The 72,089-nt window shown below is 44.7% G+C and overlaps 2 protein-coding genes across 3 annotated transcripts; one reads left to right on the top strand and one right to left on the bottom strand.

Moving 5' to 3' along the window:
- The first annotated feature begins 35,016 nt into the window (after positions 1-35,016).
- Positions 35,017-47,697, top strand: TTPAL (alpha tocopherol transfer protein like). 2 transcript variants are annotated; one of them, XM_073683063.1, is made up of 5 exons: positions 35,017-35,242; positions 39,919-40,368; positions 41,495-41,688; positions 41,967-42,077; positions 43,698-47,697. In XM_073683063.1, exons 2-5 carry the CDS (start codon positions 39,933-39,935, stop codon positions 43,971-43,973), a joined length of 1,017 nt encoding a protein of 338 aa, XP_073539164.1. In that variant the 5' UTR covers positions 35,017-35,242; positions 39,919-39,932; the 3' UTR covers positions 43,974-47,697. The 2 variants fall into 2 exon arrangements, with proteins under 2 accessions (XP_073539164.1, XP_073539165.1); XM_073683064.1 differs by having other exon boundaries at positions 35,017-35,322.
- A 716-nt stretch (positions 47,698-48,413) lies between these two features.
- On the bottom strand, positions 48,414-65,480 carry SERINC3 (serine incorporator 3). The gene is made up of 10 exons (XM_073683062.1): positions 65,310-65,480; positions 62,266-62,427; positions 57,497-57,690; positions 56,183-56,262; positions 54,005-54,142; positions 53,750-53,919; positions 53,467-53,557; positions 52,465-52,648; positions 51,023-51,244; positions 48,414-49,687 (listed from the first exon to the last, which is right to left on the bottom strand). Exons 1-10 carry the CDS (start codon positions 65,346-65,348, stop codon positions 49,549-49,551), a joined length of 1,419 nt encoding a protein of 472 aa, XP_073539163.1. The 5' UTR covers positions 65,349-65,480; the 3' UTR covers positions 48,414-49,548.
- Between the last annotated feature and the right edge of the window lie 6,609 nt (positions 65,481-72,089).

Here is a 72,089-nt window from a genome sequence, read left to right as displayed (position 1 = left end):
ATGATCGGCAGTCCAAAATAAGACATGCGCGATCGACATCTCCCCCGACCATCAGTCGGCTGGTGCCCCCATACACATTAGAACGTTGGCCGAACCTGTTGATATGGGGGCCTTAATACGCCATATGGTTGCGTTGTCCAATTGTCGACAAGTTCGACTACCCTTTTAACTGAAGTTTTGCATCTTTCCTCCTTACCACAACACAACTTTCCTTGTTAGACACAATAGAATCTAAAATATTGGGATTTCCTTATGGGATCAGCATACAAATTCCATTATCTTTATAACCCAGAAGAGCAATGAGTGCGGCTTCTAAACAACCCCCTGTGTGCAACCGCCATAAAACAGATTAATGATGAAGAAAGATGGAGACGTGGCAGTGCTGATATGGCACAGATCTGGTGTTATCTTAACGGTGTAATGACTATTATGTATCAATTATAAACGAGCCTTATCTATGGGGAGAAGTTTAGCACACTAAACACTGATATCATTTATTAAAGGGGTTATCCATCCTTGTGTATATAAAGCTTAAAGGGGTTTTCAGACTTCTGTAAATAACAAACTTACCTTTAAAAATTGTCTTTATTCCTGTGGCGCTACTCATCAGGGACCCCTGACATGTCTTATTATGAAGCACAGTGTTACATGACCACAACCAATAGTCACTGACCAATCCTGTACATTTTCGACATATTAGTGAAGTGGCCAGATTTCAAAGGTGTATTTACTGCCTAACGCTAGGACATGTCCTAACTTTTTTTTTCTACTTTAAATATTTTTATTGGGATATGTCCTAACTTTACGATGGATGAATATCCAACCTTTGAGACCCCCACCAATAATAAGAAGTAATAAGTCAAAGTCACTCAGTGCTGGTATTGCACCTTGGCCCTGGCGCCTCATGGGGCCCAAAGACCCATCTGCCAAATGAAGACACTGGTATTTTAAGTGGCATACAGTAGGTCATGCAAATTTTCCATTGGGCCCAGAAGCTCGAGTTATGCCTCTAGGCTGAAAACTCGTCCTGAACTAGCCTTGTTAATACGGCTGAGAAGTTGCTACACTGTACCAGTAATCTCCCTGCAATGTAATTCTTACCTACATTGATCCAAAAATAATGAAAAAAATTTTGATCCAAATTTTACTAAAATTACCTTCAATCTCATGCCATTATACCCATTGATTTCTCATGCCAACTGTGCCATTTACTTTCAATTAAAGTCCAACATGTTAATTACACATTGTCCTACAACCATTGTGCTGACTCAGTTAGTGTAAGTCAATAAGTTATCTCACTTTTCTTACCTCCGGGCACGAAAATGGCTCATTGTACCAGAAACATTAACATGGTGGAGTTAGATCGTTAACAGAGTGCAGTATTGCTGTGATCTATGCAGTGTTTAATGGTTATTATTACAGATTATTAAGCTTCTCGCATGCCATTCACGGAGAGGTGTAACATGTAGCTCCAGGGGCCCAATACAAAATCTGTAAACGGGCCCTAAATCGTTAAAATATATTTATAGGACTGGTGTCCTTTTATATGGACTTTCTCACAAATGTAAATCAAATTCTACATACTGCATATTACCATATTGCGAAAAATCGGAAACAAAATTATTTTCTCTTTATTAAACTAATTGGAAAAGAAACCTCTTTATGCTTTTGACAGTTCAGAGCTCCAGCTGCCATCTAGGCTTGCACAACAGGTATTCACACAGCTTAGTCCCTGGGTTGGCATCAGAAGCGTGTATAGAAATCATGGGGCTCCATTGTAAAAGTCTGATTTGTGCACTCCCCATTCAGGCCCCCTCGAAAAAAAGAAAAAAGAGGAAATTATTTGGTGATGTCAAACAGGGAAGTGTTGTGTAGACAAAGGGGTATATCTGTGAACTTTTAAACACATGGAAGATGAACATGTATTGTGATGTGCCCAAAGAAATGGTACCTCCACAGATACCTCTTTCATGACCCCCATATGGATCTCCAGGGTCGGTACAAAGTATGTTGGTGCCCAAGGCAGATGATGCCAATGGCGTCCTCTCCCCCTCCAGCTCAAAGCAAAGAAATGGGTCAAAGACTAAGCTAACAGGACCCCTAATGCACCTCCCCCCTCCCCCTCCAATGGGTTAGGTAGGAAACTGTGATGACCACTTCCACTAAAATTGTTACCTTTTCCAAAAAAAATTTCATCAAAAGTAAAAAAAGTGGTATATTTAGAATCATAGAAAGTTAGAGTTGTAAGGGACCTCCAGATACTTTAGGGATGTGACTTAACAGGGAGTGCAATTTCAAAGTTAGATACAGAATCAATCATTTTATGCGGACCATTTACACAATACAGGGGTAAAAATAGTGATGTTCATCAATGACATACTATATTTTAAATGTAGAACCCAAGGAAGTTATGGAAACTAATAAAGCCTAACTATAATCGGGGCCTTTTGGTTTCAATTAAGGTGTCCAGCATTTGGCAGATACCCTAATGGAAAATAAACAGACCCCCATTATACAGTCATGGCCAAAAGTATTGAGAATGAGACAAATAGTAATTTTTCCAAAGTTTACTGCTTCATTTTTTGTAATGGCAATTTGCATATACTCCTGAATGTCAAAGAGTGATCAGCTTAACAGCAATTACTGTACTTGCAAAGTCAATATTTGCCCAGAAAATGAACTTTAACCTCCAAAACACATTTCAACATCATTGCAGTCCTGCCTTAAAAGGAGCAGCTAACATCGTTTTAGTGATTGATCCATTAACACAGGTGTGGGTGTTGATGAGGACAGGGCTGGTGATCAATCAGTCATGATTAAGTAAGAATGACATCACTGGACACTTTAAAAGGAGGCTGGTTCTTGGTATCATTGTTTCTCTTCAGTTAACCATGGTTATCTCTAAAGAAACACGTGCAGCCATCATTGCACTGCACAAAAATGGCCTAACAGGGAAGAGTATCGCAGCTACAAAGATTGCACCTCAGTCAGCAATCTATCGTATCATCAAGAACTTCAAGGAGAGAGCTTCCATTGTTGTCAAAAGGCTCCAGGGCGCCCAAGAAAGACCAGCAAGCGCCAGGACCGTATCTTAAAACTGTTTCAGCTGCGGGATCGGACTACCAGCAGTGCCGAGCTTGCTCAGGAATGGCAGCAGGCTGGTGTGAGTGCTTCTGCACGCACTGTGAGGCGGAGACTCTTTGAGCAAGGGCTGGTTTCAAGGAGGGCAGCAAAGAAGCCACTTCTCTCCAGAAAAAACATCAGGGACCGACTGATATTCTGCAAAAGGTACAGGGAGTGGACTGCTGAGGACTGGGACAAAGTCATTTTCTCTGATGAATCCCCTTTTCGATTGTTTGGGACATCTGGAAAACAGCTTATTCGGAGAAGAAGAGGTGAGCGCTACCACCAGTCTTGTCTCATGCCAACTGTAAAGCATCCTGAAACCATTCATGTGTGGGGTTGCTTCTCAGCCAAGGGAATCGGCTCACTCACAGTCTTGCCTAAAAACACAGCCATGAATAAAGAATGGTACCAGAATGTCCTCCAAGAGCAACTTCTCCCAACCGTCCAAGAGCAGTTTGGCGCCCAACAATGCCTTTTCCAGCATGATGGAGCACCTTGCCATAAAGCAAAGGTGATAACTAAATGGCTCATGGAACAAAACATAGAGATTTTGGGTCCATGGCCTGGAAACTCCCCAGATCTTAATCCCATTGAGAACTTGTGGTCAATCATCAAGAGACGGGTGGACAAACAAAAACCAACAAATTCTGGCAAAATGCAAGCATTGATTATGCAAGAATGGACTGCTATCAGTCAGGATTTGGTCCAAAAGTTGATTGAGAGCATGCCAGGGAAAATTACAGAGGTCTTGAAGAAGAAGGGGCAACACTGCAAATATTGACTTGCTGCATTAACTCATTCTAACTGTCAATATAACCTATTGGTACTCATAATATGATTGCAATTATATTTCTGTATGTGATATAAACATCAGACAAACACTAATAAAAACCAGAGGCCAGCAGATCATGTGAAAATATAATTTTGGTGTCATTCTCAAAACTTTTGGCCATGACTGTAGATAAAGGGATACGTCTGATGGTTTTTGCATCCGTCATGCGATAAATTTTGCTTACACTAAACTGATGGTGGTTCTGATGATGTATTCATGTACAATATGGTGTTTCTGGTGACGTATTCCAATGCTGATGACATATTCATGAAGTGATGGTTGTTCTGGTGCTGTATTCATGTAGTGATGATGATTCTGGTGATATATTCATCACCAGAACCATCATCAGTACATGAATACGAAGCCAAAATCATCATCAGTACCAGAGTCATCAATAGTACATGAGTATGGCACTAGAAACATCATCACAGTAAATACGTCAGAACCACCATCAGTACTGGTTATTAACAGCCATCATCAGAATGCAAACCATTCAGTGACCACAGTACTGATGAGAATTAGTCACTATCAAAAATAAATATTTACATCCAAATACCTTATAAATGACATGTTCTCTGGAGTCGTCTCTTTCTTTTCATCTCCATCTTGTCTAGACTATATGTCTTTATAACTTTTCACAATCACAGCTGGTCTCTGCAGACCTCCCTCTTCTCTGGTCTTTTGCAGCACATCCCCACACAGTGTCCTTAAAAATATGATTGTTATTAAAATGCCCTCTGCATAAAAATATCTGTTCATATTATGACCTAAATAAGCGTCCTATGGTATATGACTTCCACACTGTCTACCATTATCGGCTATAACCGCCACACCATCCAACCTTTTGAACCATGGCCTATACCATGGCTGTCCCCATAGCGCGGATTATAATGAGGGCAATCTGGGCTACATTATAATGTTTCGCGTGCCGTGCCTCCAATGCGACGCACATATCCCGACAAGCAGGGGCGGGCTGGGCCGGGAGGGGGGGCTCCAGGCCGCTCACCCAGCAGCTGTGCACAAATAGCAGACAAGGCCCTGTGCGCGGCCATGTCTGCTGAAGTGACGTCATGTAGTGTGCACGGCCTGCACTGCTGCTTATCACCGGAGAGGAGAAAAGCATGGAGAAAAGAAAGAAGACCAAAGAACTGTCTGAGGACTTGAGAAACCAAATTGTGAGGAAGTATGAGCAATTTCAAGGCTACAAGTCCATCTCCAAAGACCTGAATGTTCCTGTGTCTTCCGTATGCAGTGTCATCAAGAAGTTTAAAGCCCATGGCACTGTGGCTAACCTCCCTAGATGTGGACGGAAAAGAAAAATTGACGAGAGATTTCAACGCAAGATTGTGCGGATGGTGGATAAAGAACCTCGACTAACATCCAAACAAGTTCAAGCTGCCCTGCAGTCCGAGGGTACAACAGTGTCAACCCGTACTATCCGTCAGCGTCTGAATGAAAAGGGACTGTATGGTAGGATACCCAGGAAGACCCCACTTCTTACCCCGAGACATAAAAAAGAGCCAGACTGGAGTTTGCCAAAACTTACCTGAGAAAGCCTAAAACGTTTTGGAAGAATGTTCTCTGGTCAGATGAGACAAAAGTAGAGCTTTTTGGGAAAAAGCATCAACATAGAGTGTACAGGAAAAAAAAAGAGGCATTCAAAGAAAAGAACACGGTCCCTACAGTCAAACATGGCGGAGGTTCCCTGATGTTTTGGGGTTGCTTTGCTGCCTCTGGCACTGGACTGCTTGACCGTGTGCATGGCATTATGAAGTCTGAAGACTACCAACACATTTTGCAGCATAATGTAGGGCCCAGTGTGAGAAAGCTGGTCTCCCTCAGAGGTCATGGGTCTTCCAGCAGGACAATGACCCAAAACACACTTCCTAAAGCACTATAAAATGGTTTGAGAGAAAGCACTGGAGACTTCTAAGGTGGCCAGCAATGAGTCCAGACCTGAATCCCATAGAACACCTGTGGAGAGATCTCAAAATGGTAGTTTGGAGAAGGCACCCTTCAAATATCAGGGACCTGGAGCAGTTTGCCAAAGAAGAATGGTCTACAATTCCAGCAGAGCATTGTAAGAAACTCATTGATGGTTACCGGAAGCGGTTGTTCGCAGTTATTTTGGCTAAAGGTTGTGCAACCAAGTATTAGGCTGAGGGTGTCAATACTTTTGTCTGGCCCAATTTTGGAGTTTTGTGTGAAATGATCAATAATTTGATTTTTGCTTCATTCTCTTTTGTGTTTTTTCATTGAAGACAAATTAAATGAAGATAATAATACCAAAGAATTTGTGATTGCAATCATTTTCAGGAAGAAACTGAGTATTATCTGACAGAATTGCAGGGATGCCAATACTTTTGGCCACCACTGTATGTATGTGTGATATGTCTGTTTATATTTATTTTTCTGCATGTCTTCAAATATGTTTAGGCCTGTATGTGTCTTTGTATATGTCTGTATGTGTGTGTGTGTGTGTGTGTGTGTGTACATTTCTGAGACCCGTATATGTGCAAGTCTGCATGTACAGTTGTGCACAAAAGTTTACATACCCTGGCAGAAGTTTTCCTTTCTTGGCCTTGTTTCTGAGAATATGAATGATGGCAAAAAAATTTTTTCTCCACTCATGGTTATTGGTTGGGTGAAACCATTTATTCTCAAACTACTGTGTTTTCTCTTTTTAGATCTTAATGACAACCAAAAACATCCAAATGACCCTGATCAAAAGTTCACATACCCCAGTTCTTAATACCGTGTATTGCCCCCTCTAACATCAATGACAGCTTAAAGTCTTTTGTGGTAGTTGTGGATGAGGTTGTTTAATTTCTCAGATGGTAAAGCTGCCCATTCTTCTTGGCAAAAAGCCTCCAGTTCCTGTAAATTCCTGGGCTGTCTAGCATGTGTGGCGCCCCTGAGGGTTCAGTCGCCACAGAGGTACTGCACCTCTCGCAGAGGTGTGGCATCTCCTTCTCTCTGGTAAGGATGGAGTACAGCCCGGGACCCTAACACCTGCACCCAACACTACACTACTCCAGGCCGGCTGGAAGGGCAATATGCACGGTTTTCTGCTGCCCCGTCCCTGGCTGGAGTGGGGGGAACCAAAGTGAGGGGGAACCAAGTAGTGAGTGTGGGTGAAGGACGCAGAACAGGGGATCACTTAAAGAAGATACATACAGTACAGACCAAAAGTTTGGACACACATTCTCATTTAAAGATTTTTCTGTATTTTCATGACTTTGAAAATTGTACATTCACACTGAAGGCATCAAAACTATGAAATAACACATGTGGAATTATATACTTAACAAAAAAGTGTGAAACAACTGAAAATATGTCTTATATTCTAGATTCTTCAAAGTAGCCACCTTTTGCTTTGATGACTGCTTTGCACACTCTTGGCATTCTCTTGATGAGCTTCAAGAGGTAGTCACCGGAAATGGTCTTCCAGCAATCTTGAAGGAGTTCCCAGAGATGCTTAGCACTTGTTGGCCCTTTTGCCTTCACTCTGCGGTCCAGCTCACCCAAACCATCTCGATTGAGTTCAGGTCTGGTGACTGTGGAGGCCAGGTCATCTTGCATAGCACCCCATCACTCTCCTCCTTGGTCAAATGGCCCTTACACAGCCTGGAGGTGTGTTTGGGGTCATTATCCTGTTGAAAAATAAATGATGGTCCAACTAAACGCAAACCGGATGTAATAGCATGCCGCTGCAAGATGCTGTGGTAGCCATGCTGGTTCAGTATGCCTTCAATTTTGAATAAATCCCCAACAGTGTCACCAGCAAAGCACCCCCACACCATCACACCTCCTCCTCCATGCTTCATGGTGGGACCTAGGCATGTAGAATCCATCAGTTCACCTTTTCTGTGTCACACAAAGACACGGTGGTTGGAACCAAAGATCTCAAATATGGACTCATCAGACCAAAGCACAGATTTCCACTGGTCTAATGTCCATTCCTTGTGTTCTTTAGCCCAAACAAGTCTCTTCTGCTTGTTGCCTGTCCTTAGCAGTGGTTTCCTAGCAGCTATTTTACCATGAAGGCCTGCTGCACAAAGTCTCCTCTTAACAGTTGTTGAAGAGATGTGTCTGCTGCTAGAACTCTGTGTGGCATTGACCTGGTCTCTAATCTGAGCTGCTGTTAACCTGCGATTTCTGAGGCTGGTGATTCAGATGAACTTATCCTCAGAAGCAGAGGTGACTCTTGGTCTTCCTTTCCTGGGACGGTCCTCATGTGAGCCAGTTTCTTTGTAGCGCTTGATGGTTTTTGCAACTGCACTTGGGGACACTTTCAAAGTTTTCCCAATTTTTCGGACCGACTGACCTTCATTTCTTAAAGTAATGATGGCCACTCATTTTTCTTTACTTAGCTGCTTTTTTCTTGCCATAATACAAATTCTAACAGTCTATTCAGTAGGACTATCAGCTGTGTATCCACCAGACTTCTGCACAACACAACTGATGGACCCAACCCCATTTATAAGGCAAGAAATCCCACTTATTATACCTGACAGGGCACACCTGTGAAGTGCAAACCATTTCTGGAGACTACCTCTTGATGCTCATCAAGAGAATGCCAAGAGTGTGCAAAGCAGTCATCAAAGCAAAAGGTGGCTACTTTGAAGAACCTAGAATATAAGACATATTTTCAGTTGTTTCACACTTTTTTGTTAAGTATATAATTCCACATGTGTTAATTCATAGTTTTGATGCCTTCAGTGTGAATGTACAATTTTAAAAGTCATGAAAATACAGAAAAATCTTTAAAGGAGAAGGTGTATCCAAACTTTTGGTCTGTACTGTATATATATAGGGAAGCCATCTTTTAGGAGAGTCGTACGGAGGGAGAGAGAGAGTGAGGACGGAGGGAGCGGAGGCTCTTCAGAAGCTCTGCTCGGGAGGCAGGCTCGGCCTGTCATGCCCAAGACTGAGAGAGGAGTGGGAGCAAGGGAGGAAGGCTCCACTAACAGAAGGGATCCCAGGGGGGTACGGTGAGTGCAGGACGGCACCCGTACGCCCGAATCTGCCAGGCGGTAGAGGGATCAGGCCGCAAGAAGGGAACCTGTCCCTGGCCTAGCCGAGTTACTTTAGGTCTCAGCTAGAAAACCGGAGGCTTCTGCACTTTCAAGGTGCAGTTGCCACATTCGCACCTAAGCCACCGAAAAGGGCACCAAGCAAGGTCCGGGAAATTCAAGTTGCCCAGAGGGATCTCAAGGTACCTGATCGGGACTTTGTATGGCGGGGCGCAGGGCAGGAGGGAGAGACCCAGCGCGGGAAGTCGGCCAAGAAAGGAACATACAGAGAGGGGTCCCGTTAAGTGCTCTCGAGATACTTGAGGGAGTGCTGAACCCCTGCCTGGTAAACGCAGCGCGACATGGGAGACTGTCAGCTGTATAGTGCCACCTGAGGAACCTAAAATAACTGTGAGTAAACTCGGATGACTGCACCCCACTGTTCCTGTCAGTTATTTCTACCACGGTATAGCTCCTGCACTACAACGCCCAGCATCACCATCTGCACCTACACTGCCCTGGAGCTGTGCTCTGCCTGTGGAGAGCCGCACCAACCCAGCTGCCCCAACATCTGCTCCAGAGGTCTGCAGCAGCGCCGGTACCCATTACCGGGAACCACAGGTGGCGTCACGAGACAAAACTGTTATTCATCTCATCAAGTGACAAACCCCTTTTAAAGAGTGACCCCAGGGTAAGGGCCCGGGAGCCGACTGCCGTGACATCCCAAGAAGGTAAAGGCCCGGGTACCGAGTTTCCCCCATATCCCCCTGGGCGAGTCACATGAGCTGCACGCTTGAGATCTCCCCAGAGTGGCTCAATGAAATTGAAGTCAGGAGACTGAGATGGCCACTTCAGAACCTTCACTTTGTTCTGCTGTAGCCAATGACAGGTCGACTTGACCTTGTGTTTTGGATTGCTGTCATGTTGGAACGTCTAAGTACATCCTATGCGCAGCTGCTGAGTGCAAATTTGCCTCCAGTATTTGCTGATAACGTGCTGCATTCATCTTTCCTTCAACTCTTACCAAGTTTCCTGTGCCTTCCTGTGCCTTTGTAGCTCACACATCCCCAAAACATCAGCAATCCACCTCCGTGCTTTACTGTAAGAATGGGGTTCCTTTCATCATAGGCCTTGTTGACCTCTCTCCAAATGTAATGTTTATGGTTGTGGTCAAAAAGTTCAATTTTGGTCTCATCACTCCAAATTACCTTGTTCCAAAAGTTTTGAGGCTTAACTCTGTGCTGTTTGGCATATTGTAGGAGAGATACTTTGTGGTATTTGCGTAGTAATGGCTTTCTTCTGGTGACTCGACCATGCAGCAAATTTTTCTTCAAGTGCTTCCTTACAACTCACTGGGAGGCCCAGACCTTCTATCCTTCCCGGGGCACTGGTTACTCTTAATCCACCACTGGCTGTCCCCACTCTAATTTTCCATTACACTTTCTATATCTCCACACTGTCCCCCCGCCATGCTAACCTCTCTCCATATTGCCATATTGTCAATACCAATATATGACCAATAAATAAAGGGGATACTTCCAAAAGCATATACACCCAATAATAAAATATAGAAATCTTTATTATCCAATTATTTAAAAACAAAAATAAAATACAGTAAATAAGGGGGGGGGGATAGATATAGTAAAGTAAAGCCAGAGTGAACACAGTCACAATGAGTACATGGTGTACAGTACAGGGGGATCTTACAAAAGAATCACAAAACAGGGTCACCATATTGTGTTAAGGCCATCTAGTGGACAAATAAATAAATGACAGAGTAGCATGATAGAAAGCACAATTAATGCAGTAAGGCTGTGTGCCCACGTAGCATTTTTCAAGCGTATATGCTGCGGAATTTCCGCAGCGTAAACGCTTGAAAAACGCATGTATATCCGCACCTCATGTTCCCCAATGGGATTCCGCAAGTTCTATGCACATGCTGCGGATTTTTCCGCAGCGTTTATGCCGCGTTCAAAAATCCGCAGCATGTCATTTAATTTTGCGTTTCCGCAAGCGGAATTGCCTTTGTCCAATGCATAAAAAACGCAAGGCAATTCCGCATGTGGAAAACGCGTGATAAACGCGCGAAAAATGCGCGATAAATGCGTGCGGAATTCCGCATGCGTTTTTCCAGGAGAGGACTTGCATTTATGCAGCAGAAATTTTCTGCTTCATAAATGCAACGTGGGCACATAGCCTAAAGCCCCGGCGCACGTTTCGCTGTTACTTCTTCCTGGGGGCATGTGGAAGAAGCAACAGCAAAATGTGCATCGGGGTTTCTGTGCTTGAGCTTACACAGTCTTATACATATATGTTTATATTCTTAGCACTATCACCATATTTACCTATGCAACCGCAGTATGGAAGAGTTTTTCATCCCTTATGTCTATAAATTGCACTTTCCTTTCTTCTGCACATCCTTTTGCTGCTATCAGTGGCCTACCTCATTTTTCCTGCTTACATATGCTTTCCTGCACATGTTTATTTGTTAGTTTTAAGTGCTTTTACTATGTGTCTTAATTATGGATAATCACTAGATATCTCATTAATTAAATTATTCTGGATACTGGGCTGAAACGCCGCCCACAGCCCATCAATCAGAGGGGTGCGTGTCACTGGGTGATGCCTCTGGGTTCCTGGAACTTGACGTGACATCAGCGGATGTCAGCGGCGGCTGCAGCCGGGGTCATGTGATGCCCAGTGAGCGGTCAGCGACTTCATTCCACTGTTTAAATCGATTGACGGGGGCATTATTTATTGTAGTGGACAACCTCTTTAATTGTGCTTTCTATTATGCTACTGTCATTTATTTATTTGTCCACTAGATGCCTTAACACATTATGGTGACCTTGTTCTGTGATTCCCCTGTACTGAACACCATGTACTCATTGTGACTGTGTTTGCCCTTGCTTTACTCTGATCACTATTTTTTCCACCCCTTAGTTACTGTATTTTATTATTGTTGTTTTTAAATAGGTGGATTTGGATGTATTCACTTCCCTCTCCTTTGGGTTTATCTCTCCATATTGTGCCCCCATTTCATGATATCCCCTCTCCATATCAATTCTGTGTCCCCTCTTCACGCTATGCCCTTATATTGCCCACCATGCTGCCCTCTTCAAACTGTAACGACTCCTCACATGGTCCCCGTACACAGTATGATGGTCACCACAGCCACCCATATGGTATGATATCCACAACAAGCCATGAATATATAGTATGGTCACCATCACAGCCCCCCCCCCATATATAGTATGATGTCCAGTGGAGACCCCCATAAATAGTATGATGTCCACCACAGAACCCCATAAATAGTATGATATCCAAAACAGCCCCCCATGTATACTATAATGGCCCCCACAGCATCTCCACAGCTTACAAACAACACATCAAACAGTATGATATTCACCACAGCCGCCTATCCAGTATGGTCATCACAGCCCCCAATATAATGTCTTCCACAGCCCCATATACAGTATGGTCACCACAGCTCCTCATATACTTTTCTGTCCCCCTGCACAGCCTCTCATTTCATGTCCCCTCACATCCTTCACAGTCCCTCATTTTATCCCCCCTTTGCACAGTCCCTTTATATTATTCCCCCCTGCACAGCCCCTCATTTTATTCTCCTCCTCTGAACAGCCCCTCATTTTAGTCCCCATCTGCACAGCACCTCATTTTATTCCCCATCTTCACAGACCCTCCGTTTATTCCCCATCTGCACAGACCCTCAGTTTATTCCCCATCTGCACAGCCTCACTTTTTATTCCCCCCTCTGCACAGACCCTCATTTTATCCCCATCTGCACAGCCTCACTTTTTATTCCCCCCTCTGCACAGACTCTCATTTTATTCCCCCCATCTGCACTGCCCCTCATTTTATCCCCATCTGCACAGCCTCACTTTTTATTCCCCCCTCTGCACAATCCCTCATTTTATTCCCACGATCTGCATAGCCCATCATTTTATTCCCTATCTGCAGACTCTCATTTTATTCCCCCCTTTGCACAGACCCTCATTTTATTCCCCCCTCTACACAGCCCCTCATTTTATTTCCCCTCCCCCCTCAGCACAGCCCCTCATTTTATCCCCCTATCTGCACAGTCCATCATTTTATTCCCCCATCTGCACAGCCCTTCATTTTATCCCCCCTGCACAGGCAATTTTATTCTCCCCCACACTGCACAGTCCCTCATTTTATTTCCCCCTCAGCACAGCCCCTCATTTTATACCCCCCTTTGCACAGCCCCTTTTTTATTCCCTCATCTGCACAACTCCCTCATTTTATCCCTCCTGCACAGCCTCTCATTTTATACCCCCATCTGCACAACCCCTCACTTTATCCCCCCATCTGCACAGTCCCTCATATTATTCCCCCATCTGCACAGCCCCTCATATTATTCCCCCATCTGCACAGCCCCTCATTTTACCCCCCATTTGCACAGCCCCTCATTGTATCCCCCATCTGCATAGCCCCTCATTTTCTGACCCTCTTCTGCACAGCCCCTCATTTTATCCCCCCCCCCCATCTGCACAGCCCCTCATTTGATGCCCTTTTTCATAGTAATATAAGAATTAAAAAAACTTATACTCACCTAAATCGAGGCTCTCGCCCACCTTCTCCTGTGTGCAGCAGTGGGCTCTGGACGGCGCATCCAACGTCCCCTGCATGTGTCTTCTCCAACAAGGCAGTGATTTGCATCTTGCTAGAGCTCCCGACGGAGCAGGGGAGATTACAGCTCCTCTGCTCCTGTCCTGGGCAAAACTGATATTTATTGTATTTGCGTCTGACAGATGAGAATACAATTGAATGCAGGGAGGGAACGACAGCCGGAGCGCAGGCAGAGAGGGATGATAGGTGTCAGTGACTGACACTGCTCCCCCTAGACTGGTGCCTACCCTGCCTATCCCTTGTCATGGCCATGTAGATCCCCATGCAGTATGGCATCCCATAGTTGCCCCCAAATGCTCTCAACAAAGTATGATGTCCCCAATGTGCCCTCAACTCATTAGTGCCCACCAAGCATAATATGATGCCCCCCCACAGTTGCCTACAACACAGTATAATGCACCCACAGTGCTCCCAACACAGTATGATGCCCTTATAGTCTCCATTAAACACAGTATGATGCCTCCACAGTGCCCCCAAGCACAGTATAATGCTCCCACAGTGCTCTGCAAAACAATATAATACCCCCACAGTGTTCCCAACACAGTATGATGCCCCACAGTCTTCTCCAAACACAGTATGATGCCCCCATATTGCCCTGCAACACAATATAATGCCCACAGTGTCCCTCAACACAGTATGATGCCTCTTGTAGAATAATCCATTGATAAAATAAAAGCAAAAACATTTACGTAGCCCTATTCCCAAGATACATTGCTCCAGTCTGTGATATATGTGGCTCCGCACATAATCTACAGTAGTGACGTCATTGCGCCTGCTTCATCAAGACTCAAACGCACAAGCTGAGTGATGAAGCAGGGAGCTGATGGGTCTCTGCTCCACCATATGGGGGCCTGAGTGGCTGACACAGAATTTAATGGCACCATTACCTACTTAGGCTAGGATCACTCGTTTGTTGCAGGTTCATTAATTTTTTAGTGCTGCTTTACTGTAGTTCAGTTTTTCCATTCCGATATGAACAGAAAAAGAGAATGCTGAATGCTAGTGTGAACCAGATCTTATAGGGCTGTCTTTAAGGCCTCATTCACATGTCAATATTTGGTCAGTATTTTGCATCAGTGTTAGGCCATGTGCCCACTTAGCGTTTTTGTAGCGTTTTTGCGGCGTTTTAACGGCTGCGAAAATGCCACGAAAACGCTTGTAAAACCATCTGTCATGCAAAGCAATGTGAGTTCGGATGTGCTGTGCACATGATGCGCTAATTAGTGCGCCGAATTCGCATTGCGTTGCAAAATGCAGCATGACCATTTCTACTGCGATTACGCTGGAAATTCGCGGCCATTGAGTAACATTGAAACGCAGCAAACCCGCAGGTATATGTGGATTTGCTGCGTTTCAATTAAATTCAATGGCCGCGAATTAGCAGCGTAATGGCGGTGCATGTGGTACCCGGGATGAAGAGGAGACTACAACTCCTCTTCATCCCGGCTACCACGCGGTGAAAAAAGGAAATAAAAAAGTTAAAAATAAAAAGAAACCTGTATATTCACCTCTCCGGCGGCCTCCAGTCTGCTCCCGGCGGCGTCCTCTCTCCTTGGCTTCCCTCGGTGTACTGGCAGGACCTGCGGTGATGTCATTTAGTCAGCTGATGGTCACGCGACCGCTGAAGTGCGTGGTCGGGTGATGGTCGCGTGACCATCAGCTGACTAAATAACGTCACCGCAGGTCCTGCCAGTACACCGCGGGACGCCGAAGAGAGAGGATGCCGCCGGGAGCAGACCGGGGGCCGCCGGAGAGGTGAATATACAGGTTTTTTTTATTTTTAACTTTTAATTTTTTTTTTTTTTTTTTTTACCATAGATGCAGCATTTAAAGCATCTAAGTTGATCACACAATATAAATCCATGCCAGTTGCATGGATTTATATTGTGTGACCAACTTGTCAAGCACTTTTCCAAGTGATGCTAAAATCACTTGGAAAAGTGCTTGAAAAAACGCATGTAAAAACGTTGAAAAAACGCTTCTCTCTGGCAGAAAAAACGCATGTAAATCTGCATGCGTTTTTTTCTGCCAGAGAGAGGCAAAAACGCTCTGCATCATATCTGCTACGTGGGCACATAGCCTTACAGACAAAAACTACAATTGAAAGATTGACATCTCTTCTATGTTTTGGAGACATTCCTGGTTTTGGCATGCAAATACTGATGAAATACTGATCGAAAATACTGATGTGTGAATAAAGCCTAACGTAGGTCCAAGAGTACATTGTGTGAAGAGCTTTCTCTGAGGCCACGGTCCCACTGTCAGCATTTGGTCAGTATTTTTTCTCAGCAGTGGGAGCCAAAACCAGGTGAGGAACAATCAGAGAAAAGGTATAATAGAAACAAACAGGGTCGGACTGGCCTGGCGGGGTACCGGTGAAATGCCCGGTGGGCCCCAGAGAAGGAGAGGAAAAAATAAAAATTTTTAGGGACATGGGCCCTTTAACAGCACGGGAGGCAGGAGTGCGCGCAGGCATGTACACGTGCACGCAGACCTGACCCGCCGCCATGACCATGGCCGGCGTCACCACCTGGAGCACCCAGGTAAGTGCTGGGGCCCCGGGGGGAAAGGGCACCAGCACGATATTGGGCCCATGAGTCGGGAGAGGGAGAGCCGTCCCCCTTCAGGAGGGAGAGCCCCCGCCCCCACTCCCACCTCTCCTCAAATAACTACCTCTCCTCGTTCCCTGCAGCTCCAGTGACGTCAGCGTCTTCTGATTCTGACGTCTCACGGCAACGGACTAGGTGACGTCACTACCGCCCTCTGCTCTGAGCACTGCAGAGTCAGAAGACGCGATGAGTAAACCGGACCTGCAGGGAACGGGAGAGGTGAGCATTTGATTTTTTTTATGAATGCAGCATCATGGGGGCCAAATACTGTATGGAGCAGCATCATGAGGGCCCATATACTGTATGGAGCAGCATCATATGGGGCCAATATACTGTATGGAGCAGCATCATGGGGGCCAAATACTGTATGGAGCAGCATCATGAGGGCCCATATACTGTATGGAGCAGCATCATATGGGGCCAATATACTGTATGGAGCAGCATCATAGGGCCCATATGCTGAATGGAGCAGCATCATGGGGGCCAAATACTGTATGGAGCTGCATTATGGGGGCCAATATACTGTATGGAGCAGCATCATACGGGGCCAATATACTGTATGGAGCAGTATCATACGGGGCCAATATACTGTATGGAGCAGCATCATGGGGGCCAAATACTGTATGGAGCAGCATCATGAGGGCCCATATACTGTATGGAGCAGCATCATATGGGGCCAATATACTGTATGGAGCAGCATCATGGGGGCCAAATACTGTATGGAGCAGCATCATGAGGGCCCATATACTGTATGGAGCAGCATCATATGGGGCCAATATACTGTATGGAGCAGCATCATAGGGCCCATATGCTGTATGGAGCAGCATCATGGGGGCCAAATACTGTATGGAGCTGCATTATGGGGGCCAATACACTGTATGGAGCAGCATTATGGGGGCCCATCTACTCTATGGAGCAGCATCATATGAGGCCAATATACTGTATGGAGCAGTATCATACGGGGCCAATATACTGTATGGAGCAGCACCATGGGGCCAATATACTGTATGGAGCAGCATCATGGAGGACAATATACTGTATGGAGCAGCACCATGGGGACCAATATACTGTATGAAGCAGCATCATGGGGGCCAATATACTGTATGGAGCAGAATCATGGGGGGCCAATATACTGTATGGAGCAGCATCATATGGGGCCAAATACTGTATGGAGCAGCATCATGGGGGCCAAATACTGTATGGAGCAGTATCATGAGGGCCCATATACTGTATGGAGCAGCATCATATGGGGCCAATATACTGTATGGAGCAGCATCATAGGGCCCATATGCTGTATGGAGCAGCATCATGGGGGCCAAATACTGTATGGAGCAGCATCATATGAGGCCCATATACTGTATGGAGCAGCATCATATGAGGCCAATATACTGTATGGAGCAGTATCATACGGGGCCAATATACTGTATGGAGCAGCACCATGGGGCCAATATACTGTATGGAGCAGCATCATGGAGGACAATATACTGTATGAAGCAGCATCATGGGGGCCAATATACTGTATGGAGCAGAATCATGGGGGGCCAATGCACTGTATGGAGCAGCATCATGGGGGCCAATATACTGTATGGAGCAGCATCATATGGGGCCAAATACTGTATGGAGCAGCATCATGGGGGCCAAATACTGTATGGAGCAGCATCATGGGGGCCAATACACTGTATGGAGCAACATTACATGGGGCCAATATACTGTATGGAGCAGCATTATAAGGGGCCAATATACTGTATGGAGCAGCATGATATGGGGCCAATATACTGTATGGAGCAGCATCAAATGGGGCCAATATACTGTATGGAGCAGCATCATGGGGGACAATATACTGTATGGAGCAGCATCATGGAGGCCCATATACTGTATGGAGCAGCATCATGGGGGTCAATACACTGTATGGAGCAGCATCATGGGGGACAATATACTGTATGGAGCAGCATCATGGAGGCCAATACGCTGTATGGTGCAGCATCATGGAGGCCCATATACTGTATGGAGCAGCATCATGGGGGACAATATACTGTATGGAGCAGCATCATGGAGGCCCATATACTGTACGGAGCAGCATCATGGGGGTCAATACACTGTATGGAGCAGCATCATGGGGGCCAATACGCTGTATGGAGCAGCATCATGGGGGCCAATACACTGCATGGAGCAGCATCATGGGGACCAATACACTGCATGGAGCAGCATAATATGGGGCCAATATACTGTATGGAGCAGCATCATGGGGGCCAAATACTGCATGGAGTAGCATCATGGGGGCCCATATACTGTATGGAGCAGCATCATATGGGGCCAATATACTGTATGGAGTAGCATCATATGGGCCAATATACTGTATGGAACAGCATCATATGGGGCCAATATGCTGTATGGAGTAGCGTCATATGGGGCCAATATACTGTATGGAACAGCATCATATGAGGCCAATATACTGTATGGAGCAGCATCATATGAGGCCAATATATTGTATGGAGCAGCATTATATGGGGCCAATATACTGTATGGAGCAGCATCATATGGGGCCCATATACTGTATGGAGCAGCATCATGGGGGCCCATATACTGTATGGAGCAGCATCATATGGGGCCCATATACTGTATGGAGCAGCATCATATGGGGCCAATATACTGTATGGAGCAGCATCATATGGGGCCAATATACTGTATGGAGCAGCATCATGGGGGCCCATCTACTGTATGGAGCAGCATCATGGGGGCCCATCTACTGTATGGAGCAGCATAATTGGTGCCAATACACTGTATGGAGCAGCATCATATGAGGCCAATATACTGTATGGAGCAGTATCATACGGGGCCAATATACTGTATGAAGCAGCATCACGGGGGCCAATATACTGTATGGAGCAGAATCATGGTGGGCCAATACACTGTATGGAGCAGCATCATGTGGGCCAATACACTGTATGGAGCAGCATCATGGGGGCCAATACACTGTATGGAGCAGCATCATATGGGGCCAAATACTGTATGGAGCAGGATCATGGGGGCCAAAACACTGTATGGAGCAACATTACATGGGGCCAATATACTGTATGGAGCAGCATCATATGAGGCCAATATATTGTATGGAGCAGCATTATATGGGGCCAATATACTGTATGGAGCAGCATTATATGGGGCTAATATACTGTATAGAGCAGCATCATATGGGGCCAATATACTGTATGGAGCAGCATCATGGGGGACAATATACTGTATGGAGCAGCATCATGGAGGCCTATATACTGTATGGAGCAGCATCATGGGGGCCAAATACTGTATGGAGCAGCATAATGGGGGCCAATACACTGTATGGAGCAGCATCATATGGGGCCAATATACTGTATGGAGCAGCATCATATGGGGCCAGTATACTGTATGGAGCAGCATCATATGGGGCCAATATACTGTATGGAGCAGCATCATATGGGGCCAATATACTGTATGGAGCAGCATCATGGGGACCAATATACTCTATGGAGCAGCATCATGGGGGACAATATACTGTATGGAGCAGCATCATGGAGGCCCATATACTGTATGGAGCAGCATCATGGGGGCCAAATACTGTATGGAGCTGCATAATGGGGGCCATTACACTGTATGGAGCAGCATCATATGGGGCCAATATACAGCATGGAGCAGCATCATATGGGGCCCATATACTGTATGGAGCAGCAACATGGGGGCCAAATACTGTATGGAGCAGCATAATGGGGGCCCATATACTGTATGGAGCAACATTACATGGGGCCAATATACTGTATGGAGCAGCATCATATGAGGCCAATATATTGTATGGAGCAGCATTATATGGGGCCAATATACTGTATGGAGCAGCATCATGGGGGCCAATACGCTGTATGGAGCAGCATCATGGGGGCCAATACGCTGTATGGAGCAGCATCATGGGGGCCAATACGCTGCATGGAGCAGCATCATGGGGGCCAATACACTGCATGGAGCAGCATCATGGGGATCAAATTACCGCATGGAGCAGCATAATATGGGGCCAATATACTGTATGGAGCAGCATCATGGGGGCCAGATACTGTATGGAGCAGCATCATGGGGGTCCATATACTGTATGGAGCAGCATAATGGGGCCAATACACTGTATGGAGCAGCATCACGGGGGCCAATACACTGTATGAAGCAGCATCACGGGGGTCAATACACTGTATGGAGTAGCATCATGGGGGCCAATACGTTGTATCGAGCAGCATCATGGGGGCCAATACACAGCATGGAGCAGCATCATGGGGGCCAATATACTGTATGGAGCAGCATGGGGCCAATATACTGTATGAAGCAGCATCATGGGGCCAATATACTGTATGGAGCAGCATCATGGGGGCCCATATACTGTATGGAGCAGCATCATATGGGGCCAATATACTGTATGGAGCAGCATCATGGGGGCCCATATACTGTATGGAGCAGCATCATATGGGGCCAATATACTGTATGGAGCAGCATCATGGGGGCCCATATACTGTATGGAGCAGCATCATATGGGGCCAATATACTGTATGGAGCAGCATCATATGGGGCCAATATACTGTATGGAGCAGCATCATATGGGGCCAATGTACTGTATGGAGCAGCATCATGGGGGCCCATATACTGTATGGAGCAGCATCATATGGGGCCAATATACTGTATGGAGCAGCATCATGGGGGCCCGTATACTGTATGGAGCAGCATCATGGGGGCCAATATACTGCATGGAGCAGCATTACATGGGACCAATATACTGTATGGAGCAGCATCATATGGGGCCAAATACTGTATGGGGCAGCATCATGGGGGCCCATATACTGTATGCAGCAGCATCATGGGGGCCAAATATGGTATGGAACAGCATCATGGGGGCCAATACACTGTATGGAGCAACATTACATGGGGCCAATATAATGTATGGAGCAGCATCATATGGGGCCAATATACTGTATGGAGCAGCATCATATGGGGCCAATATACTGTATGGAGCAGCATCATATGAGGCCAATATACTGTATGGAGCAGTATCATACGGGGCCAATATACTGTATGGAGCAGCACCATGGGGCCAATATACTGTATGGAGCAGCATCATGGAGGACAATATACTGTATGAAGCAGCATCATGGGGGCCAATATACTGTATGGAGCAGAATCATGGGGGGCCAATGCACTGTATGGAGCAGCATCATGGGGGCCAATATACTGTATGGAGCAGCATCATATGGGGCCAAATACTGTATGGAGCAGCATCATGGGGGCCAAATACTGTATGGAGCAGCATCATGGGGGCCAATACACTGTATGGAGCAACATTACATGGGGCCAATATACTGTATGGAGCAGCATTATAAGGGGCCAATATACTGTATGGAGCAGCATTATATGGGGCCAATATGCTGTATGGAGCAGCATCAAATGGGGCCAATATACTGTATGGAGCAGCATCATGGGGGACAATATACTGTATGGAGCAGCATCATGGAGGCCCATATACTGTATGGAGCAGCATCATGGGGGTCAATACACTGTATGGAGCAGCATCATGGGGACAATATACTGTATGGAGCAGCATCATGGAGGCCAATACGCTGTATGGAGCAGCATCATGGAGGCCCATATACTGTATGGAGCAGCATCATGGGGGACAATATACTGTATGGAGCAGCATCATGGAGGCCCATATACTGTACGGAGCAGCATCATGGGGGTCAATACACTGTATGGAGCAGCATCATGGGGGCCAATACGCTGTATGGAGCAGCATCATGGGGGCCAATACACTGCATGGAGCAGCATCATGGGGACCAATACACTGCATGGAGCAGCATAATATGGGGCCAATATACTGTATGGAGCAGCATCATGGGGGCCAAATACTGCATGGAGTAGCATCATGGGGGCCCATATACTGTATGGAGCAGCATCATATGGGGCCAATATACTGTATGGAGTAGCATCATATGGGCCAATATACTGTATGGAACAGCATAATATGGGGCCAATATGCTGTATGGAGTAGCGTCATATGGGGCCAATATACTGTATGGAACAGCATCATATGAGGCCAATATACTGTATGGAGCAGCATCATATGAGGCCAATATATTGTATGGAGCAGCATTATATGGGGCCAATATACTGTATGGAGCAGCATCATATGGGGCCCATATACTGTATGGAGCAGCATCATGGGGGCCCATATACTGTATGGAGCAGCATCATATGGGGCCCATATACTGTATGGAGCAGCATCATATGGGGCCAATATACTGTATGGAGCAGCATCATATGGGGCCAATATACTGTATGGAGCAGCATCATGGGGGCCCATCTACTGTATGGAGCAGCATCATGGGGGCCCATCTACTGTATGGAGCAGCATAATTGGTGCCAATACACTGTATGGAGCAGCATCATATGAGGCCAATATACTGTATGGAGCAGTATCATACGGGGCCAATATACTGTATGAAGCAGCATCACGGGGGCCAATATACTGTATGGAGCAGAATCATGGTGGGCCAATACACTGTATGGAGCAGCATCATGTGGGACAATACACTGTATGGAGCAGCATCATGGGGGCCAATACACTGTATGGAGCAGCATCATATGGGGCCAAATACTGTATGGAGCAGGATCATGGGGGCCAAAACACTGTATGGAGCAACATTACATGGGGCCAATATACTGTATGGAGCAGCATCATATGAGGCCAATATATTGTATGGAGCAGCATTATATGGGGCCAATATACTGTATGGAGCAGCATTATATGGGGCTAATATACTGTATAGAGCAGCATCATATGGGGCCAATATACTGTATGGAGCAGCATCATGGGGACCAATATACTGTATGGAGCAGCATCATGGGGGACAATATACTGTATGGAGCAGCATCATGGAGGCCTATATACTGTATGGAGCAGCATCATGGGGGCCAAATACTGTATGGAGCAGCATAATGGGGGCCAATACACTGTATGGAGCAGCATCATATGGGGCCAATATACTGTATGGAGCAGCATCATATGGGGCCAGTATACTGTATGGAGCAGCATCATATGGGGCCAATATACTGTATGGAGCAGCATCATATGGGGCCAATATACTGTATGGAGCAGCATCATGGGGACCAATATACTCTATGGAGCAGCATCATGGGGGACAATATACTGTATGGAGCAGCATCATGGAGGCCCATATACTGTATGGAGCAGCATCATGGGGGCCAAATACTGTATGGAGCTGCATAATGGGGGCCATTACACTGTATGGAGCAGCATCATATGGGGCCAATATACAGCATGGAGCAGCATCATATGGGGCCCATATACTGTATGGAGCAGCAACATGGGGGCCAAATACTGTATGGAGCAGCATAATGGGGGCCCATATACTGTATGGAGCAACATTACATGGGGCCAATATACTGTATGGAGCAGCATCATATGAGGCCAATATATTGTATGGAGCAGCATTATATGGGGCCAATATACTGTATGGAGCAGCATCATGGGGGCCAATACGCTGTATGGAGCAGCATCATGGGGGCCAATACGCTGTATGGAGCAGCATCATGGGGGCCAATACGCTGTATGGAGCAGCATCATGGGGGCCAATATACTGTATGGAGCAGCATCATGGGGGCCAGATACTGTATGGAGCAGCATCATGGGGGTCCATATACTGTATGGAGCAGCATAATGGGGCCAATACACTGTATGGAGCAGCATCACGGGGGCCAATACACTGTATGAAGCAGCATCACGGGGGTCAATACACTGTATGGAGTAGCATCATGGGGGCCAATACGTTGTATCGAGCAGCATCATGGGGGCCAATACACAGCATGGAGCAGCATCATGGGGGCCAATATACTGTATGGAGCAGCATGGGGCCAATATACTGTATGGAGCAGCATCATGGGGCCAATATACTGTATGGAGCAGCATCATGGGGGCCCATATACTGTATGGAGCAGCATCATATGGGGCCAATGTACTGTATGGAGCAGCATTATGGGGGCCCATATACTGTATGGAGCAGCATCATATGGGGCCAATATACTGTATGGAGCAGCATCATGGGGGCCCATATACTGTATGGAGCAGCATCATATGGGGCCAATATACTGTATGGAGCAGCATCATGGGGGCCCATATACTGTATGGAGCAGCATCATATGGGGCCAATATACTGTATGGAGCAGCATCATATGGGGCCAATATACTGTATGGAGCAGCATCATATGGGGCCAATGTACTGTATGGAGCAGCATCATGGGGGCCCATATACTGTATGGAGCAGCATCATATGGGGCCAATATACTGTATGGAGCAGCATCATGGGGGCCCGTATACTGTATGGAGCAGCATCATGGGGGCCAATATACTGCATGGAGCAGCATTACATGGGACCAATATACTGTATGGAGCAGCATCATATGGGGCCAAATACTGTATGGGGCAGCATCATGGGGGCCCATATACTGTATGCAGCAGCATCATGGGGGCCAAATATGGTATGGAACAGCATCATGGGGGCCAATACACTGTATGGAGCAACATTACATGGGGCCAATATAATGTATGGAGCAGCATCATATGGGGCCAATATACTGTATGGAGCAGCATCATATGAGGCCAATATATTGTATGGAGCAGCATTATATGGGGCCAATATACTGTATGGAGCAGCATCATATGGGGCCAATATACTGTATGGAGCAACATCACGGTGGCCCATATACTGTATGGAGCAGCATCATATGGGGGCCCATATACTGTATGGAGCAGCATCATATGGGGCCAATATACTGTATGGAGCAGCATCACGGTGGCCCATATACTGTATGGAGCAGCATCATATGTGGCCAATATACTGTATGGAGTAGCATCATATGGGGCCAATATACTGTATGGAACAGCATCATATGAGGCCAATATACTGTATGGAGCAGCATCATATGAGGCCAATATACTGTATGGAGCAGCATCATATGAGGCCAATATATTGTATGGAGCAGCATCATATGGGGCCAATATACTGTATGGAGCAGCATCATATGGGGCCCATATACTGTATGGAGCAGCATCTTATGGGGCCCATATACTGTATGGAGCAGCATCATGGGGGCCCATATACTGTATGGAGCAGCATCATATGGGGCCCATATACTGTATGGAGCAGCATCATATGGGGCCAATATACTGTATGGAGCAGCATCTTATGGGGCCCATATACTGTATGGAATAGCATCATATGGGGCCAATATACTGTATGGAGTAGCGTCATATGGGGCCAATATACTGTATGGAACAGCATCATATGGGGCCAATATACTGTATGGAGCAGTATCATATGGGGCCCATATACTGTATGGAGCAGCATCATATGGGGCCAATATACTGTATGGAGCAGTATCATATGGGGCCCATATACTGTATGGAGCAGCATCATATGGGGCCAATATATTGTATGGAACAGCATTATATGGGGCCAATATACTGTATGGAGCAGCATCATATGGGGCCAATATACTGTATGGAGCAGCATTACATGCGGCCCATAATTCTGTGTGGAGATGGTCACTGTATTACCGGTATTACATCATATATAGGTACTCTGTATATGCTGTAATGTCACTGGTGATCACTGTATTACCTGTACACTAACACTATATACAGAGCTCCTGTATATAATGTCACCAGTGGTAATATTAGTGTTACTAGTATTGTGTTTTTTATTAATGATCACTATTGTATTATTTGGGCAAAATGAGGTGGTAATAACTGGCCTGGTCATGGTGCGACAGTATTATTCAGTCACTATGTGGAGGTAAAATGTGGTCTAGTCATGGTGTTACTGTATTAATTGCCTGTATGTGGTATTTGGTCATTATGTGGTCTGGTCATGGTGTGGCGGTATTTTGTTCCTTGTATGTGGTATTATCTGGTCACTGTGTGGTGATGTGTGGTCTGATCATGGTGTGGCGGTATTTATCCCTTGTATGTGGTATTATTGGTCTTGGTATAGTGGATTGTGTGGTGTATGGAGGCCACTTGTTCTCTCTGATATTAGCTAGGAAAATATGCACTTACCGGGGTTCTATGGTGAAAACAAGTAATCACCTATCCTAAGGCCATGTTCACACGTTCAGCATTTCGTCAGTATTTTACATCAGTATTTGTAAGACAAATCCAGGAGTGGGTGATAAATATAGAAGTGGTGACATGTTTCTATTATACTTTTCCTCTGATTGTTCCATTCCTGGTTTTGGCTTACACATACTGATGTAAAATACTGACCAAATACTGATTGTGTGAACGTGGCCAAAGGATAAATAAGTTTGGTGGGGGTCCGACTGCTGGGACCTGCACCGACCTGCAGAATGTGCAACTTTTATCCTCATTAGTATGGAGCGTCACATACGACTTGACCTCTGATCCATTCATTCCTTCAGTGGCTGCACTTGGCTTTTACTGGAAGCTCCCAAAGAGGATGAATGGAGCTGCGGTCAGACATCCTACCTGCCGCTCCATTTTAAAATGGGGATAAAAGGGCCCCATTCTTCCGATCGGTGCGGATTCCAATGGTCGGATTCCACCGATCAATAAGTTATCACCTACCTAACCTGTGGACCAGTGATGATTTGTTTTCATCAAAGAGCATTTTAATACAAACTACAGTAATTGTACATCCCAGTTATAACAGTCCACTATAACAGGGATAACGGCTAACAGGTATGTGCATATAGCTAAAGGTGGGCCCCTAGGGTCAATTCCACTTGTTGGCCCCAGACACCCCAGTCCGACCCTGACCAAATACTGATCGTGGGCCCGTGGCCTTACAGTGCTTCTCTAACCATGCACCTTTCTCAGGTCACAGCTCTTCACAGACATTTTACACCTCCTTCATGCCCGACTTCCCCACTGTACATTGATGATGCAATATCCCAGTGATAGGCAAAAGAAACCTTCTAGAATTGTTGCTTTCTGAGAGGTTTGGGGAGACTTTGGCTAGCATTGGGAGATGTCACCTTTCCAACTTAATGTTTTAGGAAAGATGTCGAGTATGTTTGATGGAGAAATCTACAAGCAGCACATATTATTATAAGAGATGGGGGGAACTAACATCCTCCATGTACAGGTTTTGGTGGTGTAGTACCAAGTCATTGGCATTTAGTTATTTACCACTTTTAGGCCACGTTCACACGTTCAGTATTTTACATCAGTATGAGTAAGCCAAAACCAGGAGTGGGTGATAAATACAGAAGTGGTGACGTGTTTCTATTATACTTTTCCTCTGAATGTTCCTCAACTGGTTTACAAATACTGATGTAAAATACAAATACATATAAAGTGCCATGGAATAAATGTCGCTATAATAAATAATAATAATAATTAATCCTATGCAAATAGCCTCCCCAGAGAGAGGAAGAGGACTGAACTAGTGCCACCCATTGGAGACAGAAATCCTAAAAGTCAATATTGACCCTTTAAAGGGCTTTGCCACATGACTTAAAGAGCCTCTCCACTACTTTTTCATTGATGACCTATTCTTAGGATTGGTCATCAATGTCTGATTGGTCGGCAGTCGCCGACACTGATAACAGCTGATCAGTGGGGGTGCCAGGTGTCCGACCCCGCTCGATCAGACATTCATGACCTATATTAATGATAGGCCATCAATATAAAACTAGTGGACAACCTCATTAAGGCTGCTTCAGACGTCTATGCAAATCAGTCTGCGCAATGACTGGCCGCAAGTCTCCCGACCAGGGCTTTACAGCTTTATATATATGTATATGAGGCTGTAACGCTTAGGTCAGTCCATGCATTGCGGTCTGTGTTTGGACTGATTTGCACAGACATCTGAAGCAGCCTTTAGGATAAAAAATGATACATGTATATGTATTATACTCACCAGCCTCTGTCTTCAGCTCTTCCTGGCTCCTCTTTAGTTCCGCACCGCCATCTTGTGACCGTACCTTCTGACTGACCGGACGTCAGAGGTAACGGTCACAAGCTCTCAGTGTAAGTCTATGAGGACCTCATCCTGGCCACATTCTGGTTCTCATAGACTTACATTGAGTAGTAGTACATTGAGCAAACACTGGAGCGATCTGGCAGGTCACAAACTGCAAAAGACAACCAGCTGGTAAGTATAGTACTAGGGGCAGGAAACTTACATTAGTGACAGCACTCCAATGCTGTATAAAAAAAAATGCTGGAATGGTGCTTTACAGAAAACTTTTTACCAGTTTGAGCATGTTAAACTGGCCACGTCATAGAATATTGGCTGCACAGCTGAGTAAAACATTGTTTTTATTTTTAATTTCCATCGCAAAGATATTGGTTTGTAAAGTTTCGGTTATAATTTATACATTTGACATACATTTTCATTATAGGTCCCCAGGGAATGTATGAATAAGAAAAGTAATTTTCATTATAGGTCGCAAGGGAATGTATTAATAAGAAAAGTAATAAAAAGCAATCAAAACGTCATCTGTACCCAAAATGGTTTCAATGAAAACATCAGCTCAGGGTGCAAAAAATAACATACAGCTCCATCGACAGAAAAATAAAAAAGTTATGGGTCTCGCAAAAAGATGACACAAAGTTTTATTTATTTTTACAAATTTCTCCAAAAAAAGTGTCACTGTTAACCCCTTCCCGACATGTGCCATATATGTTAGGGGCTGCGTTCCAAGTCTACTTTACCACCCTCATCACATCTCTAGCCAAGAATCCTAAACAACTCTTTGAAATCTTCCACTCCCTCTTGAGCCCTAAAGTACAGACCCCCGTCACCAACCTAAGCGCTGACGATCTGGCCACTTATTGCCTACAAAATTCAAACATATCCGTCAAGACATTTTTGCACAATCCCCTCAGAGTCTGGATCCCCTTTCCTCCCGCACCTCAAGTTCACTTTCCATCTTTGAGCCTGTCACAGGAGAAGAAGTGACCAGACTCCTCGCTTCTTCTCAACCTACAACCTGCAACAGTGACCCTATTCCCTCACATCTCCTTCAGTCCCTTTCCCCAGCTGTCACTACCCACCTAACTAAAATATTTAACCTCTCCCTTTCTTCCGGTATCTTTCCCTCTTCATTCAAACATGCCACCATAACCCCTTTACTTAAAAAGCCATCCCTGGACCAGAACTGCGCTGCTAACTACAGACCGGTCTCTAATCTTCCATTCATCTCTAAACTCCTGGAACGCTTGGTCTACTCCCGCCTAGTCCGCTGTCTCTCAGATAACTCTCTTCTGGACCCTTTACAATCTGGTTTCCGGTCTTCACACTCTACTGAAACTGCCCTCACTAAAGTCCCTAATGATCTACTAACAGCTAAATCTAATGGTCACTACTCCCTGCTGTTTCTCCTGGATCTCTCTGCCACATTTGACACTGAGGATCAGCAGCTCCTCTTCGTTATGCTCCGATCTATAGGCCTCTAGGACACCCTTCTCTCCTGGTTCTCCTCCTATCTCTCTGACCACTCCTTCACTGTATCTTTTGCCGGCTCTTCCTCCTCTAAGCTTCCCCTTACTATTGGGGTTCCTCAAGGCTCAGTCCTAGGTCCCCTCCTCTTCTCTTTGTATACTGCCCCTATGGGACAAACCATCAGTAGATTTGATTTCCAGTATCATCTCTATGCTGATGACACCCAATTATACACCTCTTCACCTGACATCACCCCCACTCTAATACAAAATACCAGTGCTTGTCTTTCTGCTGTTTCTAACATCATGTCCTCCCTCTATCTGAAACTGAATCTCTCCAAAACAGAACTCCTTGTATTTCCTCCCTCTACTAACCTACTTGTACCTGACTTTGCAATTCCCTTGGGTGGTGCCACCATAACTCCAAAGCAGCAAGCTCGCTGACTTTGAGTCATATTTGACACGCAACTTTCCTTTATTTCTCATATACAATCACTCACTCGCTCATGTCATCTACACCTTAAAAACATCTCCAGAATCTGACCTTTTCTCACCTTTGATACTGCAAAAACTCTTACTGTTGCTCTTATTCACTCTCGTCTGGACTACAGCAACTCTCTTCTAATCGGTCTCCCTCTAAAAAAACCTCTCTCCTCTCCAATCCATCCTGAATGCGGCAGTCAGGGTCATATTTCTATCAGGTCGCTTCACCAATGCCTCTACCCTGTGCCAGTAACTGCACTGGTTACCCATTCACTACAGAATACAATACAAACTCATCTCTCTCACCCACCAAGCTCTCCACAGTTCTGCACCGCCCTATATCTCATCCCTCATTTCTGTCTATCACCCTTCCCGTGCCCTCCATTCTGCAACTGATCTAAGACTGACATCCTCCTTAATCCGAACCTCACACCTCCGTCTTCAAGACTTCTCTTGTGCTGGGCCAATTTTCTGGAATGCAGAAATGATCCAGCTAATATCTAGCCCCCATGTTTTTAAGCATCCTTTAAAAACACATCTGTTTAGACAAGCCTATCACTTCAACTCACTAACCCAACTCTTTCCTGTTCCCTCCTTCTAAATGTTAAAGAAGTTGTACAGTACTTTATATTACCCCCCCAATGTATCCCCCCGGGGCCCCTAAGACTTTTTGTAATTACCTAACGTTGCTGATAATGCCTGTGAGCGGCGCTATCGGTGGCCGCTCACAGGCATCACGTGACCCCACGCTGACGTCATGACAAGTGAGGCATGACTCAGCGCTGGGGTCCCCGCAGTGGCTGCTGGGTTGTGGGCGGATATACCCCCTGCGTCACACCCAGCATCCACCGCGCGCTTTCCCAATGAATGGGGAGAGGCGCGTTGGATGCCGGGTGTGACGCGGGGGGGGGGGTAACCCCGGGGGGGGTAACCCCGCCCACAACCTGGCATCCACCTGGAACACGGAAGACAAAGACCCCCGGCTGCTGCCAGCACTTGTCTTGACATCAGCGGATGTCAAAGGCGGCTGCAGCCAGGGGTCACGTGATGCCTGTGAGCGGCAAGTGATAGCACCGCTCACAGGCATTATCTGCAACGAAAGGTAATTACAAACATCCTTAGGGGCCTCAGGGGGATACATTGGGGGGTAATATAAAGTACTGGACAAGTTACTGTGTTAAAGCGCCAAAACATAAAAAAAACAATATAAATGTGGTATCGCATTAATTGTACTGATCCGAAGAATAACGCTGTCTTATCAATTTACCACACAGTAAACAGCATAAAAAAAAACAATTCCTGAATTGCTCGTTTTTGTTCATTCTGCCTCCCAAAAATCGAAATAGAAAGCGATCAAAAAATGTTATGTGACCGAAAGGGGTACCAATAAAAACCATCAACTTGTCCCACAAAAAAACAAGCCCTCACATGGAAAAATTATAGCTCTCAAAATATGGCGATGCGTTTTTGCAAAAAAAAGCGTCATTTAGTGTGTGACAGCTGCCAAACATCAAAACACAATGTGAATCTGGCATCTCTGTAATCGCACCGACCCGAAGAGTAAAGTCGTCAACGAGGAATGGCGGAAAAAAATAAATAAAACCAATTCTTCACCAGCTGTTGATTTGTTCATTCAACCTCCCAAAGATTGCAGCAAGGCTCGGCTCACATATATCCTGCGCTCTACGCTGAGCGCTTACACCGGGGTTTCCGTGTAAATCTCTGAAATACGTAATTCAGACGGAACCCACGGCTGAAGATTCCCTGTAATGAGGCAGATGGAGGCACCATGGACGCCGTCTGGTCTGTGATCCCACGGTATCCATATTTTTAGGCGCTGTCCACCACAGTGTTCTGCACATCTGAAAAGAAGGACAATGCTGAACAGAGTCCAGACGGAGTCCAGAGTAACTCTACTGCCTCATTTTAGTGGATGTATCCCTCTGGGGTTTCTTCTGAAGCACATCACTCGAAGATTTAGATGGGAAGCCCGATATAAGTGCTCAATGTAGAGCACAGGATAAATGTGATCCAAAATATTATGTAAAATGTTCCCAATAAAAGCTTCAAATCAATCCACAAGAAAAGTCTCCACTCAGGTCTGTCATCTGCCATTGGAAATCTAGGGGCTTTCACATTACTGATAGTACAAAGCCTCTGGAAAAGGGAGATGGCTCCTCGCCCCCCCCCCCCAAAAGAAATCCAGCGAACTCTGCACTCCCAAATCCAAATACCACCCCTCCCTTCTGAGCTCCATAGTGTGTCTCAACCGCAGTTAGCGTCCACATGTTTGACATTTCTGTAGCAATGAGAGCTCGCCTAACTTACAGGTGAATGTCTCCCGAAGAACGAGCTGGGCACAACGTACTGGACTTTACAATGTACTGGGCACTACAGTGTACTGGTCACTACAATGGCGGTTTGCAATTTTCACTCAGCAGCATCCACTGCTGCTAGTTTCTGGAAAACACCCATGGAGTCAAAATCGTCACTACAGCTGTAGATATATTCCCAAAGGGGTGTAATTTCCAAAGTGGGGCCACTTGAGGGGGGATTCTGCTATTCTAGCACTTAAGAGCTCTGTATATGGAGTCTGCAAACTATTCTACAATAATTTGTTCTCCAAGAGATAAATAGTGCTCTGTCCCTCCCATGTCTCGCCGTTTGGCTCAGCAGTACAGTACAGTTACATATGGGGTATTGCCACGTTCAGCAGAAATTGTGTGACACATTTTGTTGCCATTTTTACCCATTTCCCCGTGTGACAATGTAAAATCTGGGGCTAAAACAATTTTTTTGTAGTAAAAATGTAGTTATTTTTTCTTCACTGCCAAATGGTGTAAGGTTCTGTGACACACCTGTGGTGTCAACATGATCACTGCACCCCTAGATGAATTCATTGAGAGTTGTAGTTTGTAAAATTCGGTCACTTATAGGGGGTCTGCTGTTCTGGCACCTCAGGGGCTCTGCCTGTCTATGCACGGTTGGTTGGTGACCAGAGAACAGGGGCTCCTACCCTGTCCCTAACACTAGGGGGAGCCCTAGCTCACCCTATTCCCCAGTACATCTCTGAAGGTAAGGATGCTGGGGCCTCTGCCCTCGCCCTAACTCCTGAGTTAGCCCTCCGTCTGTTCTCCTCCCCCACCCAGGGAAGGGAGCGCTACTGTGCAACGTAGTACACTAACCCGATGAACAGGGCAACACAGACAGGGGTAAACAGAAAAACTCCAGGCACACAAAATATTCACTCACATACAGTATAACAGAGGAATGCACCGGGGTGTGAAGGTAAGGGAATTAACCAAAGTAGAGAAGGTTAAGGGATAAATAATCATGCATGCAAACCAAACAACAGTCTCTGATAATCCCTCCAGCTCTTCTTCTCATAACAACTCCTCTCCCTCCGCTAGCCATGCAGCAAGAGCCAGTTCTGACAAGGACTAAAATCAGAGCCCAGATTATAAAGGGAAAAGGAGTGGCTAACCGAGCTCAGCTGTGAGCACCAAGATTTCCAACATGGCCGTTTTACCCCTGTTCTGCCAGAAGAAATAAAACATGTCTTAAAATGAAGGAGAAGTGCTTCATCTCGGAGTCAGAGTAGGAGCCCTCAGACGCTGCGGTCTTCTGGCTCCACCCCGTTGTGGTAGCCCCGTGACACTGCCAATGTGACATGGCACCTTCAAATAAATCCAGCAAAATCTGCACTATAATATGGCGCTCCTTCCCTTCGGAGCTTTGCACTGTGCCTCCAAAGTAGTTTTTGACCACATATAAGGTATTGGCGTACTCAGGAGAAATTGCGTAACATATTTTGTGGTCCATTTTCTCCTATTATCCCTTCTGAAAATTGAAAACTTGAGGCCAAAGTAACATTTTAGTGGAAAAATGGTAATTTTTTTCCCCAATGTTATGCAATTCTGTGAATTGCTTGAGGGTTAAAAATGCTCACTACACCCCTCGATGAATTCCTCAAAACGCTTAGTTTCCAAAATGGGGTCATATACTGGAGTTTCTGCTGTTTTGGCATGTCAGGGGCATTTTTCAATCTGTTCCAGACAAAATTGAGGTCCAGAATTCAATTGACACTACTTCCCTTCCGGGTATCTGTGTACTCCGGACAAATTGCGCAACAACTTTTGGGGTCCATTTTCTCCTGTTACCCTTGTGAAAATTGAATATTTGGGGCTAAAGCAACATTTTTGTGAGAAAATTTTATTTTTTCATTTGCATGGCTCAACTATAAAAAATTCTGTAAAGCACCTGTGGATTCAAGGTGCTCACCACAACCCTAGATAAGTTCCTTCTGGGGTGTAGTTCCCAAAATGGAGTCATCTGTGGGGGTTTTCCACTGTTTAGGCACATCAAGGGGTCTGCAAACACGACATGGCGTCCTCTATCTACTTCAGCCAATTTTTGTTCCAAAAGTCAATTGGCGCTCCTTCTCTTCCGAGCCCTGCCGTGCACCCAAACAGTAGTTTTCCCCACATATGGGGTATTGGCGTACTCAGGAGAAATTGCACAACACATTATGGGGTCCATTTTCTCCTATTACCCTTGTGAAAATAAAAAAATTGGGGCTAAAGTACAATTTTTATGAAAAAAAGACCTGGTCATGAACGTGAAAACAGGCTTGGGGAGTGAAGAGGTTAAACATGAAAGAAGCAATTTGATCGGTTCCTATAGGCAACAGCATGTAGTCACAAGTTTCAATGTAACAGGCTTTTTATATGTACCCAGCACGCCATCTGCTGGTAACAAACTGCGGCTGCAGCTAAATATCAGTGGGCCGACGTGGACGCGCACGCCAGCCGACGTTCAGCAGAGCACGCCTCACACCTCTAGAGCGCAGCGCCGTACAGGTGGGTGGATAGGGGACGCGCGGACACGTGATACTTGGCAGCCTATCGGATGAGAGTGCAGGTGAGAGCCTGTGAGAGGAGATCCGGAGGTGGAGAAGAGGTGAGCGGCTCCGCCTGATGCTGCAGAATTCCTCAATCCCCGAGACGTCTCCCCCCTCCTGCAGGTAATTGGTTTCGTCCTCTGCTCACAGGACAGGCGCTGGGGTTATAATGAGGATTGGACGGATATAGTGCATCACTACAGGTCAGCCTGGGGAAAGGGGCTCTGTGGGCGTGTGTGACTGCCTGGCATTCATGGGTCTGTGTGTCACTAGTATGTGGCTTCTGTGTGCAGTGCATCTGTGGCAGCACAGTGTATTATATAGCATGTATGTACATCGCCTCTGTATACATAGTCTCTGTAGTAAAATGCATCACATCTGTACGTATAGGATCTATGGTGAAGCGCATCGCCTCTGTATACATAGTCTCTATGGTGAAGCGCATCGCCCCCGTATACATAGTCTCTATGGTGAAGCGCATCGCCCCCGTATACATAGTCTCTATGGTGAAGCGCATCGCCCCCGTATACATAGTCTCTATGGTGAAGCGCATCGCCCCCGTATACATAGTCTCTATGGTGAAGCGCATCGCCCCCGTATACATAGTCTCTATGGTGAAGCGCATCGCCCCCGTATACATAGTCTCTATGGTGAAGCGCATCGCCCCCGTATACATAGTCTCTATGGTGAAGCGCATCGCCCCCGTATACATAGTCTCTATGGTGAAGCGCATCGCCCCCGTATACATAGTCTCTATGGTGAAGCGCATCGCCCCCGTATACATAGTCTCTATGGTGAAGCGCATCGCCCCCGTATACATAGTCTCTATGGTGAAGCGCATCGCCCCCGTATACATAGTCTCTATGGTGAAGCGCATCGCCCCCGTATACATAGTCTCTATGGTGAAGCGCATCGCCCCCGTATACATAGTCTCTATGGTGAAGCGCATCGCCCCCGTATACATAGTCTCTATGGTGAAGCGCATCGCCCCCGTATACATAGTCTCTATGGTGAAGCGCATCGCCCCCGTATACATAGTCTCTATGGTGAAGCGCATCGCCCCCGTATACATAGTCTCTATGGTGAAGCCCATCGCCCCCGTATCCATGGTCTCTATGGTGAAGCGCATCGCCCCCGTATACATAGTCTCTATGGTGAAGCCCATCGCCCCCGTATCCATGGTCTCTATGGTGAAGCGCATCGCCCCCGTATACATAGTCTCTATGGTGAAGCGCATCGCCCCCGTATACATAGTCTCTATGGTGAAGCGCATCGCCCCCGTATACATAGTCTCTATGGTGAAGCCCATCGCCCCTGTATCCATGGTCTCTATGGTGAAGCGTATCGCCTCTGTATACATAGTCTCTATGGTGAAGCGCATTGTTGTTTGTGATTAGGAAACCATGTCTACTTTGTTCCAGAAGCAGCGCCACCCTTTTACAGAGGCTGTGTCTGGTACTGCAGCTCAGCTCCATTTATTTGTACAGGGTTGAGCTACATTACCGCAAAAGGGTGACGTTTTAAAGGGGTTGTTCAGCTCAAAACAATTGATCAGATTGCAGCTGATCAGTGGGGGTCCCAAGTGTCGGCCCTCTACCCATCTCATATTGATGATCTATTGCATGGATACCTCGGACAAGGTGTTGCTTGACAGTTCCCTCGTCTCCTCCCTTTCTGTGCAGCAGCTCGTAGGGTGAGACAGGGAGAGGTTGCCCGCTCTGAGGTCAGGCTGGGATGGGTGTGATCACACATCTTCCTCCAGGGCATTTTCCAGTCTAAAGAAGTTGTCTAGGATCATAGGATGACTGCTTTATTCTTTCTTCCAGAAACAGCTCCACACCTGTTTAAGGGTTGCATCTGGTATTGCAGATCCGCTTCATGTACTGTGAATGGGGATGAGCTGTAACACTACAAACACCTTGCAGACCAGTGTAGAGATGTTTTTGAAAGAAAGCAGCCATGTTTTTCTAATCTCAACAACCCCTTCAATTTTGCACATAGTATCTCTTAGGCTGGGCTGCACGACGACACAGGTTGTGGGACAAAAGATCGCCTGGTGTCGCTGCTACATCGGAGTGCAATACAAGGGAATGGTGCTGACCACAACAAGCAAGTTGCAAAATATCTAACCCGGTAGGACTTGCTTGTTGCGGTCGTGCTACCATAGGGGTCTCAATCTGATCCCATTCACTTCTATTACACAGTGATGTAGCAGTGACAATTAGTGATCTTTGGACACACAACCTGTGTCACAGCCTAATAGTGTCATTTGGCTGTGACGTCCGCCACACATTCGTGCTTTGCAGTCTGTGCTGAGACCACTTTGCACTGACTGGTCGCGGGTCTCCATATATGATGCCATGCAGTTCAGGTCTGGAGACCCACGGCCAGTCTGTGCATTGCGAAATACAGATGGGTGAATCTGGCCTCATCCAGACCTTGGTGATTTATCTCCTATGCAAAAATCCATGTGCGTTTCTTCATGGATGAAGTCCTGATTGCTGAGAAACTGAGGAGTCACTGTGCCCTGAGGCTCATCTCTATCCACACATTTTATTACCTGTGCTTAGATTAGGACATGCAGCCTACTGGTCATTATGATGACAGCAGGGTGATGCCAGTGCAGCCAGCTTTCTCCAGTAGGGTCACACGCAGTGGTCGTTATGCATTGAACGTGTGGCCACCAACAAGGTCTCAGATTACACTATGAAATCGACTGCCAGTCGCCCAACTAGACAGATTTGACAGGTGATTGGGAGAGTTGGAGGACACCTACTATGGCTGCTATTAAAGCTCCCACAGGGATGTGGCCCATAGGCAACCACCCCACATCCTTGACTCTGCTAGTTGCTGCCATCTGTGCCACTGGGCGCAGGGCATCATTTTCTTGGTGACTCACAGTTGCAGGAAGTCTTGTGTCACCTCACCTCTCAGTGTAATTGCTCTATGCGGAAATTGCTCTGGTTTCTTCTAATGTTCTACAGCACCCATTGCTGCCTCTCCAGCCGGTCACACTTCACATGGGGCAGGGGGACAAGTGTTAAAGGCCCCCATACACATTAGGCCACGGCCCCACTATCAGTATTTGGTCAGTATTCGGTCATTATTTCTTCTCAGGAGTGGGAGCCAAAACCAGGAGTGGGTGATAAATTCAGAATTGGTGACTTGTTTCTATTATACCTTTTCTCTGATTGTTCCTCAACTGGTTTTGGCTCCCACTCCTGAGAAAAAATACTGACCGATTACTGACCAAATACTGATAGTGGGGCTGTGGCCTTAGACGTAACGTTGGCCTATATCCATGGACTCGGCTGACAGTCTCATGCGTATAGGTTCCCCAACAGATGATGTCGTGGGAGATAAGAATCCGGCTTGCCCGATTTCAGGCCATCAATCCTTTTGTTCTTTGAGAGATAAGCCAGAGGAGTCTTACAGCCGCTGCCTCATAGGGAACACAGGAGCGTTCCTTTGTATCAGACAGTCCGGTGAGATAACTTTCTGTTAAACCAGCTGACTGCTATGTGTTGTGTATGGAGCCCCTTGGGCTGTCTTCACATGTTGCAGCCGTGTTGTGTTTTCCCTATAAGAGCTTTAAATCACGCAGGGCCAGCCATGGCAATTTATTCGCTGATAATCAAATTTTAATCTTAGTTTCTTCCCCTGCATTACAAACAACAGGGATCACAAGCAGCGGAGGGCGATTATGTGGCACAGCTCTTATGCTTTTGTAGACCTCAGGATATTCCAGTAGGCAAGGTGTGACATAAAGAACATCCAGCCTGGTAGAAGTGCATCCAAAACCTTCCGAAAGGCTGATTGCATACCCCTATATATGCAGAATACTGGCCATGTTGGTTGTCACCCAACACATCAGATATAACTTGTCTTTAAAAACTACCCAGTAATGGTCAAGATCTAATCCCAGTTTAATCTTTAACATCCTTGCTGGTGATTACTAATATCCAACCAATAAGAAACCGTCAAATTAGCCAAGGGCAAATTTGTGCACAATCAGCAAAATCCAGACTGGCCTTCAGCCAAATGTTCAGGTATTTTGATATCTACTTATTTTGGTGCCAATTCCTTCTGATGCCATCCTGCGCCAGTTGCAGAACTTGCAACATAAGTGCAGTTTTAGTGAATGGGGTTTTTGGGCCTGCGTCTGATTGTCCTCTAACAAGGTACCTATTTCTTTTCCTTTTCTTGATGTCACCCTTTGTCTTCCTTCGCAGAAATATAATGTCCAGACTGTTTAGTTGTCTCATGTCTATGACCAGTATATGACTGCTGGCAGTGGCTTTAGGCAAATCTCAACGAATTAGGAAGGGAAAATCTTGCACATGCTTGGTTGGCCATAGACTATAAGTTTAAAAAGTTGGTGAGGGATGTGTCCAACCTTGGTTCCATACTTACTGTGCCAAGAATCTACAAGCCAAGTATGACCTAGAAGAGGTTTTCCCAGATTGTATCCTTAGTCAATTCTTTTTATATGCGCAGTTTAGCACTGTGAGCCCTCTCCAAAAGACCACCCTTTTTGAAAAGACCACCTTCTTATCCAGACCTGATTTCCTGAGACAGATTACTTATACAAACTGGTCCTCTTCTGTGAGAAGACCAGCCCCCGGTGTGAAAGAACCATGATTTTATGCAATCATGGCTGGCTATCTCAAGTTTTCACTGTATTTGGTGCCACACGATGGGTCAAAGATTGAGCCCTATCTACTGAGTGGTTGGGTGATGTAGTATGGAAGTTAGATTATAGCATTTGTAGAAAATGACAAAGTTCTTCTCATTCACAGCTACCTCGTCTTCAATGGCACAAGACAATGAGACATCGGTAGGAAGTTCTTCTGTATCCTCTTCCCTGGAAGTAGACTCCACTCTCCACGAAGGCTACGTCTGTACATTGACCCCAGAGCTGATCCTTAAAGCTAGGGAAGAATTGCAGGAGAAGCCAGAATGGAGGTTACGTGACGTGCAAGCTCTGAGGGACATGATTTGGAAGGACTACCCCAACCTAAAGACACGAGTCGATGATGCATTCCTGCTTCGATTCCTAAGGGCTCGCAAGTTTGACTATGACCGAGCTCTACAGCTTTTGGTCAATTATTACAGTTGCCGTAAAGGGTGGCCAGAAGTATTTACCAACCTGAGACCTTCCGCGGTGAAACCTGTGCTGGACTCTGGCTTCTTGACTGTTCTACCTCACACAGACACAGAAGGAAGACGTATTGTCTGTATTCGCCCTGGTATGATTTAATTGAACTTCTGTTTCTGTAGCTAGAATCTAAAAACAGAACGTGGTTGGCGTTTATGGGATCCAATTTTTTTACATCTGTTTCTCAAAATCCTTTGTTCACCAAAGACTTCAAAAATGGCCCATTGTATCCCATAGAAGTCAATCACCACTGTCACATAACGGCAGTGAATTTCCCATTGTTGTCTTTGGGGATAAAAAGTTTTTTTTGAAAGACACACTTGAATTTAGGCAAAAATTTGTTCAGGCAAGAGGCAACTTTAGTCACTTGCTGTGCAACATAAACCCGAAGTCTACATTTAGCTAGCTTATGTATTAACACAGAGTAGTGGGGCCCCGGATGGTCATCCATACAGAGTAGTGGGGCCCCACATAGGGTTGGTGGTTTTGGTGTCGAGGGCCAAATAAAACCACCCTGCTGGCAAGATTTGGTCCACGTGTTAGAGTTTGACATGTATGGTCTATGTTAACACCTTTTCGACATGTGATGTTACTGGTACGTGAAATGTCAGATTCCCATATATGAAGCAGGCCCAGGAGCTGAGTGCCCACTATACCTGGGGAGTGCCAGCTGTGATACATGGCCAACACCTTGCAGTGACCAGGGCGATCTCTGATTGTTGCTGTTTAACTATTTAAATGCTGCTGTCCATAACTAACAGCGGTATTTAAATAATAAGTTCGCAAGAAGGGGTGGGCGACGGAATGGGTTGTCAAGGCAGCTGGGGGCTTGCTGAAGGCTCCCACGGCTGCCATCTTTATCCTCCTGTGAGATCAAATGATCTTGGGTTCAAGTCCCCAAAGGGAACTTTTAAATAAAGTTTAAAGATATAAATATATATAATGAATTAAAAAAAAGCATGTTTGGTATTTGTAGTAAAATGAATAATGTCATTCAAAACTATAACTCGTCCCACTGAAGTCCTTATATTGGTGGAAATAAATAAATAAATAAAAGTTATGGCTGTTGGTTGTTGAAGTGCAAAAACTGAAAATTTGCCGGACCGTGAAGGGGTTAAATAGTAGAGAGCGAGCGGCAGTGGGGGAGACATCTGATTGGTTGGGAGACAAAACCGTGCATACTTGTGATTAGTTACATTGCTGATTCTCTCCATTAGGTCAGTGGAATCCCCGAACTTTCCCAATTACCGAAAATCTTCGTGCCATTTACCTTTCGCTGGAAAAACTGATAGAAGCAGAGGAAACACAAGTGAATGGCATTGTGATCCTGGCGGACTACGAGGGGGTGGGATTGTCCCAAGCGTCTCATTTTGGCCCATTTATTGCCAAGAAGATCATTGGAATTCTTCAGGTAAGAGATGTATTTTATTCTTAAAGGGAACCTGAGAGTTATGTTTCCTTTACATCAATCTCGTACAGATACTCTAATAACGCTAAACTAGGGGGCGCTATTATGTATAGACTCATGCCCTCTGCAGGCCCAGAGCTGCGTATTCAGTGCCCGTCAGAACTGATTCTACGGATGCTGTAATGATCATGTGGAAGTTAATTTGTCTCTGCCTTAGAGAAGCCTGTTTCTTTAAGAGCTGCAGCTAATACCTCTGACTGCTTGTTATACACCTGTCACAGGATGGATTTCCAATACGGATAAAAGCCGTCAACATCATCAATGAACCCCGGATCTTCAAGGGCATTTACGCAATACTGAGGCCATTTCTGAAAGAGAAGATAGTAAAGCGGGTAAGTGCAGCATTCTGCAGACGGCCACTAGTCACTACCCTCTCTACAACATGTGCATGCACAGAATGCTGGGAATTGTAATACTACATGGACTGGCATGGTATTTGAGGTTTTTGACTCCTCCAGTAGTCAGCACAGGGTACTTATTCATTTCATAATTCCACTAGTGACACCTTCACTCCAGTAGTAATGTGTCCTGTACCCCCCCCCCTTCCCCCCAGTAGTCACAGCAGCTCCCCTCCTCCCAGCAGTCACAGCAGGCTGCCCAGGCTGCTATTAGGTTTCATCCTTCCCTGGCTAAGATGACACTAAACCTAGAATTAAAGGGGTTGTTCACTACTTATGCAACCTGTTTTTTAAATAAAGTAGTCTCTCTTGTAAAATTAAAATAGCATATACTCACCACCCGCACTGGCGCCGTTCCAGTGCCAGGCCTGTCTGCGTTATGTCATGTGAGCCCTGCAGCCAATCAGGGGCGCTATTGGGCTGCTGTACTCTTCCTTCCCTCCAACGAATGTCGAGCAAGCCTAAGAGTGTAACAACTCAATATTGGCCATTGATTGGCTGCTTGGTCACGTGGCATACTAATGCCACGCGAGCCCCAACAGACCGGGCGCCGACATCACTGGAAAGGCACTAGTGCCACAGGAGTATGTTTTTTTTATTTTACAACAGGGACAATTTCATTTAAAAAATGAGTTGTCTAGGTAGTGGACAAGCCAATTAAGAAAGTCAAAGCACAAGGCTTAGTTTAAAGCTTAGTTTTTTTTCATGCATAGAAAAGTGTTCCCTAAATGTTTGCTCTCATTTAAAACAACCAAGCCACATAGTACTCACCACCTCCCCGGGTCAGCACTGTCTGCTTGCCGCTGCTTTCTCTCAGTGTTTTGACTGCAGTGGTGGTGACATCACTTATGAACTTTACTCGCTTATGTAGAGTCATCATATTCCCCAGCGCTATATAGACATTATCATCACTGTCCCCATCGGGGTTCACAAACTAAATTCCCAATCAGGATGTCCTTGGAGTGAGGGAGGAAACACTGGAAGAACATACAAACTTCTTGCAGATGTCCTTAATGGGAATTGACCCCAGGACCCTAGCACTACAAAGCAACAGTCCTAACCACTGAGCCACCGTGCTGCCCCTTATATAAGTGCTGCAGCCAATCACTGAGCTCAGCAGCTCTGCACTCCTAAAAGTAGAAACCTCTTTAAGATTGTAGATACATTGTCTCAGTCCACATAAAGTGGCATAGGGGGAAGTCACAAGTCTAGAGTTGAGCAAAAAGATCTGCACGCCCCTGTCCAGTAGCTATGTCAGTAGTCTGAGTACCGGGGCAGAGCCCTGAGGACCTCCTCCCCGATGTTTCTGAGTAGTAGGCCTTGCCCATCATCATGCGTTTGTCTTGCCGCACCGATGCATCTTACCAGACCTACTAATGAGATACCAGTTATGCCAGCAGGTAGGAGGTTCACAGGGCTCTTTTCTGGTGGCCACGGACTACTGACGTGGCTGCAAGACCAGGGTCCTGCAATTCTTTATGCTCAGCTCTAATGAATTCCCATTTCTTATGTTGAAATCAAAGGAACAATTCTTTACTCAATTTCCCCCTATAGATATTTCTACACGGGTCAGACCTGAGCTCCCTCCACAGCAATGTCCCCAAGGCCATCTTGCCGGAAGAATATGGAGGCACAGCTGGAAAGCTGGATATTTCCGCATGGAGCCAGACCCTTTTGGCGGCTGAAAATGACTTTGCACAAGACTTTCACCAGGTCGATCTTGCCCGAGATGGCTCCCTCCAAGGGTTTGTAATGAACGACGGTGAATCAGACTACCTACAATGCGAAGAGTCTGCACGTGGGGTTAAATCCCAGCTCTACTGTTACTGAATAGTATTCTTGTGTCGTCCATGGCATGGCAGACCAGCGGCGGAGATCCCGGGCCAAGCATCCGAATAAATGTCCACTAGGTGCCCTGTTTTATATTGTCTGTTTTAATCTCCCTTCCTCTTAACCCCGTGTTTCATTCCTATAGTTCTTAAAAGTGTAATAATTGACTGTATCATTGCCAAGTGCTCTCTAGTCCCATTTTGCAACTTTACTGTTTTTTTTTTTCATAAAACCTGTAATTATTTTATTGCTTAGAACAATAAGAGCTCTTGGTTGCATTACTACAACTCCCAGCATGCCCTGATGTGATCTGTTGCTGCAGTAAGATCTGTACTTATTGCAGGAAAGGTCAATCTAGAAAATGACGGGGGCCTTAAAATGTGGCGCGATAGACTGCAGCAAGGAGTAGTATGCTGGGGGCCAACTTATCCCTTGTCCAGCCCTCAGCTTGTGTTGTGGGCTACTGACGGGCCACCAATAATTGGGTGGATATAAAATAAGCTGAGCTGCAGTTCCTAAGAACGGCCACTACACAATGCATGGAGCTGTAGAGTTCAGGCTAATTCAGGAGCTGCTAACAGCTGATCAGTCGGGGTACTGGGTATTGGATCCCCCAAAAATTAGGTCATGATTATCAATCTCAAAGAAATGTCATGAATCCCTTTTAAAGAGGTTGTGTTGTATGGGTATCACTTATTCATATAGGCAGAAACTGCAGCTTTTATACTGAAGGTGTCCACGGTGTGCAGCGTGTAAGCGCCTCCAGTGTTATTGGCATTATATTGTGCATATATGTAAAGGGCATTCATGAGGCTATGGTCATAATAAAGGCAACTGTTGTAATAATATACCAGGATGAAAAGGCTTTATATGAGCACAGAACAAATAAAAATACTGTTCCTACAGGTAGAGAACATATGGAATTATAAGGGATATATGGCTCTCTGGGAAAAATCACTTGGGGCTCACTACAGGTCAACTGTCTCAGCTCAAAAGTGCCCTCTAGTGGTGAATTCAGGCAGCTAGAATTATAGCAATTAAAGGGGTGGTCTTAATTTCAGCTAAGTCTTTAGGTACTTTGTTAGGGTATGTATACACGTTAAGGATTTGCAGCAGAAATGCTGCTAATCCTGATATTATAGCAGGAAAAATGCTTTGTAAAATACTAATGTTTTCCCCACTTATTAGTATTGGTGAAATCTGTTGCAAGAAGTAACATGCTCCAGTTTTTTATCTGCAAGGAAAAAATAAGGAGTGTGTGTAAGAGACTTCAGGAATCTCATTCACTTTGTGCTTTTTTTCTCTCATAAGTTTCAATGTGTATACACAGCCTTACTGCCGATTAACCAATCGTGACAGCGTGCATGGTGTCACTATTCCCATGCAGGTGGATGGTCACGTGACTGCATGTACGCGGTTTGCATACTTGTGGTCACGTGCGACTTGACTCATCTGGCTAGAGTGACTGCAAGCTTCATTGCAGCCTACACAACCCCTTTAACTCTATAGCTGTGTGCAGGAACACATGGGATTTGGAGCTTTTGACAATTAGTCTAGTGGATCCCAGTAATAAATGCTCCAATTGAGGTCCTTTTTATATGAGGTTGATGCTAGTTTTGCACCAGCTGCTCATTGTGACCAGTACGGCCGCGTTTTCTGCTACAGATGTGGCAGAACAGTCCAATATGTTCCTATATAGGGGTTACAGGTTTCATATCTGTAATGGGGACTTTCTCAGTGTCTGATTTTGTGCCATATTTTACATTACATCTGAATATTACATGATATGTAACAGTGTGCTATAGCCCCGTGTGTCTCCTACTAGAGCTGACGCTTAGGGTGCTTTTAGGTCTATAATAGGTCATCAGATCTGGTTTAGTTTTCTTGCTAAACAGGCCATTTATGATCTGTGGTCACTATTTGCTAATCTGGGCATCCATTCATTAAAAGGGAACCTGTCATGAGGATTTTATACCGCTAACAAACTGCATGTAGGTACAGACTCTTTCATGCTGATTAAATCCATACCTTGATTGTAGAAATTTTGCAATTTCTGAGAATGCTAGAGTTGAAATTGTCTGAAAATGAGCTGCAAGTGCTTCAGGGTGGAGCATTGCACTTGCAGCTCTCCTCCTCTCCCTCCCTATTCTCCACCTCCTGTATCTGACTGACAGGTCACACACTTGTTGCAGTAACCTCCATTATCTACCAATAAACTGATTTTTACAATCAAGGTAAGGATTTAATCAGCATGAAAGCCCCTGTACATACCTGCCATTAGTTTGAGGTATAAAATTCTCATGACTGGTTCCCTCTAAGATGGCATGTGCTGCAACAGCAAAAAGCCACAGTGTGGCCATATTTTGTCTAAAACTAGTGATTTAATGCTCTATCGTTACGTAAAAGTCTAATTTATTCACTCCCCTCAAACTGCAGCTGCATCTCCCTCCTACCCATCTTTATTTTCCTATATATAATATGACAATAGCTGTGCTTTAATCTCATGGTTCCTTAATCTAGTTTTATGTAATGAGGTGACAGATCCATAGGAACATCCCACAACAGTTTATTTGGTTTAGGGTAAATATAGTCATGTCTATCTGTGCTCTAGGTTTCAGCTGTGGTGGTAGGAAGAGATGAAAATATCAGAAATGTGGCCTCCAGCCATTGCAAACTGCAATTCCCACCAGGCCCTGACGGCCATGGACATTGGTGGTTGTAGTTGTGCCGTAGGCTGGAGTCTACAGACCTGGATAGAAATGAATAGTTCTATTTTGCTCAGTGTATAGTAATATTTTTCTACAATGCACTTTGTCACAGGGGCTGGAACGTGACCATGATCCCGATTTAGACCCATTGTCATGTCTGCTGGTTAGGAAGATGATCTGGTTTCAGTGATATTCTCTGGGAATCTGTGTGTTAACATGCTGCAATTTTGACATAGTAAAAGAAGTAACAATCAGCATTAGGGAATGTTCACACTATTAGACTTTATTTTTAGCCTAGGCCATCTGTGGTCCTCATCATCCAAACTAGTAGCATCTAATTATATAAAATCTTTAAATAAATTTGGTTGTCAAACTGCTTTTAAAAAAGGACTGCCAGCACAGAATGACTGCCTAAACTTAAGTCCTGTCAAATACACCTTCCCACCTTCTTGCTTTACCCCCTCATTTGATTGACAGTTCTGACTTCTTAGAGGCAGAGATGGAAAACAAGCAGGTGGGAAGGTGTATATAAATGATTGGCTCCACCGTGAAGCACAGAGCGCATGTGCTTGGTTTGAATAGTCATTCTGTGCTGATAGTCCCTTTGAAGAGTATAGAAGCGCCAGTATGATTCTACCTTAAAGAGAATCTGTTACCAGAGTTTCGCAAGGTAATCGGAGAGCAGCATGATGTAGTGGCTTGGATCCAGATTCTAGCAATGTGTCACTTACTAGGCGTGCTTGCTGTAGTTTTGATAAAATCCCTGTTATCTGCTGCAGATCTAGCAGTTTTCTGAATGCTGAGCTCTGTCTAACACTGCCCACACCATTGATTGGCAGAAAGGTGCCAGTTTTGCAGGGGGGCAGGGTTACACAGCAGGAAAGACTACATGGCAAAAGACACTGATTTTATTGAATCTACAATAAGCAGCCCAGTAAGTGACATCACAGGAATCAGGGTCTCAGCCCTTACATCATTCTGCTCTCAGATTACATAGCAAAAAAAAAAAAACATAAGACATACAGATCAGAATCCTATCCAGCACCAATCTTTTTCATGTACTAGGTGGTTACAAATAGATTTTGTGAATAAATCCATACAGCCTTCAGTGCATTCATTATTCTAGGTAGAGATATATATATATATATAGATAGATAGTGTGTATGTATATTTTATATATATCTATCTAACATTGTTGGGACCTTTGTGCTGAATGAAATGTTTATTTTTCTATTCTGGTATATCCATTACCATTTTATAAATGGAGGTGCAATTTGCTTTGAAGTGTTACTTTGTATGCATGGGTCAATAAATCTCTATCTATATAGATTGTGCCTCATTCTTCATTTGTACTGATCTATATGATTTTTTTCCAATCAATTTCCAGCACTTGCATAACTTATTGAGCTGAAAATAAAGTAATTAGCGGCTGTTGACTGATCTTGATATAACTCGTGTAATAGTCGCTCTGGCTCATTTTTCCCAATTAAAGACATTTAGAGAAAATCTTTGATTCTTCAAGGTCTAAGCATTAGTACCACTATAGATCCTGAGCAAGGGGGACCCCAGTATGCTATGGAGATAGATAAAACTAGAGAGTTCACTTATGGAAACCCTTATCTACTATGTCCCTTCTCAAACTGGTGATCTTGCTCTGGAAAGACATGAAATTTATTTAGTGACCATCCCTTTAACATAAGACATCCACACAGTCTCCGAAGTGACACACAACTTGAGTAAAATGGTAATTTTATTAAATCCTTTATTAAACAGTGTATACATTACAGTGCAAATCTAAGTGCAGAAGATAATCTAGACACAACGGAGGCGGCCACCCACCCTATAACTCAGCCCCATATATAGGACAGCGATGTCACCCACTCCTCGTTATCAAGCTTTATTCTTATGTAGTCAAAGCTTTCTCCGCTGTGTAAAGAACTTCAAACCCATATCTGAAATTTAGGCAGCATTAATATGAAACTTATTTAGAATGGCAAAAGAAGTTCCCCCTACAACTGCTAATCACCGCGTCCGACCATGTGCACTCCATAGAAGGTGGATCTTTTTTCTGGGACTAAGGAGGGAACTTTTTTCATATTGGGAGGACGGTGAAAAAAATAAAGTCTTGTTGCATCACCCCATTGAGACATTAAATCAGTAAGGGTAGTAAAATGGATAATGCTCCACACTGCAGTCAATGAGTGAAAGGATGGGTGCATCCTCATGAACAGTGGACAACCCCTTACGCCACAGTGAGGGATTCAGCTACAAGACCCCGTGGTCCTATACAACCCTGATGATCCACTGTTTGTTCTGTGGAGGGGAGGAGGCTTCTGTGTTTTCAGCAGCCGTATATATGGTCCCTGTGACTTCCATATATATCATACCAAAACCATAGATATATCCTAGCAGAAACACTTCTGTTTCCAATTTACAAAGAACGATATGGCCCCAATAAATGGCTGTATCTATGGAGCCACCTTTAGCACTCGGCTCCATCAGCATCAGCCTGGCACAAGATGTGGCAGAGGGACATGTACAGAAGGGGCTGCGATGCTCTGCATCACATAAAATAAATCTATCAAATACTGAATACAAAAATCAGAATACATATATATCTTTTATATAGAAAATTTATCAGATATATTACTGACGAACGTAAATTGAACCGTTCCTCAATTTAAAACAAACCAAAAAAACAGCATCAGCGACAATGAAGCAGATAAAAAGCAGCAAAATACACATTATAAAGCTTCAAATTAAAAGGATCCGTCAGGAAAAGCAGTAAAAAGACAATGGCTTATGGAATTGTCTGAGCAGGACTTTGGAACTGGAGATGTTACCAAAACGGTGGCGATCCAAGGCGTCTAACTGAAGTCTCTGTTAGGAAGGACACAGGGACCGATGAGGGTCCAGGTATAGAGGAGCAGACAGAACCAGCTGGATCCCATCTTCACCCAGACGGCTGGCCACTTGCTTGTTATGGTGTTCAGGTCGGCATCGGGGCTGGAAATCAAGGAAACATTTATAGATTTCACCTTTTATTAAAGTAAAAAAACATGTGCACGACCGATTATATAAAATCAAAGTCTGGAGGGCTTTTTAATAGAAGTCATGAGTGTTGTGATGGAAACCACAGATTGACACCTATATTTACAAATACGTGGCCCAAGTCATTGTGCATTATCTTTTATACATACAGGTTTGAAAATCATAACACTTTTTTAAACAGAGTTTTTTTTTTTTGTCATTCATATTTCTTTTTATCCCCGAGCTCCTTCAGCTACACAGGACCTGCTGCTTACATGAAGTGCCATGGCCGTTTCCAGCACTATATACACACTGCTCATTCTGCGATATGTATACCATTACTAGGAAGGCAGAGACTGTAATAAAACCATTTCTGCCCTCTTCATGGGAAGTCTTGCTATCTCTGACAACAGTTCCCTGCCTTCTACGATCTCCATGCAGTTGCAGAGTCATATGTCGATGGCTTAGACCAGGGGTCTCAGAGACCAGGGGTCTCAAACTCGGCTAAGTATATGGGAAGCACATAGAAAAAATGTGAATTTGAAGGGCTGCATTCTTTGCAAGAGTATATAAAATTTTAATGATACCATATTGTTTTTTGCTTTATTTTATTCTTTTACATGGCATTCATTTTATGGGCTATGGTACAGTTTTATAGTTTTTACAAATGTGTCCCCTAATTGGCCACATATAGTGCTTTTTTTTTCTTAAAATTGGCACCATATAGTAATTCTGACCAACTTCTTGTAGTAATGTGCCCCATCGTGTAGTAATGGTCCATGCTGGTCCCCATCTTGTAGAACATTCAACTGAAAAGAATTACTGATTTCAGCAGCCCTCAGGACCAGGCTGCAATCATTAGGGGGACTCCGGTGCCTGCGGGGCGCATTAAGCAGCCTCAGGGGCCGCGTGTTTGAGACCCCTGGCTTAGACGTTCACTCCATTCATAGAGAGGGATGTGCAGACCACTGCATGGCATTCGAGAGCAAGCATAAGCATCTTCACTCCATACAATGCATGTGGGACTGCCTGAGGCAATGACAATACAGTGGAGGTGTCCCAGGGTCGGACCCCCAGTGATCAGTAAGTTTTTCTGTTAAGGATAGGTGTTAATTTATAATCTTCATGCAAACCTATTAAAGAAGAAAGCTAAAACATGTCCATTGTACAATCTACACAGCCATTCTGTGGCCTGCACATGGTGAATACATCAATAGGCTGCATGCTAGAAAATTACAGCGATGGCTAGATTCAGAATATGTGAAATTAACCCAATCTGTAACCCAGTTACAAAAAGATAAAAGGACTCACCTGAACCAGTTGGTAAGGGTCATCATTACATAGAGGGAAGCAAGGCACAACATCAAGTGGAAGAAGGAATAACTGTATTGGACACCGTCCTTCTCATTATCCACAACACGCCGAACCTCGCCCTCCTCAACATCACCGTTCCCTGTCCCATCATCCAACATAGCGGTGTCCTGGCCAGAAAGGGTCAGCTTCTTTACCTGGCTGCTGGTGGAGTTGCGAATACTGCAAAGTACATGAGCGGGCAGACAAAATGTGGTTACATAAAAATACTCTAAATTACACTCAGGGAATACAGAGTGGGGGTAGGGAAGTAACTGCTCTGTGTACATTTCTGGCGCATGTCCATTACTAGCCCACCTCAAAAAATACTATAACCCTGCCCCCTATGTACAAGAATTCAACTACTATAATCCTGCCCCCCCCCCCCCCATGTACAAGAATACAACTACTATAATCCTGCCCCCTATGTACAAGAATACAACTACTATAATCCGGCCCCCTATGTACAAGAATATAACTACTATAATACTGCTCCTATGTACAAGAATACAACTACTATAATACTGCCCCCTATGTAGAAGAATATTACTATAATACTACCCTCAATGTACAAGAATATAATTATTATAGTAGTTTATCCTTCTACATAGGGGGCAGTATTATAGTAGTTGTATTATGACCCTGCCCCTTATGTACAAGAATATATTCTTGTACATAGGGGACATTATTATAGTTATAACTACTATAATACTGCTCCTATGTACAAGAATATAACTACTATAATACTGCTCCTATGTACAAGAATATAACTACTATAATACTGCTCCTATGTACAAGAATATAACTACTACAATACTGCCCCTATGTACAAGAATATAAACTACTATGATACTGCTCCTATGTACAAGAATATAACTACTACAATACTGCCTCCTATGTACAAGAATATAACTACTATAATACTGCCCCTATATACAAGAATATAACTACTATAATACTGCTCCTATGTACAAGAATATAACTACTATAATACTGCTCCTATGTACAAGAATATAACTACTATAATACTGCCCCTATGTACAAGAATATAAACTACTATAATACTGCTCCTATGTACAAGAATATAACTACTACAATACTGCCCCCTATGTACAAGAATATAACTACTGTAATACTGCCCCCTATGTACAAGAATATAACTACTATAATACTGCCCCTATGTACAAGAATATAACTACTATAATATTACCCCCTATGTACAAGAATATAACTACTATAATACTGCCCCCTATGTACAAGAATATAACTACTATAATACTGCATTCTCCAGGCATTGGCTCCAGTGTAAATATGAACACAGGCAAAAGTTTTCTTATGTTATGAATAAAACCTCAGTGGAATGAGCCTGAGTATGTGACATGTACGGCACGGCTTGTTCCCACCTGGAATAAAGGAGACACAGCACAAACATGATGAGACCGATGACGCTCTGCGTGTCCCACCATTGTAGGGACCTGGGTGTCTCAGGGGTGGGAGTCAGCGCCAAGGACGATACATTGCTGGGGCTCAGCGTTGGAGAAGTGATTTTGTTCAGGATGCTTATCAGGCTTGGGTTACAAGTACGATCTGTGGGGAGTAAGCATGAGAATTAAGTAACATTCAATTACATGGATGAACAATCACTCCTCGTACAAATATCAATGATAAGGAAGAGGAGAAACATCAACACCATGATGCTTTACCCCAAAAGAAGTAAAGTTAACCTATCCGACAACTAACTGTCTTGATCAGAGGAACGGTCATCAGTTTTAGAAAATCAATTCATGACTATTAAAGGGGTTGTCTGTCTTCATGGATTTTTTATTACTTAAAAGCATGTACTTGGGGCTAAAAATCATATTTGCAATTAGCTTTCATTAAAAATGTTGAACCCTTTAGTTTGTACAGGCCCTTTTGTTTCCTTGCACATTTAACTTTGATGTGACCTGTTATCATAAATCAGCAGAGAGATCAGAAAATGACAAATTGAAGCGTTACACCTCCCTGTCAGACCATCATAACAGGCTGACTGACGGATTCTCAGTTAACTCCTTCTGCAGCCAAAACTGAAAGTAATGAACTAGAATATAAGTTGGTATACATGCAATGTGTATGAGCATGTGGACAACCCTTTTAAGAGATGAAGAAGGCTTACATGGTCTAAAAAAAAACAAAACAGAAAAAAAAAAAAACACAACTTCTTTTAATACCAAACCTTTTGTCGGAGCTTCAGAAACTATGCCCCCATAACACTCCCATATTCAGTTTTTCAGTGTTGTCATAGGGCCATTGTGTGGACTTAAATCTATGTGAAATCAAAAATAGGAACAGATCCTACCACGAGAGAAACATTGTCCCTATGATAATCCTATATACTACGGGACCCTGCAAAGAATTTTACTCACCCGGCTCATTGGACATTGCAGACCAGGTCAGGTACATGGTATACAATGTAATCATGGAGGACTGAAGGAGGCCTGATCGTGGCTGATATTCCTGCAATGTGAAAAAAGAGCACTTATGTTTAGGGACACGTCCACATGATCAGAGGGCAGAGACGTCATCACGGTTGGGTATCAAGGCAACTATGTGCTGTAAGCCAGCCCAACTCTCCTGTACCACCTGGTGCTTCTCACCACGCACCATTATCTGCTAGAAGAGCCCAGTCTCACAAGATATATCCTGTACCTGTACTCTGGGAAGAATGGAGATGACGGATACTATGAGACACAAGATCATGTTGAAACTGATAAAGATCTTGTTTTCAGTGCAGCCGCTGGGTATGGTGTAGAAGACATAGAAGAGGACGACGGCGGTGAGGGACAAGATGTACAACAGGCCGGTCACTGTCAGCAGCACTGGACGAGACAGAAAACAATGGCAATAGTTAGATCAGGACCATACAAATGACCCACAATCCTGGCTTTAGAAGGGTCTCCTTACCTGCATACCAGCATTTGGAATTGCCTTCCTCCATGCGCTCCACCCACGACTCGTTCACAGAATGGGCAAAGTCAACAAGCAGAACTAACTGGATGACGATGAAGCTGGCGGCCCCCAAAGCCCCGATCCAGAACCATGCTGAAATGACAGTAAGGAACACTATGATGATCCCACTATATGAAATACTATGAGTTTAGCTGCACAGCTCCATGTGCTTAAAGGTGAGAAGCAAGTGACATTACCAGGTGGCATAGGAATGTGACTGCACTACTGAGTGACGCCAAACACAGGACACATGGCACCAATGTGCATGGCATGTATTCATCAGTTGTTACATTGATATACAACGAAAAAAAAACTTGGCAGGTCATAACTAGTGAGCTTTTTCTCCAGAAACAGCACCACTTTTGTCCACAGGCCGGGAATGGTATTGCAGTATGTGAGACAAAGATGCAATACCAGAAATAAAATAGAAGGCAATAGACTTCTGAAAAAAAAAGTCCACTAATCTTAGTCAGCAGCTTTAAAAAGTTTAGCGCAATGGAATATGCAGGTTTGGTTCACCTATGGGCAAAATTTTACACTATATTATAACTTACAAGACAATTGTTCGAATCCAGAGTTATATTCTGTATTATACTCCAGAGTTTCACTCACTATCCTGCTGGTGAAATCACTGTGCGCATACATTACATTACTTATCCTGAACTGATCCTGAGTTATATCCTATATTATTCTCCAGAGCTGCACTCACTATTCTGCTGGTGCAGTCACTCTGTATATACATTACATTACTTATCCTGAACTGATCCTGAGTTATATCCTATATTATTCTCCAGAGCTGCACTCACTATTCTGCTGGTGCAGTCACTCTGTATATACATTACATTACTTATCCTGTGCTGATCCTGAGTTACATCCTGTATTATACTCCAGAGCTGCACTCACTATTCTGCTGGTGGAGTCACTGTGTACATACATTACATTACTGAGCCTGAGTTACATCCTGTATTATACTCCAGAGCAGAACTCACTATTCTGCTGGTGCAGTCACTCTGTATATACATTACATTACTTATCCTGTACTGATCCTGAGTTACATCCTGTATTATACTCCAGAGCTGCACTCACTATTCTGCTGGTGGAGTCACTGTGTACATACATTACATTACTGAGCCTGAGTTACATCCTGTATTATACTCCAGAGCTGCACTCACTATTCTGCTGGTGCAGTCACTGTGTACATACATTACATTACTTATCCTGTACTGATCCTGAGTTACATCTGTATTATACTCCAGAGCTGCACTCACTATTCTGCTGGTGCAGTCACTGTGTACATACATTACATTACTTATCCTGCACTGATCCTGAGTTACATCCTGTATTATACTCCAGAGCTGCATTCACTATCCTGCTGGTGGAGTCACTGTGTACATACATTACATTACTGATACTGAGTTACATCCTGCATTATACTCCAGAGCTGCACTCACTATTCTGCTGGTGGAGTCACTGTGTATATACATTACATTACTTATCCTGAGTTACATCCTGTATTATACTCCAGAGCTGCACTCACTATTCTGCTGGTGGAGTCACTGTGTACATACATTACATTACTTATCCTGTACTGATCCTGAGTTACATCCTGTATTATACTCCAGAGCTGCACTCACTATTCTGCTGGTGGAGTCACTGTGTACATACATTACATTACTTATCCTGTACTGATCCTGAGTTACATTCTGTATTATACTCCAGAGCTGCATTCACGATCGTGCTGGTGGAGTCACTGTGTACACATATTGTCCTTTACTGAAACTAATTTACATTATGTATTGTACTCCAGAGCTGCATTCACAGTTCTGCTGGTTGCTTTAGTGAAGCTCTAATGCAGCAATACATATAGCTTTCCTTGTCTGAGGTTACAGGTACACTTGCACATCACCACTGCAAAAATCTGCTTTGAGATTTCAGCTTTAAATCATGTTGCATTTTGAATGTAGTTCTTCAGTATATTGCAGGCTGTACCTAAGTACAACATTAGTAATGTAAAGCACTACATTCCAGGATATGAGACTTCAATAACTATAGAGGTTTAAAACGCTAATAGGGAAGACACAATGCACTCTCCTAATTCATAATGGATACGGATGAGGAAGTCGTCACACTTACCTCTTGTGAAATCTCCTTCTGGAATGTAGAAAGCGCCCACCATAATACCCACAATGGCCAATACCTTAAAGAACCAAAACCTACAGGACAGAAAAGAAGAAAAAAAGTAAGCTGTGTAGAGTAGAAGTAGCTAAAGAGTGTCCCCCTAACATGTGCATGTTGGCCCTATCAGGAATATAGCCGTATGTCCACCATGTATGTGCAGAATATCTATGTACAGGTGGAACATAGGGCTAAATGAGAAGATCTATAGAAGGGCTATAATGACAGATCAACTTTTTAAATCTTTGCTTCTTGGCTTTTCAGCAGCCATAACTATTTTACATGTTTCACTCATGTGACTTGTTTTATGTGAGACAAATCATATTTTTGGATGCTGTTTGATGTATAGTTAAAAAAAAAAAAAAAAAAAGGGAGATTGTTGTTTTTACTGTTTACTTTCACACCATATGTCCCATTGAATGAATTATCCAGGATATTATGGTTGTGTGGATCTGTAATATGTGAAGCTTTTTAAAAAAAAAAAAAATCTGTAATGAAATGTAATTTATACAAAAGAAAAAAAAATACATTTTTCAGTGGGGGTCTATTTTATTATCCCCATTAGGATGTTTTTTATTTATTTATTTTACATACAATTATTCTCTAGTCTAAGATCATTAAAAAAAACACGTTCCTTTTAATGTGCATTTTTTCCACTATAACTGGAGCATCCATAAGAGCCACATCACCGGCAGTACTAATCTTGACTTGTTAGGTCCTATATACAACCAACAGCAATGCAGATGCTTCTATATGCAGTTCATGGCGCTCATTGAGTTCTACGTAGATAGCGAAAGATAAGACAGAAGTGGCTACTAAACGCCACGGTTGTGTCACCGTGACCTGCACCTGCTAGACTTTAGAAGAGCAAGAGCTTTAGTCCCATGCCGGAACTTTACTAATGGTGCTAAAATAAAGCTCCGGACCAGGCGCCGTGCATTTACATTACTTTGACATTATCAGGGTAAAGGGGCTAACATATGAGTTTAGACTTTTTATCCTCTCTTTCCAAGAAACTGCACCACTATTGTCAAATGGGTTAATATTGGTACTACAGTATTTAAGTGAATGAAGCCGAGCTAGAATACCGGACCCCGTCTAAGGGCAGGAGTTGAGCTATTGCTTAGAAGAAAAGGATTTTTTTTTCCTTCAAATCTGGACATCCCCTTTAAGAGTAGGTCACATAACACCTGTGCTATCACAGTTCCACGTCAGGGCAGAAGTTATTTTGTTATATCCACTGAACTTTACCCCCAAACAATTCTTCGTTACCCATTGTGTATAGCAGCTCGGGGGTCTTTGCTAGTCTTGATTCCGATCATCAGCAAGGAGAAGACCAGGAAGAACATGGACATGGCAAAGCTGACCCGATAGACGGCCTTGTATCCCACCAGCACATTGCAGTTCACGATTCCGTTCATATGGGGGAGCTCAGCGCCAAATCCTCCTTCACAAAAGCCTGGAATCTGCGGAGCAGAACACAGACTATTACCAGGCTGTGACTACAGGTGCAAATATAGAAGGCCTTACCATCTTACAGTCACAAGCCTAGCAATCAGAATCTCATTTAGCACATTATTTTTTGTTGTTGTTCTGTTTCTGGGAAATCTGGGTGATAACACATATGCCAGCATTAGACTTACCTGGGGTTTCCTGATGTGCAAGTATTTTACGCTAAGGTGTGAGAAGCTGAAAGTTTCACAGACAGGAATGGCTACAATACTGGACATAGAAACCAGTCCGACCACTACAGAAACAAGTTTGTTTTTTCCTCATAGATATGACTAGAAAACAATCAAATCATTTTCTAAAATGAAGTCTTTATAGACCTAAATAACCTGACAACTTTCCTGGGTTAAATATTAACCGCCCTCTGACTTGACAAATGTGGCGTTTATAGTAAGAGTTAGCTGCACTTTTCACTTTGTGATGATGGGCACTGCAGGGTCACCATCTGTATACAGTCATCTCCTAATGTGTATATGGGATGCTATCAAAGGGAATTTGTCAGCAGGTATTTGCTCCCCCATCTGAGAACAGCATGATGTAGGGGCAGAGACCCTGATTCCAGCGATGTATCACTTACTGGGCTGCTTGCTGTCATTTTGATACAATCACTGTTTTCTCTGCTGCAGATATATTAGTTCTCTGAATGCTGAGCTCTGTATAACCCCACCCACACCACTGATTGGCGGCTTTCTGTGTACACTGTGCATAGGCAGAAAGCTGCCAATCATTGGTGGGGGGAGGGGTTATACAAAGCTCACGAATAAGGAGGACTACATGGCACAGTCCTCCAATGACAGTCTCTTGAAAAACAAACAGTGATTTTATCAACATTTTTTGGATGGTGAAAGTTTGGCTATTACGGTCCTATGGACCATTTGCCTTTGTTATAGTTGAGTAAGGCGACATGGTCACAAACCCTCAGGGAACAGAGATGCAGGATGGGACAGGAGAGCCGGCTTGCCCCTGACTGACAACAGCAGGAGGTTCAGCTAGTAGGTTGTCACTTTATGGCAATCCAGCATCAGCCATAAGAGAAAGTATCCTGAGACTATTATTAGAGAGGGTGCAGGAAGTGTGAGCTTCCTTCCATCGTGCACAATGATTTATTAATACATCTCCATTTACATGCACAATACGGGCTGAGCTCCATTAATGTTGTCTTGGTTGGGTGTTATGTGCGGCTCAGCACAAATTACTGCAATTGATTCCCAACTCAACCACTGGACAGAAGTGGAGCCTTCTCTAGAAGATAGAAGCCATGATTGGGGAATCCCATAGCGCCCCTAGAGGCTGTGTTACCACTTGGCGGGAAAAAAAACAAACCTGCAGCATTTGTGATGTATTTTTTTTCTGTAGAAAATTTGCAGATCAAGCAAAGTGGATGTGATTTCATGAAAACTTGTGTAAATGTTTGATTAAAGGCACTGTTCAACTGCAGCTTTCATGCATGTTTCCTTAAAGACCTGCCTGGAAGATCATAATTGTGTTTTTCGGAGCAGAATCCTGTTTTTTTTGTACTGAAAAAACATATTACAAAATAATAAAATGAAAAAGAAACTGATTCAAATCTGCACCAAAAAGGGCAAGAATTACAGCAGATTACTATTGCAGGCATCTGCACCAAAGAATGCAAAGGTAGGGGAAGAAAGAAGAAAAAAAAAATTCACACCCCCCCCCCAGAGGAGAAAAAAAAAAAAAAAGCAGACCCTGGGAATATGTGCATGTCATTTACTGTCATAAATAAAGCTTTTCAATATGTTTATTTTACAAAAATGTGTTTATTCCACATTTTTGTCATTATATGAGGCTGGTTTTACATGACTATTGATATACAGCCATAATACAGATTTATCAGCCCAAACTGACAATATAAACTAAACAAAAACGGACGTGATTTTTTTGCGGACTACCCAGTCCACAATAATACAGACGTGTGAATATCACCATAGGTTACAATGGGTATGTGAGCTATCCAGAAAAATCACAGATACAAGACGTACGGATTTAACAGACGTCTGAATGATAATTTTGGGGTTGGGTCATTAAGGCTGGTGTTGTACACGCCAGTCTTAATGACAGGAGTGGTGGGGTAAAATGCGCCAAATTAATTAAGAGGCGCACGCCAGAAAATCCCAGGATTGCAAAGTGCCGAGGATCATGTGCCTTCATGTAATCAGGTCTTGGTACCGCAGCCCCTACAATAACCCAACAATCGTAAGCAATCTGCTCTGACACATTGTAGCAAACTACCAGGACAGAGAGAGATGTCATTCTTCTGTAATCAGCATTTAATGTGTTACGCTATTTAGTTTCTAGTGATCCGGGGCTGGACTGTGCACTGGGTCTTCTTCTCCTGGCTTTGAATGACAGCACACTGCTTTTTCAGTGATCAGCATCCTCTTCTTGAAATCTTGCTCCGCCATTCTATTGTAGCCTGGCCGAGAACTCAATCTGTGAATCCGCCGCCCAAGGCAAAGACGGTGCAGGTTATTGAGAGAGCAGTGACCTGTCAATTCACAGACCGGAGGTAGCCGGAGGGGCCGGGAGGAGAAGACACAGAGCACAGTCCGGCCCCTGTGCACCGCAATCTAGTTAGCATAACACAAAGATTCAAAAAGCAGATTATGTCAAAGGTATCGATTTAATCCGTTTTACAGCACCACTACATAACAAAATTGTGATGACAGGTTCTCAAATTCCAACATTTGAGAAAACCTGAGTCTGTTCAAAGTTTAAGCCCCATAATATTCGCTGTCAGCAAGCAGAGATATTCAAAAGAGTGAACGAAAGCCTTCAGATCTGATGTATCCAGGATGACATGTCAGTAACAGCAGCTGGCACAATATAGATATAATGCTTGTAATTGCTGGCATCATAAAACCCTGGTAGCTCCTAGACATCACAAGGAGTAAGAGGTTTATCATGGCACAGATATGTAGATTGCTGGGTACTACCCTGTAATCAGGTGGCATCACTGCACAGTATTGAAGATGAGAAGGATGGCATGAGGTCATCACATTCTTCTACTCCTCTATACCCAGGTTCTAGGCGATGCCCAACAATGACATAAGACCAGTATCTCTCTATCAGTGGCTCATCAGCTGTTTCAAAACTACAATTCCCAGCATGTCCTAAATGCATGAGATGTCAAGGTATGCTAGGAGTTGTAGTTCTTCAATAGCAAGAGAGCTACTGGTTGAACGCTGCCCTAACACACTGGGTTCGATGGCAGTATTTCATACAGACAGCAATGCCCGGACTGACCGCGAGTCTCCTCACCCGATCTAATAGTCTCATAGGCATATATGAGCTTTTAAGTTTGCATCCCACAGTTAGTCCATGAAATACGGTGGTTTGAACCCAACCTTAGGGAATTGCTAGGCATGCGTTTTCCTAATGTACTTTTGTTCTGATTTTTGAGACAGTAAGCAGGCGCCAAAGTGACACTTCTCGTAAAGTTCCCAAGGAAAATTCCAACAAACCTTCCCCCTCTCAGGGGTCAGTTCTCATAACAATTAGTTCCTTCCCAGTGTACACCCTATAACCCATAGATTCTCATAACACTGAATATGAGACAAGAAAAAAATGAGACTAGAAAAATCTTACCTCTATACACAGATTGATCCAGGAAAGAAGCAGAGCAGCCATAGCCGCTTTGTATCTCTACCAGCCTGTGCCACTGATAGCATCCTTGTGCCGTCACCAAAATAGGCAGTAGCTGCCAGATGACGCGCCATTACCATAGACAATATATTACCAAGGGTGGAAATAACTAGCCAGAAGGGATCAGCAGTGCTGGATCCTAGGAGAATCCCTACAGTAAGTATACTAAAGAAGTCCTCCCATGAACTTTTTTCTCCAAGCCTGTGTATATACAGTACTGTCATTGTGATAATATACTCACCTACTCGTGACTTCTCCAGGATCCATGGCCACTCTGCTCCTCTTCTCATTGACGTCACCGCTCTTCAGACTATACGGAAGTCTCTTTTCTGTTGCTCCATAGGCTTACATTATAAAAGCCACTTCTAGGTTACAGAGAGCTCAATGTGACCCAGAGAGTCTGATGAGTGGTGTTGTCGCTCAGAAGAAGAGCAGAACGGTGCTGAATCCTGGAGAAGACGGCGGTAGATGAGTATATTAATATACACTGACAGGACACTACATACACATGTTTAGAGGACAAAAAAAATGTTCATGTAAAGGCTTCTTTAAAAACTGATTGTATGTTCTCCTTTTGCAGGAATAGACATTAGTTTATATTTTCTACTAGGAGATCACTCACTCCCTTCATTATCCGATCACTGACTGTATTAGGGTCTTATCGTAAGTGTCATATTACAGGAACACTTTACTGATGACAACCATGTACCTTATGCAGGCAAACGAATGCCATAGAGGGCAAGGAAGTACCATTCTCCCCAAGCCGACGTGTTTGCACGTCCCCCGTCTAACACATCCCTCTGTTATTAGTGGTGAGCCCATTCATACATCATTGCAGGAAGATAATGGTAAGGGCACAAAACACTTACTCCACTCAGCTTGTCCGATATTCCTGGACTCAGCATTACAATGCAAAGCAGCGTCCCCAGAAACATGAGGAATGCATAGAGCAGACGGGTCACGGTGGAGTTTCCGGAGCTGGGGCAGCAGCGGCATAGCACACACGTGGCACCGCTGCACAGGCACGGAATCTGAAAAGAAATATACGGAATAATGGGGTCAGAGCGATCAGCTGACGCTCACATGAGACGAGATCAGTCACAGAATACAATTCATAGGAGAATGCAATGTACAGAAAAGATGCCCCCACATCACCCATCACAAGGCTAGTGGCCACCAGTGCAAAATCTGTAAGAGGGAGTCCACCTACCAGGTGTCATTTATTAAAGGGGTTTGTGGGCTTGCATCTAGTGTAACACTCCAATCTCCTGTGGGGCACATATAGCATGAGACCAATGTGATTAGCAGTCAGTGTTTACGGAGTGACACTATGTCATCAGAGGAGGTGACATCACCAACTTACAAAACTGTTTACTAGGAAGTTTTCCCATTAGTGCATAACAACCTATTTAAAAGGGGGTAGAGATCAAACAGCAACATCACGTGATAGCACATTTCCCTAAAGATGCCGCAGTCAAAGGCTTGGGGGTGAGCAGAGCAATTATTGTTCAGGACACTCAGGTGGTTCGGATACGCCCAGTGGACACTTGAGTCTTCATTTACATAAGCAACTGGAGCTCTTCTAAGTCCTTTGTATAAGTTATGTGGTGCTATAATTGAGTGATTAAATAAAATTGGTGCAAATCGTCTTGCAGGACCTGGTCCATCAGCCACGTCAGTCATCTGTGACCACAGGATTGGATGCCAGGAGGGGATCCACGGCTCTTCCTTTGATTAGACAGCCTGGTGCGACATCACATGTGCGTCACGCCGCCTGCAATGATTATGCCCTGTCAGGCCGGCTAATCAAAAGAAGATTGGGGGATGCTGGGAGGAAGGAGTCAGTTCTCAGGGCTCCTGTCCTGCGGCTGCCAGATCAGGTCCTGCCAATGGATTTGCACCAACTCTAATTAACATAGATAGAATGATCACAAATGGTGGCAGAATAAGATTTAAATGGGTTTTCTAACGGCCAGCACTGGGTTAAAGTAATAAAAGCAGATGGCACTTACCCTCTGCTGTTTCTGCCTCTAGCAGTGATGTCACAACTAGAAAGCACACCACCGCTGCAGCCAATCATTCAGTGTGCTGAAGTTGTGATGTCACCACAGTAGCGGTGCTGGATAGGGGGAAGGCAAGTACCATCTGATTTTATTATTTTACACCAGTGCTTACTAAACCCTGTTATACTGCTGATAGCTTCACTGTAAGGCTATGTGCCCATGATGCAGAAATACTGCATATTTTTTTCCGCTTCTCCCTGGCAGGAAAAACGCATGCGCTTTTTACATGCGTTTTTCCCACCAGGTAGAAGCGTTTGTCAAGCGTTCTTCACTTGCATTTCTGCATGCGGGTTATCAAGCGCTTTTCCAAGCGATTTTAGCATCACTTGGAAAAGTGCTTGACAACTTGTTCACACTATATAAATCCATGCAACCAGCATGGATTTATAGTAGTGTGACCAAGTTATTCTTTTTTTTTTTTTAACTAAGAATAGTAAAAAATAAAAAAAAAAGATTATACTTACCTTCCGATGTCCTCCCGGTGTTTTGTCTGCTGCGTCCGGTGTCTTGGGCGGCTCGCGGTGTTGTGAAGGACCTGCGGTGACGTCATTCAGTCATGTGACAGGTTACATGATTCAATGACGTCATGGCAGGTCCTTCACAACAACACGACCCATACAGCATACCAGGTGGAGGGGAGAAAACACCGGGAGGACATCAGAAGGTAAGTATAATCTTTATTTTTTATTTTAAATTCTTTTTTTTTTTTTTTTTTTTTTTTACAGTTTCTATGGTACCCAGGTCTGGACGAGAGTCTCCTCTTATCCACACCCGGGTACCATCCGCACATTGAACCGTGTGATATCCGCATGTGCACATGTAGTGATGCGGATGTCTCACGGTCCAATGCAAGTCAATGGCGGCAATTACGCTGCGTGTCCGCAAAATTAATGGACATGCTGCGGATTTTTGAGCGCAGCATAAATGTTGCGGAAAAATTCGCAGTATGGGCATTGCGGCTTGTCATTGGGGAGCATGGGGCACGGATTACCAAGCGTTTCCCAAGCGTTTATGCTGCCTAAATTCCGCAGCATAAACGCTTGGAAAATCCTTCGTGGGCACGCAGCCTAAGCCAAGCCTATGCCCACATCTACCCAGGACTATCCCCTTACCATGGGAATAAATGTACTTCACTGCACAGAACATTAAAGAGGTGGTCCACTACATTGCAGAATGCCCCCCATCAATTTACACCTTTTAACTAAGCTACAGCGCTGGCTACTGGGCTGTGACGTGCAGACCAGTCAATCGGGGGGGGAGGGGGGTGCGTGTGACTGGGTCACACCTGGGGGAATCCAGGAAGTCCAGAAGTTGACATATCAGCGGCGGCTGCAGCTGGGATCACATGATGTAGACTGAGCGGTAAGCAATAGCGCCACTCACAGGCACATATCGCAACATAAGGTATTTACAAAAAAACAGTTAAAGGTGTAAATGGATGGGGGCATTATACAATCTAGTGGAACACCTTTTTTAAGTGGTCTACAGCTGTAACTATACTACAACTCCCAGCATGTCTTGTCGAATATTACACCTACATGGAAGAGGGCTTTACCATCAGCATAGAAAGGATTCTTTACTGTAAGAGCAGTGACACTTAGGAACTCCATCCCCCAGGGAGTGCTGGTGACAGATCAGTGGTGAGGCCCCCTTGGAGTGTAAAGAGGGGGGCCTAAATACAAATGACCACACACCACCTGCCCCACCAGGGAGGATGCCCACCTGCTGAGCACCACCAGTGGTCACCGACATGTAGCTCACCAGCTGTTACAGAACTAATCCCCCCAGCTGGGTTTTAAAGTGAAACAACAGCGCACTATGGAGTAAGCCGCTGACAACAGTCTCCTTACCCAGCTGGCGATAGAGCAGATGCCGAGGACGCCCCCCATGGTACAATCACCGGCTCCGACGACCACAAATCCTTTGTTTACACGAGCACAGCACCGCCCGACTCCTTCTCCTTCCCAGACACTGCGCCTCTGTGCGTAATGACGTCAACTCAGCCGCAGAACTCCTCCCACAATCTTCCAGGATAGCACACTATCTGCGCATGCGTACTGCACTGCAGTCTTTGAGACGCGACACGGGGAATTTTTGAGGCGGCGACCTTTCTGTAACGCGCATGCGCATTTATTTGCGGTTTTATATAGTTTTGGGGCTTCGTGTGACGGAGACACTGAAATCTTGTTACTATACTGGTACTGCTAAATAGAGCCCACACTTAAGACTTTCCTGTTACTCTTTGGTGTGGAATTGGAATGCAAGCTATTGTTCTCTGTTTTCAGCTATTTCAGTTTAAAAAGGACTAAAAAATATCCATGTTATAAAATATATAGAAGTACAAAAACTGACGAGATCAACCACTAACGTATTGGGCCTAAGCCCAGGTTCAGATGGGCGTATAATATCACGGTCAGTGCACGTCCCCAAAGCCCGGCCTGACGGGGGTCTCCTGACCTGACATTACAACCTTATATGAGTCTATGAGATCTAAGTTCAGGACGAGAAACCCCCGGTCAGTCCGGGCATTGGGACGGTATACAGACCGTGATATACGCCCGTCTGACCCCGGCCTAATAGAGAGCACATAATGTCCAGACTGGGCAAGTATCCCAAAACTATTCCTATATTACTGCCCACTCCCATAGAAAGTGCGGGAGGCTCCCGGAAAAAAAGGGGAGACCTTCATGACCCCCGAAAGAGTCTGCAAATCTGGGCCTTGCTAAAAAAAAACTCCCAAAATGTAGCAATTTCTTGTGTCCCCGACTCCCAATACATTTCCCAATGTGACCCACCATCCATAATTTCCCAAACAGTCCATCATTATAGGGGTCCATCCGCCAGCGTCCATGATTTCTCTGAAGAAACGTGTGAAGATCAGTGTGATCCTAAACATTTTCCAGCTCAATGAATACATCTGGTGTGTTCCATCGTTAGGCCACGGCCCCACTATCAGTATTTGGTCAGTATTCGATCAGTATTTTTTCTCAGGAGTGGGAGCCAAAACCAGGTGAGGAACAATAAGAGAAAAGGTATAATAGAAACAAGTCACCAATTCTGCATGTATCACCCACTCCTGGTTTTGGATCCCACTCCTGAAAAAAAATACTGACCGAATACTGATAGTGGGGCCGTGGCCTTACAATGAGACATGGATCACTTATAGTTAAGTAACCTTTATCATTTACTTTGGTTTTCTGATTAGGCCCCATTCAGATGTCCTTAGGAGAAAAAAACAGACTGTGTGTGTGCTGGATCCCATTTTCATCCAGTTTTGCCCCGTGTGTCTTTTCACCCTCAATTTTATCAAAAGCAAAAAGAAAGAAAAATACCAGGTTTCTCTGACCCATTAAACAGTAAAAAAAAAAGACAGCACTCGGAAGGCACAAAGGTGGCATCTGAGTGTTGTCCTTTTTTCACAGACCCATTGCTTAGAATTGGCACATTTGATCCGGGACCTGGATCAAAAACAGACATGTCTCTTTTTTCTTTTTTTCCAGACAGTCTGCAAAAGGACGGGCATGGGAATAAGCCCCATAGACTATAATGCGTGAATGTGTGTAGTCTGTGCAAAATATTGTGATTTTTTGACAAATGGCAAAAAGATCCTAGAGGAGAAAAAGCATGGCGCTATCTAAGCGTAGTAAAGTTTATTCATTTATTTATTTTCTTTTATTTGAGCACAATAGGTGGTTTGTACATAGAAAAGATTATTTTTCAATATGATGTTATGACAGATATATACGAGGGGTGTTCATTAAAGATTTCCCCTGACCCACTTCTATTTATCACAGGACGCTGAAACTTCACATGTGTAATGATATAAGTCTCTATAGGTTACTTGCCAATTTGCAACTCTGAACTGATAACGGTCTGGATTTTACAGGTGCTGACAGGGTCGGACTGGGACACCGGAGAATTCTCTGGTGGGCCTGAGTCTTCGGCGGGCCCGAGCCGGACGCATGGGGCCCGCTGGTTAACATGGCCGCCGGTGCACCTGCACCGGGGCCCGAAGGTGGAGAGAGCCCTTGCAGTGCGGCTGATGAGGGCAATCTGGCCTGCTTCGTGGACCCCCAGGCTCCGGGGGGCCCATGGCCAGATTGCCCTCATAGTGTGCGGCGGACAGGGAGCAATGCGATCCCTCCCGCTCCGCTGCTGACGGGAGGAAAATGGCAGCGGAGCGGAGGGATCCGTCCTGTGCTTCCTGCCCGCCGCTTTCTCCCTGACACAGGCTCGCGCTGCTTGATGACGTCACCATGCAGCACGGGCCTGTGTCAGGGAGAAAGATGCTGCGGGGGAACGAGCAGAGAGGGTAAGTGTTGTTTTTTTTAACTAATACAGTGGTGATGGAGGAGGTGGAGGGAGAGCAACAATGATGGAGGAAGTGGAGGGAGATGAGGTAGAACAATGGTGATGGAGGAGGTGGGGGAGATATGGGAGTGGTGATGGAGGAGGTGGGGGGAGATATGTATGGTATGATGATGGAGGATGTGGGGGGGATATGGCATGGTGATGGAGAAGGTGGAGGAAGATATGGCAATGGTGATGGAGGAAGTGGGGGGACATATGGCATGGCAATGGAGGAGGTGGGGGGAGATATGGCAATGGTGATGGAGGAGGTGAGGGAAGCATGACAATCATGAAGGAGGAGGTGGGGGGAGATATGGCAATGATGATGGAGGAGGTGGCAGGAGATATGGCAATGATGATGGAGGAGGTGGGGGAGATATAGCATGGCAATGATAATGGAGGAGGTGGGGGAGATATGGCAATAATGGAGGAGGTGGGGGGAGATATGGCAATGATGATGGAGGAGGTGGGGGAGATATGGCAATGACAGTAGAGGAGGTGGGGTGAGATATGGCAATGATGGAGGAGGTGGGGGAGAGATATGGCAACGATGATGGAGGAGGTGGGGGGAGATATGGCATGGCAATGATGATGGAGGAGGTGGGGGGAAATATGGCAATGATGATGGAGGAGGTGGGTGGAGATATGGCAATGATGGAGGAGGTGGGGGAGATATGGCAATGATGGAGGAGGTGGGGGAGATGTGGCAATGATGGAGGTGGGGGAAGATATGGCAATGATGATGGGTGAGGTGGGGGAGACATGGCAATGATGATGGAGGAGGTGGGGGGATATGGCAATGATGGAGGAGGTGGGGGGGAGATATGGCAATGATGATGGAGGAGGTGGGGAAGATATGGCAATGATGGAGGAGATATGAAAATGATGGAGGAGGTGGGGGAGAACAATGATGGAGGAGGTGAGAAGAGCAATGATGGGGATGGGGGAGAGCAATGATGGAGGAGGTGGGGGAGAGCAATGATGGGGAATTATTTGGACGCTATATGCTGTTAATATGTGGTCTGGTCACGGTGTGGTGGTATTTCTCCCTTGTAGATGGTATTATTCGGTCACTATGTGGTGGTAATATGTGGTCTGGTCACGGGTGTCACTGTATTTCTCCCTTGTATGTAGTATTATTCGGTCACTATGTGGTGGTAATATGAGGTCTGGTCATGGTGTGGCAGTATTTCTCCCTTGTATGTGGTACTATTGGTGTTGGTATAGTGGATTGTGTTGTGTATGGCGGTCATTTGTTCTCTCTGATATTAATTAGAAGATTCTTTATTTCCATTAGTGATTAAATACTTGGAACAAGATGCACTTACAGGGGTTCTCTGGGGAAAACAAGTAAGCACCTCTCCACAGGATAAGTGATAAATTATTGATTAGTGGGGGTCTGATTGCTGGGACCCGCACTGATTGGTAGAATGTGGAGTTTTTATCCCATTAGACTGGAGCTCATGTGCGACTTGACCACTGATCCATTCATTCCCTGAGTGTCTGTTCTTGTTTTTTTTTGGAAGCCACAAAGAGAATGATTGAGGCTTCAGTCAGATGTCCCACCAGCCGCTGCATTTTAAAATGGGGATAACTAAGTGTCCTGTCAGGGACAAAATGTCCCCATTTTCCGATTAGAACGTTTTCCAATGTTCGAACCCAAACAATCAATAAGTTATCACCTATTTTGTGGAGCTCATGGATCGGTGATAACTTGTTTTAACCAAAGAACCCCTTTAATGCAAACTAACGTAATTGTACATCCCAGTTATAGCGGTGCACAGTAGATATGCAGGAGCCGCCTGTGATTTACAGTTGGCGCTCCACTATAACAGGGATAACGGCTAACAGGTATTTGCATATAGCTGTAGGGTGGGCCCTGAGGATCAATTCCTCCTGTGGGCCCCAGACACCCCAGTCTGACACTGGGTGCTGAAGTGGTGTGAGGTTTGATAATGGAACCAGTGGAATACAGAGCAGTCATCAAGTTCCTTTACTTGAAAGGCCGCACACCAAAGGAGACGTTCGATGAGATTAAAGAGGTTAATGGTGATGATTCCACATCATATGATGAAGTGAAGAACTGGCATCGTCAATTGAAATGTGGTCGGACTTCAGTGCAAACAGCTCCAATTCCAGGGCGACCCCACTCTGCTATTGATGAACACACCATCCAGCAAGTGGAGGTCGCCATTTTGGAAAATCGCCACTTAACCATTCGCCACCTTGCTCAAAATGTCAAGATTAGTGTGGGGTCCGTGGAAAAAAATCATCCAAGACCATCTTCACATGCATAAGGTATCCGCTCGCTGGTTTTCCCGACTGCTCACAACTTTCCAGAAGCAGGAATGAGTCAAATGCTCTCAGGCTCTATGGATGATGTGCCATGGAAACCAGGAGGACTTTTTCAACAGACTGATCACACAGGATGAAAGCTGGGTCCATCACCCAACATTATAGGGTGTCATAGGGACCGTAAGGGGAGTGATCGTTGAGCGGGGGCGCCATTGCGCAGGATAATAGGGTGCCAACCTCTGCGGTAAGGTAGGGCGAGATAGGGCCTAAATAGGATGAGGCACTATCCCCCCCTTCCATTGTGCTATGATGCTGTGGTTTGTTATTTTATGTCTATTAATATTTTAATGTATCTATTAAAGGTTATATTTTATAATTTGTCAGCTCCTGTTGTAACCTCACACATAGCACAGCCTCCCCATAAGGACCTGCCACAGATAACTCTATGGGTACATTCACATGTACCAAAAGCGCTGTGTTTTTTCTGCTGCAGTTTTTCAGCATGTTTTCCGCAGGTGTCTGCACCAAAATACGCAGAAACCTGCTGTGGTTACTGTGATTTTGCTGCGTTTGACATGTGCCCCTTTGGCATACACTGGGCCAGTATGTGTTGGCATAGCTTTGGCATAGTCTGCTACTCTACTCTACACAGAGGGACACAGTGCAGTTTTTTTTACAATGAAAGTAATGAACAAAATGTGAACAGACCCTTAATCAGGATATTTCATTGTTACAGTGGTGGCCAAAAGTATTGGCATCCCTGCAATTCTGTCAGATAATACTCAGTTTCTTCCTGAAAATGATTGCAATCACAAATTCTTTGGTCTTATTATCTTCATTTAATTTGTCTTCAATGAAAAAACACAAAAAGAATTGTCCTAAAGCCAAATTGGATATAATTCCACACCAAACCTAAAAAAGGGGGTGGACAAAAGTATTGGCACCCTTTGAAAAATCATGTGATGCTTCTCTAATTCGTGTAATTAACAGCACCTGTCACTTACCTGTGGCACCTAACAGGTGTTGGCAATAACTAAATCACACTTGCAGCCAGTTAACATGGATTAAAGTTGACTCAACCTCTGTCCTGTGTCCTTGTGTGTACCACATTGAGCATGGAGAAAAGAAAGAAGACCAAAGAACTGTCTGAGGACTTGAGAAACCAAATAGTGAGGAAGCATGAGCAATCTCAAGGCTACAAGTCCATCTCCAAAGACCTGAATGTCTTCCGTGCGCAGTGTCATCAAGAAGTTTAAAGTCCATGGCACTATGGCTAACCTCCCTAGATGTGGACGGAAAAGAAAAATTGACGAGAGATTTCAACGCAAGATTGTGCGGATGGTGGATAAAGAACCTCGACTAACATCCAAACAAGTTCAAGCTGCCCTGCAGTCCAAGGGTACAACAGTGTCAACCCGTACTATCCGTCGGCGTCTGAATGAAAAGGGACTGTATGGTAGGATACCCAGGAAGACCCCACTTCTTACCCCGAGACATAAAAAAGCCAGGCTGGAGTTTGCCAAAACTTACCTGAGAAAGCATAAAATGTTTTGGAAGAATGTTCTCTGGTCAGATGAGACAAAAGTAGAGCAGTAGGGACCTGGAGCAGTTTGCCAAAGAAGAATGGTCTCCAATTCCAGCAGAGCATTGTAAGAAACTCATTGATGGTTACCGGAAGTGGTTGTTCGCAGTTATTTTGGCTAAAGGTTGTGCAACCAAGTATTAGGCTGAGGGTGCCAATACTTTTGTCTGGCCCATTTTTGGAGTTTTGTGTGAAATGATCAATGATTTGATTTTTGCTTCATTCTCTTTTGTGTTTTATCCTTGCAAGCAAATTAAATGAAGATAATAATACCAGAGAATTTGTGATTGCAATCATTTTCAGGAAGAAACTGAGTATTATCTGACAGAATTGCAGGGGTGCCAATACTTTTGGCCACCACTGTATGTCTATGGTCAGTTTTTGCTTTCACACAGCGTTTTGT

The sequence above is a fragment of the Phyllobates terribilis genome, unplaced genomic scaffold, assembly GCF_046119375.1.
Source record: "Phyllobates terribilis strain yellow unplaced genomic scaffold, ASM4611937v1 Scaffold_5__5_contigs__length_657084704, whole genome shotgun sequence".
NCBI classification, from domain to species: domain Eukaryota; kingdom Metazoa; phylum Chordata; class Amphibia; order Anura; family Dendrobatidae; genus Phyllobates; species Phyllobates terribilis.
This window is presented reverse-complemented; position numbering and strand designations above follow the sequence as displayed.

What these genes read in the sequence shown, in the direction of transcription:
- TTPAL (XM_073683063.1), top strand. Translation starts at nt 39,933, where the DNA reads ATGGCACAAGACAATGAGACATCGGTAGGAAGTTCTTCTGTATCCTCT. An exon ending in TATTGTCTGTATTCGCCCTG is followed by an intron (nt 40,369 to 41,494) that starts GTATGATTTAAT and finishes TCTCTCCATTAG; the next exon opens with GTCAGTGGAATCCCCGAACT. An exon ending in AAGAGAAGATAGTAAAGCGG is followed by an intron (nt 42,078 to 43,697) that starts GTAAGTGCAGCA and finishes TTCCCCCTATAG; the next exon opens with ATATTTCTACACGGGTCAGA.
- SERINC3 (XM_073683062.1), bottom strand. Translation starts at nt 65,348, where the DNA reads ATGGGGGGCGTCCTCGGCATCTGCTCTATCGCCAGCTGG. An exon ending in TCTGCTCTATCGCCAGCTGG is followed by an intron (nt 62,428 to 65,309) that starts GTAAGGAGACTG and finishes ATTTCTTTTCAG; the next exon opens with ATTCCGTGCCTGTGCAGCGG. An exon ending in ACCCTTACCAACTGGTTCAG is followed by an intron (nt 49,688 to 51,022) that starts GTGAGTCCTTTT and finishes CTTGATTTCCAG; the next exon opens with CCCCGATGCCGACCTGAACA.